A 72,089-nucleotide genomic window follows, 5' to 3' on the forward strand; every position below is an offset into this window, starting at 1 on the left:
GTGTTGTGTTCAATGAAATTTATTATCCCAATCATTACAAATTTCTATCGTGCTGCAATCCCCGCCTACTAATAATGACGTAGGATGAAAACAAAGTATGTAAGCAGGCCTTCATCATAAGAAGATACTGCAAACGGCAGCTTTATTATTGTCTATTCCTACTTGATTATGAATAAATGTTCAGCTCTACCTATTGAATAGAATATAGTACTCCACGAGAGAGCTCCATCTGCGTTATTTGTTTCTCGTTTACTCCCTTCCTCGTGCATAATATTTCAGTTTTGTTATTCCGTTTGACGCTTATTTCGTTAATCTCCGTTGCTTTTATACTTAACCCTAGTACAGCGCCTAGAATAACGTAGTGTGGAAAACGGCATGGTTCTGCGCTCTCTGGCTGGTTCCACTCGAAAATGATCCGCTAGAGGCGCTGGTGTTGACCCCGGTGCTTGGTGTTCGACTGCTTATAATGGAAGTAAATGGAGTTTTCGCTGCAACGTCTGATTCTTTTACATGAAGCATTTCTATGAATGTGATAATTGCTATGATATTTGGTACAGTGGTCGCGAAGATATTAATGAACATTCTAGACAGTCGACCACGTCCTGTTATCGTCATACTTTCGTTAATAATAAGGGACAAAAAATACGCGTGGAATGTTCTTGGCAACTAAATTTTTGTGTATGAATTAGGTTCATTATTATTATCATTATCATAATTTATTTTAAAGATATACACACTGAAGCATTTGTATTTTTGATATTTACTGACTCTTTTCTTCCGCTTTAAACTAATCGCGGCGATGATGATAATGATGATTGCATGAAAAGACAATGGGAACCCCACAAAACTTTCTTAGTGCCATCGACATGAGTGTAAGGCAACTTTCAAACCAATGGGACAAGCGACACGGGATGTTCACACTGTCACACTAGTGACACACACTTCCAGACTGTGAAATAGCATTCATTGCACATGAGGGTCCAAACAGCAAACGACACGTTCATATGGCGTATTCGCGTGCTACTTGTTACTTCGGTCGGAAAGCTCCTTAAAGGAAGGGTGCTGAGACCGAAGCGACGCGCTACAGGGGGAGTTCCCAACTAAGTGACAAGCGACATGGTGCCTTCAGTCTATTAGCAAGCGTTGCTTGCGAACAACAGATAGGCGACACGATAAACCGCACATTACAACAACAGATCTAGGCAACACGATAAGCCACACGTGTCGCTTTGTCGCTTGTGCGTCGCTCAAACTGGGCCATTTCCTCAATAGCTTGCAACATGTTGCCGTGGTTTGTTGTTCGCGCATACGCGATGCAATGAGTGTCTTGCTTTAGTGAGATTGCGCACCAAAGCGACAAGCGGCACGCGACACTTATCGCTTGAGGATTTCACCAACCGAACGCTGGCCTGTGCTTCCCGTCATGCCGCTACGATGTGAAATGTTGCTCTTGATTGGCTCCTTTCCAAGCAACATGTGTCACTTCGGTATGAAAGTTGCCTTGGACCGAATGACCCGTGTCGCTTTGGTGTGAAATCCTCGTATCGTTTGTCGCGTGTCTCTTTGGTGTAAAATCTCCTTGAGGAAACGGTGCAGTCAGAGCTTTTGTCCCTACGGTTCGAAAGGCTGCATTGATTTCCGACTGCTCGCTTCCAAGCGACATTTGTAGTTTGTCGCCTCGGTATGAAATATCTCTCAGGATACTATTTATATTCTAATAACATAGAAAAATAAACTCTAATACACAGTCCAAGACCTGACGTCCGGAATCACATTGAGATGTTTCTTCTTGTGTTACGCACGCATGCTATTTATTTATTAATTTTATTTTACTTTTCTTTCCAAATTAATGCCATTTCGTGACTGCAAATCACTCCACAAATATAACTGTTTCCATCAATTCACTTACCGCCTTTCTAGAGAAACAAATCTACACAATATATTCCAAAAACTAACTAAGCCCCATTACTTTCATAACAAAATTAGCACCTGGGTCGATCGCACTGCCATCTACTTGTCATCGTCTCGGGGAACCAGTTTCTTGGGTCGTTTTCCACACTACGTTATTCAGGGCGCTGTAACCATAGCTTACACTTCTTGTTTCTCCATTTTTCAACTGTGTACATTTTTATTTAGAAAATTAAAATACATTTCATTGTTGGCTACAGTGTACCAATGCTTCTGTACTTTTGTTCCTAACATCACAAAGGTGACATACGTAGGAGGTAAATTGACGTGGTTGACCCATCAGTCCCACCCCTCTTGGAAAGCATGTTCCGACATGACACTCATTCAAGTGATGGTTCCTGTTTCTTGTTGATGATGATGTTTTTAGAATTACTATACAACTGCACCTATACAAACGAGAAAAGCATCGCTGTACCGTACCCCCTTGGCGGAGTACATAGCACAGAGCACTGCTACGACACCAGGAGTCCCGGATACGAATCCTGGCCTGGTCATAAGTAGGGAACGGAACTTTATGTGCCAAAAAACTCAGAAATATTTATTTTTTATGTGTCATAAATGTTGAATATATGTGATAAAAACAGGAAAATATATGACAAAAATAAAAACAAAACATTTGGTAACAAAAACTAAATATTACATGAATTTTTAACACCTGAAATCAGTTTCTAAATGCTTACCTCTTAGTGAGCTATTTTTTAGAAAAGTTGTAGTGGATCACCATAGTTTTTTCCAAATTCTCCATTGTAAATCTGTGACGATTATCTCTAAAAAGCATCTTATATTGTGAGAAAGATCGCTCCACGTCACAAGAAACAATTCTTGCATATTTGAAGCACGAAATGCCACTAACTCTGAAGTTTTCCAAAGCTTCCTCTTCCTCTACTTGAGCTTCCAAAACACGTGCAATTTGGCACAAAGTTTGAAAACCTTGGTTTTTCCCCAAAATTTCTGTACATTTAGACATTAGCACTTGTGCATTAGATCCAGTGAGGGTATTTTTTTCCCCCAATAGGATCGTAGGCGAGGCGCCAGAAGTCTGCCAGCGAGCGTGTTCAAAGACAAAATAAACCTAGCACTCTCGATATGAAAGAGGTGCGGAGAATGAACATTTTTCCTTCAAGGATTTCGAGGTAGCTGAAGTCAATGAGCGATTTTATGCATTTAAAATGAAAATTCGCAAGATATGTATTTACATACGGAAAACTGGAGAATATGTGTTTTTATGTAAAATAAAATTTGCTGTGTTGACATAGAAGGCTATGATCAGACTTTTGGCAAAAACGAGGGTCTCTATCTTATCGCAGAAAAAAAACATTTATTTACCTAAAGTTCCGTTCCCTAGGACTCATAAGTATTCTTGTGAGTGTCCCTTCATTACTTTCCTCGTGATCATCTTCGTGATAGTCCAAAGTGGCAGAAAATAAACCAAATTAATCAATCGATCAAATAAGAAAAGCATTAGTTCAAAATTAATATATATTTTTAAAGTTTTAGTCAATGATAAGAAATGTGTGTGACACTCGTCCAAGTAACAGTAAATAATAAGGTCTTGTTTTTTTTATTAACGATGGTTATTTTTTTGTAATTGCACCCATATAAACAACAAAGGAAAAAGTGATTCAATAGCCTGATGGTTTATTGAATATTAGTGGTACAAAAATCGATGGCTTCAAAGACCCTCCTCCCCCCCCCCCCGAGTAAGTAAATTTGTTGTAAAGCACGGATAAACTAGGGTTAAGCCGATCAGTTAAACGCCGATCAGTCTTGCAATTAACATGTCACACCTACTTCGACGTTTAATATCGAAGTCGCGATTATTTCGTGTTGCAACTGTTATCCGAGTTCATGACGCTCCTGAATATCAAACTTAACAGCCAGGAAACTTTTTTCAAAAAAGCAATAGATCATGCTTTGGCAACATTGCATGACGTCATATGAATCCGTCAATGCATCTCTCTCGAGTTCCTTTGCAGTCATTTTTTTTGTCATGCACCTGAGAGCCACCTGGTATCGAGTTCTAAAACCACGTGACGGCTGGAGGAAAAAGAAAGCTACTGGACAACTCACCGCTGTCGGAACACGATCGGCTAGTTCCAAAAGCGAGAGAGACTGTGCTGTGAGTTGTGTGTCTGTGTGAACGCCTACAGTGCGCGGCGCAGTGGTTTGTTGTGTTTGTTTGTTGATGCCGAATCCTGGAATAGCAGCGCAGCAAGGGTTATTTGATCGTAAGTATAAACATTTCATTTCATTATGACAGTAATACTTTCGTACTTCATAACTTCGGCGCAGTTACTGATTGGTACATAAGATAAACAAACCGTGCTTTATGCAAGAGATTTCGATCTGTTAACATTCCCAGTGGCAAATCCGTAAAGAACACTTCAAAAGGGCGAATTTCAGAAACTCATCGAGGAAAGAAAATGTCTCCCCCCCCCCCCATTTACCTGCTCAAAATTCTGTCTACTTTTTTCAGTGCATCAATAGATGTTTTTGTAACATTTAGGGTGTTGAGATTTTCAATTACATACACAAAATTATTAGTCAAGAGAAATGAAAAGTTGTATTTACAGCCACACACACCAGGCCCGTAGCTAGAATTAATCTCCCCAGGGAGGTTCACAGGTTATCAGAGGGGGGAGGCTTTGTAAACAAAGTCCATTTTTCAAAAGTTTAAACAGTGTTAAGTAAGGTAAATTATGCGTGTGTGTGTGTGTGTGTGGGGGGGGGGGGGTCATTAAGTTAGAAATATACAAAAACATCGCTTGAAGTGTTAATTGACTGCTATTGAAATCATCCCTTACTACACAATCCATACTACTTTTGATGTTACAGATATTTATAATCACACAAAAAAAATGTACAATATTCAATCATAGAGCCTACTGTATATTCCACCCCTGACCGAAGCAATGAAACTCCCCTTCGTTTCCAAAACATGGGATCTGTTGACCTTTGACGCAGATCCGGAAGGAATTTGCATGAGGACATCAAAGTCACAGATATTTGTCTAAACGGAGGTCGCAACAGGGGTAACGAAGGTACAGATAAATAATTCGAATGGCTGCTGTTCACGTTCTGTGAATTTATCCTTCACCAAAGTTGTGAGCATAATAATATCTCCTGTCTACATTTTCACTCTTCACTACATACAAATTATACAAAATAGTTTTACCTAATATCAAGGGGTCTGATGGTAGTTCCGGGGGGGCTCAGCACCCCTGGCCCCTGCCTGGCTACGGGCCTGACACACACTCTCCCTATCATGTTACATTGCATATAATACTGAAGAGATATTTTTACTTGTAGTCTCTCTACTGTGCATCTACTGTAGCTTTAAATTCGACTTACTACAGATGTTCCTTAGAAAACCATTAGGTGTCATTAGACTTCTAAAAACATATCATATTTTGTAGATTTTGTTTTCTGTAAACAGTATATATTTCCAGCGGGGTTGATGTCATTTATATGTATAAAACAACATATATATGTGCCTACAAACATAAACAAAACTCACCTCCGTGATGTAGAGGTTAACGAATCTTGGAGAAAATTTTCGCCCTTTTCTAACCAAAAGTCGCGATAAACAAAATTGCATGAATCTTGTAAAACAAACAAAAAAAAATGGGACAATAATAAATCGTTGAGAATAATATCTGCCACCTTAGTGGTCGATTCAAATTCTTGTCTGAAGGTCCTAGGTTCGAATGGCATGTACATAGGTGTTCCTTTTGCAAGTGGCCGTTTTATGAATGTCATCTAGCACTATTCATCCTTATCGTCACGATTAGTCAAAGTGGCAGAGAAGCTTTGCAAAGTAAATAAAATAATGCAAACCAATTCAGTAGTGACATTGTGAAGACAATTGGGAGGGGTTATCGCCCCTATTGTCCACTCCCTGGATCCGCACCTGCGTCAGATAGGATTTTATACGAAATTCCCGTTCTGGAGAAGAACTAGATGTTTCGATTTGGCTCTCGGAGATTCTTCCAGAATACAATGAGCGTAAAAGGTAAAACTGTCCATATCCCAGGAACTACAACAGGTAGAGAGAAATATGAATGTAGAGATGGTGACGAGACGAGACAAGTCTCGGTCTCGTGTCAAATTTCGAGACGAGACAGATACAACTGTCTAAAATTGGATACCCTTCAAAACTTGACGAGACACGCTTCTGTAAAATCGAGATTTGATCGATACTTGCCCTTTTAGATCGAGATCGATTCAAGCGTCTCAATCACCGCAAACCATCCCTGGATGATGATGGTGGTAAATTGGTGACAATTGTGAGCCTGTGCTGCAAGGTTGCTTATAGTCGGGGTCAAATTCTGTTTTAGCGAGGATTAGTAGCGTCGAAACGGGGCGTCCAACAGGAAAACGTTCTTAATAAAAGTTGTTTTCTTTGATGGCTTCTAGACGCTGCACAAATTTCGAGACAAGAGTCTACTAACCTTCGTCTGATCTCGATAACACCCTTAATAAGAATAAAAACCCAATGATCCTAGCACGGATCCTAGATGTTAGGTACGGGCGTATTTAATTTTGTGCATTCAGAACCGTATCTGTATACAGAATGTTTTAAGTTATAATTGTTACTGTTTATTTATAAGCACTTCATAATTATAACCAAGGAACATTATCCCTAAAGAATTTAGATTAATTATATTGACCAGATTCTTGTTTTTATTTACATTTAACTGGAGGGGCCTCCCCATTGGCGCAGTGGTAGCGTCGTCGCCTTGTAATCAAGGGGTACCGGGTTCGATACCTGGTGGAGGCACATAGTGGTTCGGATCCCACTTTAAACTGCAGGTCCAGTCCCGATTAGCCTTACTGTGCATAAAGTGAACTTAAAGTACCAGCTCAATCAATGAATTTAACTTTGTCAGAATTGGGTTGTCATTTTTAAACACCTACTTAGTCTGTGCGTGTGATATTATTATAACATTCACAACCTTTTCAACCAATGTAGATTTTTGACCAATGTTGAGATGATGTGAATTTGATTATACAGTTAGTGTGAAATTTCCACTAAACCAATGGGAGATGTGATGTTTGAAAGCGTTAAACCCTCCCCTTATGTAAGACATGTGTGGTTGTACCAAGTATGTTTTGTGTTCTAAGGTTTTGCAAATCGAAGCTTTTCCAGTCAACGTGCACTGTTATGCAAATGCTAAGAATAGAAAAATGTGAAATTATAATTATTTACGGTTAATAATTTTATTTCGTGTCTTAATACGACTTGATGACGTAGTCATCTGTGAAGGTTACTGCTTGAATAGAAAAGTTGCATTTCGGAATTCGCCGGATTTTCATTGTGTTTGTCAACATCTTGTTGTTTTCTTCAAAATATGGTGAGGAAAACAAATGACAATGTGGACACTCGAGCTGGTACAAGTCGCACCAAGAAACGAAACGCCGCCTCTGAGAACTGTAGTGGACAGTCATTTGTTTGCTTTCACAGTCGCCGCAGACGAAAATATTTCCATGTGCTTGAACCCGAATGCCCCCGCGTTGTCATACATGTAATAAATATATAACTTCCCTCCTTTTCTTCATTGTTAAACACTAGATCTCTGCTTTCGCTGTGTAGGTTTTTATAACCGCACTTTTCTGCCTCTTTTGGCTAATCGTGACGATATGATGAAATTGAATCACAAAGAACGCCAGGGGTCCCGGGTTCGAATCCCGGCCTGAGCATGAATCTTTGCGAGTGTCCATTCATCATATCATCACTCATCCCAATCTTCACAAATTAGCCATAAGTGTCACAAAAGCGAGGTAAAATAAAGCAAATCAATTAATAAACAATAGATAATATCCCAAAGAACTCCCATACCTAGGCCGTGATTCAAATCTGGATCCCCTGGCGTCGTAACGCGCTATACTAACCACTCTGACACGGAGGTAGGCAACAATACAGAATAACTCTGTAGATTATACCCTCCATATATTAACGGCATATTTTTAAAAAATGGAACAAATATGATAATAGTTAATTTATTATTGTTTTTATTACGGAATTTTATATCAATAGCCTTACTGCCCTACAAAAATTTCTGGCAACCAACACCGTGAAGGCACATATTTCTAAGAAATTGCAAGAAAATTGCAGAACTATCTTCTCTGTTCACACGGGCTTTGAAAGCAAGGCTCCCCACATTCTCGATATCAACACCCGGTACCCGTTGATGTGAGGCTGACTCAGTCCACATGCCAGATGCCCACAATATATATTATATATTTGTTGGGGTTGCAAACCTATGGCGTCCACAAGGCATGCGCCAATGACTGCAAACTTCTTTGTCGTGCACTTGTCCCACTTTGACCCAGCCGATGACAGTTGACTTGGAAGAAAAAGTTCCCCTCTAAAGCCAGTCGAGACGGCAAACACCACTTTCACTTGCAACACACTTCTCTTCACTCCATCAGCAAAGTTCACAAACTCACTACTTCAGTGATGAAGGAAAAAGCTGTTGTCCTGCTCTCAGACATTCAGAGCTCGTTTAATTTCTCTTTCGAAGGAGTGAGAATGATTGATTGGCCGATTTGTCCACAAGCAAGTGTAGATTTCAATTTTATTTATTTGGGATTATCGCCTTTTGTAGTTTTTTCGCCTAGCAATTTACTGCACATAATCTTATACATTCATTTTTACCTTGTCTACATTATTTTCTGAACAAAACATTCCACTACTGATACAAATCACGTTTGATAAACTTAAAATTCATATTTTCTACATCCCACTCAAAGATTACGTAGTTCCAAACACTGTTGAAGAGAGATTGTACAGTTTATAAGTCTCTCTTTCCTGCATATACCTATTACACTTAAATATAATATTATGTATATCTTCCTTATTGCCACATATGCAATTAGAGTTTTGTGCAATTTGATTTTTTGTTGTTGTTAATGACTGTTTGTAAAGTGGGATCCATGAGTATTACCGTGCAAATTGTCCATGACTATTTTCATTAATTTCTCTCTTACATCCTGTGTGTTTTTAAGCGATGTATTTTTATGTATGCTGGCCCAGAAGTTGTCAACAGCTTGTTTCGAGTTTTCTTTTAATTCTTCAAGCTCTTATTGGGTCAAATAAGGTGCACGAATATGGCGATGGACAATTTGCACGGTAATACTCATGGATCCCACTGTACGTGTATGTCCTGACCAGATGCAATTTAGTAATACGTACTACCACGTTCACTTGTGTAAACCAGGTTCTGATTCTATTAAAATTAGTAATGTTTTGATAATATCTGCTCACATTTTTGAGTTCTCTTTTACACCATTCCGTCTAATGTTCCTTTTATCTTTTTTTCACCCTCGGTAGAAGGTCTGCATAAATATTTCAATTCTAGTACAGGTTAAATTTGTCTTGCTTTTTTTTAGTACAATTCTACTATTTCGTTTCCCAAATTTTGATAATGTGCTCGAAGTGTTGACATCAGCGCCACTAGTGGCGAGAGAAGGTATTTAATCGACACTGAATTGAAAACAAGGTATCATTTGCCTAGGATCAGGTCAAGCGGAAATCTCGGAAGTTGCTTCGTTTTGCAGAGAGAGCATACTTTGTCTTTCCTTGTCGCATTGCGACACGTGCCGGAACGAATACCGGAAGAGGTTTAGTTGCGGTTCTTGCAGGTTAAGGCCGACCGGATCTTGGTGTCTTCCATATTGCCTTGGTGTCTGTTTTTCGAATCTTCTGCTCGAAACCACAAGGATTCATTTCTGGGTAAATGACCTCTCTTCTATTATTAAACATTTTGATTTGCATTTTCTACATCTCTAGGCTAATTACAGTGAGGATATATTTATTCATGGTAAACTTATTTAGAGTTAAAGAGTCTATATTACAGTTAAATGAAACAAATTTGTTTACAAGTTACATAGGCCATCGACAAAACCTTTTGGACTGCCGAGGCTCTGGCATGTGGACTGACAGTCAATGCAATCGTCTTTGGGCGTTCAGTTGTGTCGTACATGTTTGTGCGTGAGTGTCCGGTTTCTTCATCCATTTCATCTCATCTTACAATTCATTCCCATCGTTGCGATTATCCAAAAGTGGTAGAAATTCTATGTTAAATTGATGCAATCAATCAACCCACATTTTGGGGACAAACCTACAAGTATTCATTTTACTGGGACAGCTAGACATGGATGAAAATTACTCTTGGTTTATTCTGTACCGAAGGGCAGTACAGAGGTACCCTTCGTGACAATTTTTGTTTCTTGAAGTCCACTTAGTTTAGTGTAATCTGAACAGAACCTACAGTTGTACCTCCACCAGGAATCGAACTTGTAAGGCCTCAACGAAATGCTAATATTTAAAAAATGGAGAGCTATATAAGACAAGGAGTAATGTATTCTAACTCGTGGTATTGTGATTTAAGCATCTCCTTGATGCCAGGTGGATACGGAACATATTTTGTGTTTCTGCCAATTTGACATACATTTACTACTACTACCCACCAATTCGGCATATCGCGATTGCACGCATCTAGCTTGTTTCCATCGCTATGCTGAAGATGTTCAGGCTCTTCAGAGCGTAAAAAGCGGAGCAAAAACCAGAAAAGATTAGCTTCAACCAGCCATATATCCTGCAGTGTTTACAAGGTCGTCATTTATCTCGTCACAGCGATGCACATATACAGCAACAAATGCTATTTCCCTTGATGGTTTGGGGACAACGATCCAACTCTCCGCACTATAAGGCATGTATACTGTGGCTGACCAGTGTCCTGGAGTGATGGTGAGCGCTGATAGTCATGCTGCACGTGGGCAATTACATAACAGTAATATTGTATGGGCACAATTCGTGATCTACATATCTTGATTGTAACTTAATGTGGAAGATCTTTAATTACGGTACGCACTGTCATGGACTGTGAACACAGTACTAAATATGACGCTGTTCTTCAGCTTGTGGCATTGTTGAGATTAAGAGAATTCCGTGATTTCTGCTTTAGGTGTCCCAGTTTCTTGTAATCTCTATGGTTTGTGTGTTCGCAGTCTGTGTTCTACATGCCTGCAATCTCTTTGTTTCAAAGTAGTAGTTTATACATAGACTTGAAGCTTCTGATATCCATGATGTATGCACTTGAGCACTTGTTATTATGTTCTACATTCGAGATATTTCTGATTTCCCTAATCTCGAATTTCAAGATATCCGTGATATCTAAGTTACAAATTTCCCATATATCCGTGATCATTTCGTATGAACAATTCTGTCTTCCAGCCCATGTAGTTTCATTTCCAGCCGATCTTATACCACAGTGGGCTACCATGTAGGGGTCGATTTCCAGCCTGGGCATGGATGTTTGTGTGTGTGTGTGTGTGTGTGTGTGTGTGTGTGTGTGTGTGTGTGTGTGTGTGTGTGTGTGCCCCTTCATGAATTTCATCATATAATCACTCATCCTTGGGGTTTAAGGGGTAACCCTTTCCGAAGACACCCCAATGTCAACCCATTCCACGTAGCACATCCTGGGCTGCATTCTGCAGACTAACGAGGCTCTGCGTCGGGACTCCCAGCCAGTATAATCCTCCATGGGGCTCATGTTTCATCCATCTCATCTGACCACCATTTATCCTTATCTTCCCGATTAGCCAAAAGTGACAGAAAAGGGAAGCAAAATAAACTACATCAAATCAATCATTCCCGATCATCTTATCTATGCTTAGAGTGGACTATCAACGTGCTTTGACAGTAGTCGCTCAATCCTGTCTGCGCTCCTAATGTGATTCTCCTCTGGTTGTCCCAAAATTCGTGATGTCCATTACGTGTATATGCTCTAAACTTCCGTAATCTGTAATTTTGAGATGAAAGCAGAAATCTTGTTACCAGTAGAAAACCGATTTGTACGTGTTTTTATAGTAGGTCGTACAAGAAAGTTAACTTGTAAAACATGACTAAGAATATCTATAAAAAGTTCAATGTAATTCTTCATAGAAGGACAACAAAGAAACAATAGCAGACGGTCGACTTTCAAGTTTCTCCACCATGAATGAGTTCAAGTTAATTAGGTCAGTTATTTCAAGAGTAACATTGAGCAGAACAGCAGCAGGAGATCTATTAAAGCTATTCCGTATAGCTTAAACAGACTACAGCGGCGGGTCATGGTCGTGGAAAATCCGTGTATTACACATACAGTATATATATATCAAAATGTATTCAATTTCATAAGCGTATGTGCTTGACCTTTGGCTTAAGGAATAAACCCTGTATAGTAGATGCAAACCCACGGTGAAGCATTGATTACACATTTCCCATTGCTAATCCTTTCATCATCTACATCGAGTACAAACATGTGACGTAATGCTCTTAACATAAACTTGTTTTTTCTTCACCATGGTGTTGCGGTCAGTTTGTTTATATCATTCCTGATTCCTGGATAAGTTTCCTCAGTGCTCTTATATTGTTTTTATGCATATTTTGAAGGGTTTGCTTTGAAAATGACGGGGAAAAGGAGCAGCGTTTGGCTTTGATTGATGAGCGTAGCTGACAAGGATGACAGTTCACTTCAGCTCACTGTCACGTTTCTCAACGAATTCCCCTCCGGACGAGAAGTGATGACAAACTAATTGTAACCACCAACGACGGGATACGGAGAAAACCCAGGTATAGCGCCAGGAACAGTGTAAAAGGATAGGGATGCCTCCTATGACCGCTTGAAGTTTCACAGAGTATGTACACCACCGCGCGGAAACTACGTCCGCGAGTAGGACGGAAAATGTTAGGGAATTAAATTGCTTTATGACCGCTTAGTCTTAATTACGTCCAACATAGGTGATGGATGCGCAATTTTGTCACCTAAGCACCAGCAGCAGCCGCTGACAGAAACTGCTTCACAGTGCACTTGCTGATCAGCTAGAGAAAGTGTTGTGTAGGGAATGAGTTGCTTCTTCTCTAAGGATTGCTTAGCTTATGTCACAGCGAATGGAATTCGTCAAGTCCGTGCGAACCATACTCAACAGAAAGTTGAAACTTAAGTGGCTGACTAAGGAACGCAGAGACAATCTCCGTACGCCATTTTGTAAGTTCTGTCTCTGAAACTACAATGGATATTAAATGAAACTTTGTAGGTGGTTAAGATTCCCTTGTAGCCAATCTTACGTGTTAATTTTCAATAATCCAGCAGAACGCAAGGAACATCCACGATGTCATAGTGGTAACGGCGTCACCGCGTTCGGCTCCCCGATGGGGTAGTGGTAACATCGTCGCCTTGTAATAAAGAGGTCCCGGGTTCGATACCCGCTGGAGCGACATTGCACAGTGTTTCGTAATCCACTTTAGACTGTAGGTCCCGTCCCGATTAGCCTTTCTGTGGACTTTAAGAAACACTCAATCAATCAATCGAGCAGTATATGAACAGCATTTTGACTTCAAACTTTATGGAATGTGATATACGGTTTTCAGGTCTTCGAGAGCACAATGAGGGTTGGGCGACTTTAGAAGCATATTGTAATCTCCAACGTGCTCGGCTGACAACCTCGCCCATGCCGAACCTCGATCAAGAATGAGTGTTCCATTATGTTGAAGCTTACACCCGTTTCAAGTAATCATCGTTCATATTGCTTGACGAGATCAAGTTTTGAAAGTGACACTTAACAGCACATAGCCTACATAACATGCAATCCTTATATTTATTTATTAGAAATATTCTGCATAATTATATATGCTTTCGATTTTTTTATGATTTCTGAGGCCTCTATCCGCGGCATTCTCTGTCATAGACGGGACTTAGTTTGAATAGATTTTTTTCTCCCACTTTTGGTTAATCGCAATGATGAAGATGAGTGATGGTAAATGAAATTACTGAAGACACAGGCTTTATTTGGGAGTAGCAAGAGAGAATGGGGCTACCCTCACAAAAAGAAGAAACTACAGAATCTGTCAAGAAACCATCCCTTAAAAAAATAATAAGTAGTAACTCATAGATATTTTTTTCTTTCCGCCCCGGTTTGGATTCATATATGAGGGTTGCCTGGAGCTTACAACGTTGGAAGCATCTTCCCTATACAGATAGTTGTTCTTTTGACATTTTTATTTATAACTATTTGGTGGTATATTTTACCTCGCTTTTCTGCCACTTTTGGCTAAGATGAGGATGAAGAGGTACTGACAAAGAACACCGATACTCAGGCCAGAATTCGAACCCGGGACCCCTGTGCTAACCACTTCGCCACGGAGGCCAGCAACTGCTTGGGAAGCTATGCCACTTTTCACTACGTTTCAAATGTCATTTTTCGTTTCGTGGCCCCCTTCAAACCACCTTTCCCTCCAGTGGAGGTCCGGGGCTGTTGCCCCCATAAATGTGTGCCTGCCTTCAACGAAAATGATGAAATTCCTCCTGAGTTTTACCTCATGCTTAACTCCATATCGAAAATAACTCGTGTGTACAACCATTATATCTGAAGTTTTGAAACATGTTGAGATATGCGGGTGGATTTCGTCATCTGCTTTCCCCTCTCAAAGGCCCTCTTCATATCGACACAAGTGATAATTGTATTTCCAGCCTCGATCCAGGTTACGCTCTCAGACTTCATGTTTTTTTGATCCCCATCAATCCAGACTGGTGACGTCGCTGCTCCAGTTACCCAACGCGGTCTTGCGACCTGCTCGCGCTTCATTTGCAGTCCCGTCATGCAACGCGGTGCTGTTTACCCGCATTTGGTGGTCGCTTTGGGTGTGGATCAGTCCTAAGATTTATTGCACTGATCACTTCGGTCATTTAACTACTGTTACATGTGGAAGACTCGGACACGCTGCTAATATATACAGTTAAGTTCGATGATGCTTTGATGCAACTTGTCCCTCACTGCTTTCATTCGCTTTATAACAACATCCTATATACAAGGACGTATTTAGGGGGTCCTGACCATTCTCCCCCGAAAGACTAACCAAGTACTAAAATTAAATAATAAAAATATACTTGTTTAGCATTTGTTTTATGATCAAGGGTTATTTATTTTCTCTGAACTTCCTGGAAGGCAAGGATTAAATTGGGATGATACGACTTTGTATGACAGTACCAAAGAAGATTTATGCACACTACTTACAATAATATGCATAAAATATAAACCAGGAACTTTACTTTTCGTCAGCTGGAACTAACATTCCTTATTCAATTCTTATTTATTTTCTTGCTAGGACATTTTTTATGTAACTTTTAACTACACGTTTTCTTGCCTATTCATGTAACAATAACAATACGATTATATCAAATATTATTATGAATAGACCTATAAATTATATTAATTTAAACATTTATTTTATTATTATTTCTCAGACTGTTGGTTCTCTTCCCCCCCCCCCCCCCGTCACAAAAAAATGGGATAAGCTTATTAGCATACCCGATGGCGTAATGGAAACGTTGTCGCCTTCTAATCCCTGGTTCAGTACCCGATAGAGGCAGAGATAGTGGTTCTTATCCCACTTTAAACTGTAGGTCCAGTCCCGATTAGCCCATCTGCGCATAAAGTGAACTTGAAAGCAAAGTAAAACCTCAAACCCATTGACTGAAAAAATACGATACTTGTCTACCTAGGCCAATATATTCTTCAAACAGATGGGTTGCCAGGTAGTTGCTTAAAAGTTTGAAGCGTGAAACACAAAACGTGTTCTTTTTTACAACATGGCTTTGGTCTTGGACTCAAAATGGCCGCTTATGTTCCGTTGGTTTCCCGACAACCGTTCACACTTCATTAGTACTTTCGCAAGGATATTGACGTCAAGATCTAAAGTTTGTACTACCGCCTTCTTGGTCGTGATGTTTTCATAAATGACACTTGTAAAGAAAAGCCTACGCAGCATATTCACTGTGGACACTGAACGTCCTAACAAAGCAGAAAAAGTCACAAAATGCAAGTCACACAAGATACCGGGAAAGATTTTCATTGCCTTTTAGCATATCCCACGCTCAGGCGAGCGTAGCCAGGTCAACATTCAAAAAATAATCTGCAGTTTGAGTGAAATTTCGCCCAATTTCAAGGAACTGTTTAAAAATAATAAATTATTCGCAGTATAGGAGTTTCATTTTAGTATTTACATAAGACATATGAAAAACTCCTGTTTAGTGTGGTTTTACGTACACATTTCCAAGAAATTTGGATGACTAAATGTTCGTTTTTACCTCTAAATCCACGAAACGAATGACTGTGCTTGCTAACACTGCAGAAAGGGTATCAAATTAGATGCCTTGTAGGCAGTTTCATTGCATTAGCATTGCTTGTATTAAAATTATGAAGTAAGTAAATAGAAACGTACATAAATTCAGTATATGTGCTTAGAATTGCTATTACCATCTAGTTGGTTGATATTGAGGCTAGAACATTAGTTTTAGACCCTACGTGTAACCAGTCTTATAATTATTCATCTTCATTCTCTCACCATAGCTATCTGATCGTAGAAAACACGATTCATGAAACAACAACACTTTTGTTACTTTATTACATAGCCAGAGCTGGTTTCTATATTAAAGAAAGGAAGCAGAAATTGTGTATAAATCACCCAATTGTTCTTAATCCAGACAAGAATGCCATTATCTTTTTATGTTAGTTGATGATTGCCCCAAACCAGGAAATCTTGTGATATACTATAAGTGGTTCTGGCAACCTTGAGTAACGCAGCATCTGCTTCTGCTTCTTTTACCTCCTTGTCTTGGTCGAGTTGTTCGACTCGTTTGCAAAGAGGTTCTTGGAAGAGACAATCTCTTCTGGTTTTTCTGTTTTGTTTTCTTCTTTTACCACTTTTCGCAGGTTACAATAACACCGCGTTACGCGGTTATGATCTTTCCAGTTATAAACTATGGTTTTTGAGGAAGTTACTGGAACTGCCCACAGGCAATTTTGCAACTTTCTTTCTCTTAATGATCGGGTCGCGTTCAAAATAACATGTTCCTCTTCAGTGAAAGTAACGATACACAAATCGTCTCGACCATACAAATCAAAATGTGGTTATAAATGTTGAGTTAAAGCTTTCAATTTGCTATTCGTTCTACAGTTTACGATGAAAATCTCTTCTTCAATATATTGATTGATTGAATTGCTGTTTTAAGTCCACTTTATGCACATACAGGCTAATCGGGACTGGACCTGCACTTTAAAGTGCGATCCGAACCACTGTGCAATGTGCCTCCAACGGGTATCGAACCCGGGACCTCTTTGATTACAAGGCGACAACGTTACCACCACGCCATCGAGGCTTCAATAGAGAAACATTCAAAATACATTTGCCTTAGACAAGTTTGTTACGAATGTACAATGCTATTGTAACATTCATTATATTAGGTTTCTATATTGCATACTAAAGAGAGCCATAGCTATGGCTGGGGGCAAGTGAGCGGTGACACAGGGCGCTGAGGTAAGAGGGCGCCAAGCGAGCAGAAAGAGGGAGAAAGTTCGGAAAGAGTAGGTCTAAATGTCCGGTGCCCTGTGAAAGTATTGGTACCCAATGAATTTAATGTCTTGACTGTGGCCTTATAGCTGCAATACGAACCATAAAAAATATGATTTTTTGGTTTTAAAATAACATTTTACCTTGGTGTTCTGTCATATTTATGTTTTATTTTGTATTAACGAGTCTTTCTATGCTATAATAATTGCACCCAATATACTACACAGTAACACAGTAACGCATCTTCTTTACCCACTAGAAGAGATAAAGCAATTATGCCAAATGCACATTTCGCGTAGAGCTGACAACTCTGCACTGTAAAAATACATGTCAAGAATCAGCAATATGAGGCCATGGATTTTGCCAAGGTAAAATATTCCGGAGGTAAAATAGTCTCCCATTCGGATCTCCGGGCGGGGACTACTTTGGGAGATCCCTGGACTAAGAATAAGATCTATGATTAAATCAAGAAGACTTAGGTGGGCTGGCCATGTGGCACGAATGGGAGAGGAAAGAAGGGTTTACAGGATTCTTGTTGGGAAACCTGATGGTAAGAGACCAGTAGGAAGACCAACACGAAGATGGAGGGATAATGTTGAGATGGACCTAAAGTAAATTGGTAGTGATGGAAAAAAGTATATAGATCTTGCTCAGGCCTGTGTTGCTGCAGCCATGAACCTTCGGGTTCAAGAAGGCTAGAGAGTTAGTTAGTTAGCATATTTAGAATCATCTTGTTGAAGGATGACCTTGCTTTGCTATAGTTAAGAATGAAAAAAAAATTGTTGCAGAGGAGACACTTGATTATGGATTATGGGTTCGTAAGTGAATATTAGAGAAGAACTATGTGCAAAATCTATTTCTAGAAATATGTAGCTGCGGCTCTGATACAAAATGAAACAATTCAATTGTGTATAGTCGTGGAAAGAAATACCTCCCCTATAAAACTACTGGTATTAAGGCTCTGTGAGGGAAGTACAGTTTCCCATGACTGTACATAACATATCCGTGCTAAGATATTGTTAATTCAGTAGTTAAAAACAGAAGTAAATGTTTTGTTTGTTATATCAGTAAAGCTTTTGGGAGATTTCTTAGTATTGAAATGAGACCTTAAACAGTTACTCAATCTAGCAGTATATTTGCTCCGGAAGTGGAACTATCTATGTCAACAGTTTCTTTCCAGAAGCTGCTACAAACATAATTTTAATTAAAACATAATGGAAGTTTTGTAATGAACAATGCAACTCGCTTGTGATTGTCCGTGAACTACTTATAAACTGTGCGCCTTTCTGCTTATAGGCTTATTGTTAATAGAAAGAAGCTCCATATTTCAGAAGCTAAGTATGTGACCTTCCCGTTCTTGATTCCGAGAATTCATTGGCATTTGTCGAGCAAATTTTCCTTCACGTGGCGTTACATTTAGCTTATTCTTACTTCTGTCTTCCAGTGTAAGTCGCTTCGTCGATTCAAATTGTTCAGATCTAATTTATTTTACGTATAGTAATGTCCAGTTTTAGTTGGAGTACATGTTGTGCAATTCTGGTCGCTTATGAAGCCACATATCCCAAGGTCGAACCCTCGGTAAAGGCATGGATGCATTATTGTGTATGTCCCACCATCCATTTCATCATTTCATTCCTAGTTCTCGCGATTAACTCAAACAACAACAGTGATTGCATGTGAATCTTGACCTACCTACCTTTTGCTTATAGCTAGCCTTAGGTATAGAAACTATGAGATAATAGCTTAGCCTTTAAATCTTTACTGTATTTGTTTTTCTCTAACTTTATTCCTTTCCTTAATAACTTTCTTTGATCTTCACCGAAGACCATTCGTGTTATGGTGATAACCTATATCTTTCTGTTTTGACATATAACCTTTTTGATACCCAATTTTACTATTTTATTTCCATCCAAATTTATAGTTATATTTACTAACCATTTTCTTATATTTGTTTCGTAAGTTTTTCGCTTTTGAATTTGAATGCAAAAGCGAAAACCTACGACAAGTATAAGAAATAATAATTATGTAAGGATATAGAATAATAAAATAAAAAAAAACAGTGTCATGATAGCCGATTGAGAGACAAGAACTGTCACACAGAAACAGTTTCGTTGCAATCTAACAATGCTATTATGATAGGATGTTAACAGCAGCCACATGTAGCCTTCTAGTTTGAGCTATGCTAGTGACAAATCGTTAAGCAATATGTGCATTGATACCAACTACGTATATCTCCTCCAAGAACAAAATGTTCAATATTATAAATTGTGTGCCATGAGGAAATAGCCTTTGATTTATATCAGCAGTATTCTCTTCAACATTGTAATAATTACCTTTGTAACTAGTGTGACTGAACGTAACTCGTGGAATGTGGGGATTATACAATACCAAGAAATAAAGTTAAATGAGCCATTTTTAATCAAAGAAATATGCCATAAAGTTCATTGACGTTTTGAAGCAATTAGTTCTCAAAGATCTTAGCTTATTGTACGTAATAATGAAGTGATATGCATTCGTGATATATTACATACAGCAAAGAATGTAACTGAACTCTTAATGTATGCTCTTTCTATGCTGAAGGACTATCTAATTAGTGGGAATTCGTGCTTGTTTCATTGTGAAATTCAAAGGAAAGTGAAATCATGCTAACGGTGTCTGAAGACGAGGTTGTAACAGTTTTGGTGCAAGGGGAAGCAGGTCAATGTTGCTTGTTCCGTTGGTGCAAATTGTTGGATATATCTCTTCTTCACGACTCTTGGTTAAACCACAGACGTCTAATAACAGTCCGGAAATTAGCACTGGACTACATGGCGTCACGAAATATGGCGTAGGTTGGCCCCAACATGCCCTCTGTGACAACTTTCTGTTAATTTCCTGTAGTTTTTATGTATATCTGGGTATGGTTACCACAACTGTCTCTAACGATTCGAAATTAATAGAACCAACTGTTGTGTTAGGAAATTTTGTGTGACGAAGTTTGAACACCCTCATAAATTTTCACAAATCCAGATTAAGACATTATTATGATAATTTTGACGTACGTTGGAGTATACGTGGGAAATTAATAACATAAAACTTAATATTACACTAGTATTCTTCAGAACCTCCGCGTCATGACGTCATCGAACTGTAGTTGTTGAATATTCTGGACGAATATACCTGTATAAATCTCGCCTTGAGTCAAGAGAAACCACGTATTATCTATTTTCAAAGTTCGACACCAGATGGAGAGCAAGTTCATAGGTTTTGGCTCCTCTGATTCAACCTCACCATCTGTATCAATCTGTGTTCGTGCTGCAAGTTCGACACGACTTGCGAATTTCTCGACTACATGTTTTCTTTTGTTAACGTGCGAATATTCCGAGAGACTCTGCACTGCTTTTTCTAATACATGATACCTTGAAAGGTTAAATGAAGTTTCCCAGGTAACCTTCTGTCACTTTCACACACTGAATGAAAGATCTAGGACAGGTCGATCACAAACCACTTAAGAGTTTGTTCAGAAGGGAAATTGTGAAAAGTGAAATTTCAAAGCAACACGTAACCTAACCTTGCAGTGCAAAAATTAAGTAGCTTCATTGAAAAGTTGAGTTGGATTACCAAGACTTATTTAATAAAGTTCAGTTATAGACTGTAGATGTGCTTTTATTGGCCCGTACCACAGCTATATCACCGCCAACTTCATGGTTTCACTTTTAAATGTCTCCGGCACCAGCTAATATGACTTACCGTTAAAATTAATCTTTATATTCACAGGCCAACATTGAATTAATAATGATGTGTAAACACACGTATCCCTTGAAGTAACTTTCAATATGAAGTGTAAAACTTCGGTACATTTCGTTTGTTTATTATTGCACATAAATTTGTCGAATGTCGCCGAATCTGATGTCAGTATAATGTTTTCTTATAGATAATGCATTAAAGTTAAGTGTCCAGGTATGAAATAAGAAGCTCAGAATTTAGATAAGGAATTGGGGTTTGACTCCATCTTTAGATTATGAGGGCTACAATTGTCCATGTTTTCGTGTATTTCCTGTTACTTTCAGTAGTTTCCAAAGGATAAAACACTTTTGCAGAGAGGGGCTCCCCGATCTAATGGTAACGTCGTCGCCTTGTAATCAAGGGATTCCGGGTTCGATACCCGGTGGAGGCTCATAGTAGTTTAGATCCCACTTTAAAGTGAACTTTAAAACACAAACTCAAACTATTGCAGAGGCTCTCTGGCCACATGTGAGCCGTAGACTGTTTATTCTGAATTCGGGGTCCAGTCTTATAAAACTGCATTAGAATTTGTCATTTGACATTTTCAAAACTCTGTGCAGATTACATTTTCGGAACTTGAAGAACGAAACTCATGGGGATATTAGAGAATTGCTTGAGAAACAAAACAAGAAAGTAAGAGAGAGAGAGAGAGAGAGAGAGAGAGAGAGAGAGAGAGAGAGAAGAAAGACAGACACATAAACAAAGAGAGAAAGAGAGAGACAAAAAAGAAACGGGAAGAAGAGAGAAAATGGAAATGTAGAAGATATTTTAGAAAAAACAAGGCACAAAGATAGAAATATAGAAAAGAAATAGAGAAAAAGGTGAGTATATAAAGAAAAAGATTATGGGAGACGGAGAGGAAAGAGAAGAAATGAAGGTAAAACGATATAAAACGAAACAGGAAAGAGAAGAAATGAAGTTAAACGATATATAAATAAACAGGAAAGAGAAGAAATAAAGGTAAACGATATAAAAGTAAATAGGAAAGAGAATAAATAAAGGTAAACGATATAAAAAGAAACAGGAAAGAGAAGAAATGAAGGTAAAACGATATAAAAAGAAACAGGAAAGAGAAGAAATAAAGGTTAAACGATATAAAAAGAATCAGGATAGAGAAGAAATAAAGGTAAACGATATAAAAAGAATCAGGATAGAGAAGAAATAAAGGTAAACGATATAAAACGAAACAGGAAAGAGAAGAAATGAAGGTAAACGATATAAAAAGAAACAGGAAAGAGAAGAAATAAAGGTAAACGATATAAAAAGAAACAGGAAAGAGAAGAAATGAAGGTAAAACGATATAAAAAGAAACAGGAAAGAGAAGAAATGAAGGTAAAACGATATAAAACGAAACAGGAAAGAGAAGAAATGAAGTTAAACGATATATAAAGAAACAGGAATGAGAAGAAATAAAGGCAAACGATATAAAAAGAAATAGGAAAGAGAAGAAATGAAGGTAAAACGATATAAAAAGAAACAGGAAAGAGAAGAAATGAAGGTAAAACGATATAAAAAGAAACAGGAAAGAGAAGAAATAAAGGTAAACGATATAAAAAGAAACAGGAAAGAGAATAAATGAAGGTAAAACGATATAAAAAGAAACAGGAAAGAGAAGAAATAAAGGTAAACGATATAAAAGAAACAGGACAGAGAAGAAATGAAGGTAAACGATTTAAAAACATAGAAAGAAATAAGTAGATAAAGTGAAGAAATAGAGGAAGCGAAGGAGGGAATGATAATATTTCATCCTCCCTTGAAAGATCTTCGATATCCAGTGTCGGTGATAGGGTGCCAGAACTCAGAAAGCGAGGATAGTTTCCTTTCTCTTGATAGACAAGCCTTACCATTAAGAGGCCATAGTGCGAGACAGAAAGTGAGGAGGTACGTTACGTAGCTGCACTCCACGCACCCTTAATCGCTAGCACTGTCGATATCCTTTCGTTTAGTGATCTAGTAGAAGAAACCAGTTGAGTGGATGACGGGTGACTGGCTTTCTACTTGAAATAGCTACAGTATCCAGAACGTGAAATTTGAAACGTCCCCACAGATATTACCAAATTCCACAGCATTGAGCCATTTTAATTGCGTAGAGCAGCACTGACTTGGGACAAAAATTAATGTAATTTGAGACGGATGTTTAGAAACACTGGAAGCGGGACGTTAGACTCTCAAGTCTCGTCTTGTCTCTATACTTGTTACGTAACTCTGCAACAAGAACATTGAATATCTAGCTAATCTTTCCTCAATGCTTTTCAAAGTGAATCTGTCCAGTGCATGAGTTGGGTAGATGACAAGCTAGAATCTTACGGGGGAAAAATTCAACAAAGATGGCGTCACAGCGTGGCCGGTCTGGATAATTTTACAATTTCCTTAATGCATGCCTATTAATTCACGTCGAATTATCCTCGGAGAGTCTTAATATGAAAAAGGGACATCCTAGAACAGTTCTTTTGTGCAGGAGTGAGGACCCTCCAACCTGCGTCACATAAAAATTCCAAAGCACACAAAAAAGGTCAAGCGGGTTCATCTTTATGTGCTAATCTTGGGTAGATGAAAATTGAAAGTAATAATCACACTGTATTCCATGTTTCTTTTCGTTCATCTCTGTCACGTTCCGTAAAGTTTGGCCTTGAACTCGGAACGCGATGCTTGAAGACAGACTTTCAAGGTCGCTGGAAGAGGAAATTAGATTTCGAAGGGGGAAAAATGCTTCGACATCACACTTTGGTATCTAAACCCGGCGCTATGATTTACAGGTTTTTTGTTTTTATCAAGTGTAGTCTGTATCGTTTTGTACAGTGGGTTGCACAAGTATTGCTCAGGCAATTGTCCATAGTAAAGGAGCCATAAACGTACGCAGATTACGGGGGGGGGGGGGGATAGCCTTGATGAAAGTTCAGTCGGGAAAGAAAAAACGCATTCAATCGCACTGTTCTATTGTGTTGATGAATACACGAAACAGGGGCGTATGTAGTGCGTGCCCTGACCCACCGAAAATCCACTTAGCGTAATATTATATATATATATATATATATATAATCTTGATAATAATAAAAACTTGGCCAGAGAACGAAGCGGGATACTTCAATTACCCATCGGAAATAATGCAGACCCCTCCCCCGTAGTTGCTTGGAGCTTCCATCGGCTTGAAAATACTTAATGGTTGTATTTAATCAATTTCATCATTTCATCACTGATCCCCATCTTTGCAAATTAGCCTAGAGGCACAAAACGCGAAGTAAAATAAAGTAAATAATAAAAAAGCAACGGCGATAAGATTCCTCTACACTAAATTTGTAGGTGAAAGTATACAGGTGCATGGACGTCCGAAAGGGGGCGGGGGCAAGGATAGCCACCACCCTGGAAAATTAATGTCAACCTAAAAATATATATTTCACACATATAATTTGATTTCAGTCACAGTAATTTACATTAATTATTATAATGCGGATGCAGTACTCAAGGGTGTTTTTTGAGGGGGCAACACTATAGTGGAGGCAATATTCCTCGTTTACCCCTCTAGAGAAAAATCCTTGCTTGCCCCTTGCTGCAAAAATCACCAAAACCTCCATGATTAGGAGGGGGCAATTGTCCCCCTGTAGCTACGCCTATGAAAGCGACATTGGAAAAGTTGACGAAGAAACGCATAAGAATATAAGTATCGCCAAGACTTCTGAAACCTCGGAAAATATCCGAACTACAGGTTTCCCTGTGATTTTAACTAGCGACACTAGCGACACTGCTCCCATGCCAGGATTTCAAATGCCTTGGAGGATCTATACATAGGTGTAGAATGACAGAAGCGAAAGGTAGAGGAATAAAACAAGTTGGTGCAAATCAAATGAAAAGAAAAGTTCTTCAATGTCTAGATCAAAGAAAGCATTGAGGAAGAAGGTTAGTTCGTGGGGTGGAAGCAATCTAGCGAATCGTGACTTTGATCCACACAATATATAGTATCACGTCGAGTCACGTTTGCGCTAATGATGAGAAAGAACGCTTCAAGTGGGATCGTAGAGTACACAACATTGCAAACCTCTGTTCGGCACATGGGGAAATCTACAAGGTCAGTTGCGAATTGCAAATATAACTCAGCGTCTGAGTACATAATGTTTTTCATTTCTGCCCTAGATGCTTAAAGGTCGGTTATGTTGGTATACTGAAGATGGGGGAATTCCAGTCACATTTAGGGTTTTTTTCTGAGAAGGCTCTGCCTTCCGTGGAAAAACCTTTTCTTCATCTGTTGACACCAACTCTTTAAATCAAATCTCTTTGGAGTGGTGAACTGCTACAGTGAAAGAGTTGTAAGTGTATCCTATTACGTGATGTTAATATTTTTTTCTGATACTACGATAAGTCAAACGAAGCCTTACACCGGGTTAATCAAAAGGAAGGAGAAGATTTAAAAATGTTATTTCCAATAAACCATACACGACATGAACATAATCCTCATATCAATGCATAGAGGAAGATTCCAAGTTTGAAATTTGCTGTTGGATTCTACGGCGGATTGCACTTTGCACTTGCCCAATGGATTCACACTTCGCAAATTTTAGCGCACAAAACGACTTTTCCTGTGGCATCATAATTTATCCGCAACAAGATAAAAAACGTCATTTTTAGTGCACGAACGAAACCAATTGTCGTGGAACAAAACTTTGAACCTTAATCTTCCCAATGATGTGCGGATTATGTTTCTGTCGTGCATTCTTTGTTGCAAATAACATTTTTACATCTGCTCCTTCTTCTTGACTAACCCTGTAGCTATGTCTTGTTGTTATTCCTGACTTAGAATTTGTCAAAACGAGAAAAAATACCCCCCTTCCCCTTGCCCCCACTAAGTTACGTCTATGCTTGTAAGGATCGTAATATAGTTAAATTCAATTACACATCTTCACCGAAGATGTATTTGCGATATGTGCAAGGGGATTGACCATACCCGCCAATCCAGAGGGAAAACAATTGAATAACAGCTGGATGGGACCCAAGACTTTCTGTAAACATTTCTCCCACAAAGAAAGGAGCCTAGGTCGTAAACGAACAAAATGGCCACTTTCAAAGCACGTCATGACGTCCACAAATCCATTCCAAAACCCCATTGAATTGCCACCAGTCTATTCCTGTCACATTCTGGTGTTTGCTCTTACCTAATTTGTATTCTTCAATTGCCTTTCTTCTTGGCAGCTTAGCACGGCATGAAACCAACGTTGCCAAGTCATTGTGAAAAAAAGTACGGAGGATTTGACAAAATATCACAGAAATGTGAAATGCTGGTATAAATGTCGAACGGTCACTTATACGAATAGGAATGTTTGTTCGCACATGGACTACTTTTATTGGTTTTTTGTAAATATCACAGACTAATGATTTCAAGAGTGTTATGCAGAACCCCTGTGAGAAGCATAAATCAAAATGTCCATGGCCATGTTAATTTTGTTGAATTTTATCATAGAGTACTGCTGTTATATAAGCATTCATCCTCATCTTTGCGATTAGCTTAGAGACAGAAAATCGACGTAGAATATAAATAGGCAATTGATGTCATGTATGTCTCGCAGCGTGGCCGTATGGAATAAGGCACAAGCTTTGAGCTCCGGCTACGGGTCACAGGTTCTAGTCTTCTGGGGAAAAGGGGGGGCGTGACAAATTCCCTCATGGTATTTTGGTCAGTGCATGGCAGGGGTTCCCAAACGTGTGGTTACCTTGCTTGCTCTAAGTTAAAAAATAAACATATATTTCAAATTCAGAAACATTTTATGGGTAAAAAGTACTAAATTTGTACATATTTGGAACAATCATATCATTTCAGTGAAAATATTTGAACATTTCGCGGCGCCACAGGGGCACACGATTTCGGAAACACTGGTGTATGGGACCATCGTGAGGAAATCGAGGAGCTAAGAATGAGTAGCGTAACGTTCAAAAACGGCTGGAGGTTCGTCGTGCTGACCACACCGCAGCCGTTGTACGTTACGCTCCTTTTGCGTAGGTCATCCAGTAACTGGTTGGATGATTGCCCACCTCTGGCGGAAGTGAGGCTAGCAGCCGGTAGGTAGGCGCTGACCTCCACGGGCTGTTATTCCACGGGTACACGGGTAATGTAATATAAATGTCTATTTAACTGCCGGCGTCTGCTGAGCGCATGCGTCAATTGTGGGAAATGAATGATTACTTTCTTTCACTTCAGATCCAAGAAATGTATAATAGAATTATTTCTAACATTTCATTTCCCACAATTGACGCATGCGCTCAACAGACGCCTCTGCCGGTAGTACTTCTAATTATGTTTTCATAAATCCACGAAATGACGTCATTCTGCGTCAATCAATTATGTTCCATTACTGTTTATAACCCTGTCTGTATATACCGACCTTGGACTATACAAAACACACACTATATTTTACCAAATAATCCTCAATTCAACATAGATCTTACAACAAGAGGGCAGAAAATGTATTAGGTCATTAATTGATACAATCTTTCACGGCTCAGCATCAGAAGGAGATTGAATTTAAGAGAATATAAGTGCACTTTATGAGAGAGTTCTTTCAATGCTGCACTTTCACTTGCGACGTCTACTGTATGCATGAAGCTGTTCATCAACGACTACGTAATTCATCTTACGACAGGTAGGCTGGACTAATAAAAGAAAAGATCTGGCAACTGTGTCAAAAATCATGAACGTGCTCAGCGCATGCGCTGATCTGCCACAAGCTATGCATACTTATGCGACGATGATGAACTCATCACTAGGTGAGGGGCTCGCGGAAGCAAATAGAATGCCAAGCCAAGAACAAGACAAGACAGCACGCAAGGACAACTCCCATTTCCTTCCGTAGAGCGGTGAGTTCCCTATGACGTCACTTGTTCGCGCATTTCGTTTTTTTTGTTTTGTTTTTTAAATGTAAGTAGTGTTATAAATTCTAACGTGGATATACGTGGGAATAAAGATGTCAGATTAAAATCTTTGACAAAACCTGGTATGTTTCTTGTTCATGTTCTCTTCTGCTTCGATTAACCTAGATAGAGATGGAAAGACAACTTAAGTAACTAAAGTCGAACCCACAACAGTGTTGTGCTACACCTTGAGTTTATTTTAATAAGTTTTGTGATTATTCAATCACCTTCTTGCACAGAACATACATTATGGGTCTGGTAAAGATGCTACAAGTTACGTAACTGTGGGATGCATAACTATTCCCAAACAAATTGTCCATCACCATACTTATTCTCTTTGTTTTACGTAATGAGAGCTTCAAGAATTGAAGTAAAATGTCCAACTAGCTGCTGACAACCTCTGAACCAGCGTACGTATAAACCACGTAGGTTGCGAGGGAAAAATCAGTGAAAATAGTAAAAACCCTGTCCTTAAAAACAAGTAGCATGTAAGAGAAAAATCAGTGAAAATAGTCATGGACAATTTGCCGTGCAATACTTGTGCATCCCACTGTACGACCTTAATAATTTATCTTGGGAAAGAATGATGGGGTGAGGTACACTCCTATTCAGATAAAGTGGCACACTCCTTGACACTTAAAACCCTATAGACTGTGCTGCTATATCTGAACAGTGTGCTTAAGAAATAATTGATTTTTTTATATACTAAAATACATCCATGCACAGATGTTGATACGTTACATTGGATTTAAACACAAATTCCTGGGGTTCAGTTTCTGCTTCAAACGCTAAATCAAATTCCATCTATCTTTTGTAAGAAAAAAACTAAAAGCTTTTCTCACAGACAGTGGATGAGTCCAGCTCTTCACAAAAAACATTTGATAAAACACTGTTGTCATCTCCCAACGGAATGACAAACAGATGGGAAGACTAATCTAAAAGTATATCAGAGGAGTCATTCAACAAGAATATACCACGAATATAAGTGTGGAAAATCTAGCATCCCACGTGGAAATTATCCGTTTAAGAAGTGGCTACATTGCTTGCGAAGTATCTTCTGATGTCTGTATAATGATTAGTTTTACATAATACGTATTACGTCTCCAATGATGAGACGTGTGGCGGTTTTCATGCTTGTTTCCCGTTAAAACTAACTAATTTAAAATCAAGCTTGCCGTCTGTATTGTAGAAGATTAATGTAGATTTACAATTATAATTACACTATGTGATGGACAAGTGAAAACTCCAACTGTACATAAATGGTGCTTTAAAATCACAATGTTTCAAGATTTAAGCATAATGGTGTTGGTTGTGTGCATTTTCCAGACACCTAATCTTCTCTCATGCATAAACATGACTGATTTCAGTAAACATCGCCCAAATTATTGCTGTTTCTCAAGTGAGTGAGTGAACTTCGTACAGTTATATCACGTTAGAACAACTGTTAAGTCTTAAAAACCATTATGAATTATAATTTTACTTGAATTTATTTATCCATTGCCTTTAAATGCAAATTGGGTTGCTGTGGCGTGCCCAGGAACTTTGTAATGCTGTGGTGGTTAATTTGTAGTCAGTCCTACATTTTACCAGCGGCGGCTCTAAGGGGAGAGCCGCCGTGCCATGGCTCTACCCTTAGAAAAAGAAGAAGCACTTGCTTTGCCAAAATATAGTTAAATTAATACATTTGCGAACGAGGAGATTCGAATCTCGTAAGCGTTCGAGCTTACAACGGGCACAACGCGAGAGCTTTCGCATTGTGTTGACATAGTTGCAAACTTCAGAGAAGTTACTAATCCTGACCGATTTGTAATACTCGTTGGAGAAGTAATTCGCGAGAAAGATACTTTCCTGCATACTTGGCAAGAACGGTAATATCTTCCCCAAATTTATATAACCATTTAGATAGATGCGTCTAAAGAGCCATCCAGACTTTTTTGTTATCGATTTCTTTCTTAAGAAAATATATATCCCTTGCTCTCACGCACACAGACACTCACGTGTTGCAACTGACGTTGACAACATTGAAGACATTTTCTGTACAAAAGAATTGCCTAAATATCAAAGGGAATTCGCATCACCAGGGGATTTTTTACTTTAATATTTGTAAAAAATCACACGGAAAATCGATCAGTATAAGAATTTTACTTGGAGATATAATTAAATTTCTTGCATTGAATTCTAAAAATGGTAGATCTACAGTTCATTTAGCAGATAATCATATTTCAGTTGTTAGTAACACCGATTGTTGATGTACCATCTGCCGTGCTGGGGCAAGACCATCTTAGAGGCTCAGGCCGCAGCGCTCACTCCTGACGTCATCATCTGGAGGCGATCATCTTAACACTGTACAAGGAAGACAATATTTTATCGTAGAGAATTTAAGTTCATTTGTTTCTCTTTTGGAAGGACTGGAAGCTCAGAGGAAGTTACATTTGAACATTTATCCTCACCGTAAATATAGTTAGAAGGGATATAAGAAATATCAAATATTTACACCAACATTCTTCGTTCAAGAAGCAACTTTGGCCAGCACAAAAAAATCCCTAATGTCACACAAATTCATGTTGAAAATCGTTCAAACTTCCTGGTGAAATTTTTTTAAAAAATTCGTGTATTTGTGATATATTATCGGTAATATTTGTAAGTTTTACATAAAACTCGTTACAGTTTTTATATATATATAAAAAGTAAAAACAAATAGAATAAGTTAAACCCCGCATGTTACGTTCAGAGAAACTTCGCCGAGTTGCCTAATCAATTAATAAACTCACAGAAGCATCGCTACTACTTTCATTATTATTATTATTTCATTGTCTTTCCGTTCATGAAAAGACTACGACAGATAGAACTTTAGTACAAACATCAATTATTTTTTCAACAATTAATAAGGCAAACAGCAAAGAAGTTTACAGTGTGGAGAGTTTCCTTCTTTTGTGTCGGCCTTCAACAAAGTTATTTACTTTTTTACAATAATTATTTAACAAAGCATTTGTTGAGGACCACAAAATTATTCTCAAAACCTTTTCGCATTCGTGTCCATTATTGCAGCTCACCCACCACTTATCTTCATCTTCTCTCAACTTCACAGGACTGAGATTGAATGCCACTTCCCGCTGGTTTACTGCTTTCAAGAATTCCACTTCATATTCTCGGCTTATCAGTTTTTTGACAACAACATAATTGATCAGCACGATATCCACAACCACCTCTGAAGGACACAACAATCCACCTCTATCCAAACTTTTTATAAAATCCAATGAATCGTTTGGAAGATATTGCATAGTCTTGTCCAAAACTAGAATGTTGCTGCAGTCATCACACGTCAATTTTTTTCTTGCAATGTAAGAGCAATAGCCTGCTAGGTACATCAAAATAGGAAGATCTCCCTTCGCTTCCATAATATCCGCAGCACAAATTTTCAAATTCTGAAACATAGCCAAGTCTGTAACTGCCAGGGTCAATTCAGATGTACCATGCTCGTCAATTTGATTTACAAAGATGTCACCATATTTTAGTGACTTCAGTTTCAACTTCATTCTGCTGGCAAGACGCAGTTTTTGTTCCGTCTCAAAAATCTGACGGAGAGATACATTGTACTGCGCACCTGCCAACTGTCGGTATTGACCAAATCTCGCTTCAAGTGTGTCTGATTGAAATTTTCCTGGCAAAAGGTATTGCATTCCTAACTCTTCTGTACAATATCTGTTTATTTCAATTAGCCCATGTGTGGTTATTTTCAGGGCACTGGAAGTTTCTCTAGTGAGTTTTCCTGACGAGATGTTCAAACTTTCCCACTTTTCCAACCAATCAAGGAATTTATGTAGGTACAAGAGTCTCTCATCTGAGGCTTCGTTTGTCAGAGGATATTGTAAAATGTTTCTTAACCTCGCACCTTTCCATGGAGACTTGACATTAACTACTTCCCACCAGTTTAAAACAATCTTAATGAACTCTGCAGTGTCTTCATAGTTCGGCAAATTGTGTTTTGGCCCTTGTTGCTTTAAACCTTCAATTATCATATGGTTGAAAACTTGAGCAACTAGTTTCACGTTTTGTCTTTCTAGGGAAGTTGGCCACAGAGATTTTAATGATAAATTATGAGCATATTTTAGGATATTATCACTTTCCATACTAAAGAGTGTTCTTAAAGTTGCGAATGATGCAACATGAATATCACACAGGTTTTCAAAATCTGGGTAAACAACACTCACATTTTCATTTTTCTGATTGATCCAGTTGTTTCTAATACACTTAAATAAGTGCACAGTGTCCACAAGATAAAACAAAGGCCTCTTCTTATCACATGGGTGAATATACACAAAGTTCTGTTTATGTTCAACATTAAACACGGACATAGATTTCCTATTTATCATGTTGTTATCTGAAACAACACATATAATCTTAATACCTAAATTTTCAAGTCCCAATATGACATTCTTAATTACGCAATGCAATGAGTCAGCAGTTAAAGTTTTCACGGGTAATATATGTACAACTTCCTTGTACTTAGAGAGCACACTGTTAATCATAAATACGTGAGCACTTTTTGCAGCTTCAGAACTATCATATGCAGTGCCAACAATTGTACCTCCCTTATAATCGATGTAGGATTTGATATGGATTTCATCCAATATCAATGAGCAGTACAACTCATGGTCTTTAAGGTGAGCCACTTTCTCTTGCATATGCATTAGAAAATTGCCTTCACTTTGCTCTGCGATTGGACTTGCATGGATATCTGAACATAATTTCTTCAAAGTATTTGGATGGGGTAAAATAAAATATCCTGAATCACGGATGAACCTATATGCACATGGAGACATAAAATTCAACAACGATGAGAAAATAATAATCTCAGAATCATGTCTCAGCCGTTCTTTACGAACATTTAACAGCCGTATCTGTGATTTTATAAAATGAAGCACTGACACTCTGCTATCATGTACAGTCTCTTTTACATTGTCCAGAAGCATTTCAATGGCTTCCAAAACATCAATAATATTACATGCTGATTCTACACTGTCGAACATTTCCAGGAAATGTATTGCATCTTCAATAGCATGTGTAGTTGATACCTTACGTGAAAATCTCTTCTCATTAATTTCAACTCCACGATAAAACATTGACAAAGAAAGTGAGTCATTTACAACAACATACTTAACTGCATGGGGCTTTTCAGAGAGGTTGAGGGATATGAAAATAATACAACTTTCCTTTTGCAAAATATCCCACTGCAAAGAACGATGGATTTTGTTAATCTGATCCTTCAGTTCATTTAAGGTCGAAAATGTGTGAGTTGCGTCATACTCTTTTTTTGTCCCTATACTGTCTGCAATTGCTCTTCTTAAAGCTTCTGCCTCCCTCTTCTCTTTCTTCTTTTCTGGACATTCTCGCGCCTCTTCATATTGCGTTCCAGAAGACAGGTATGATGGACATCCAGGGAAAATTGATGGGATTGCACCTGGACGGATCCGAGGCCTTGCCAAAGCAACCCTGAAGATTTTTCCTGTACGGTCATCCACATGCACAGTCTCCCATTCAATGTCCCCAGTCTTGAAATGTGCCTGGCACACCTGGAAATAGCATAATGAAAAATGGCATTATAACTGGGAACATAAAGGTAAAGTGGGAGCTTTAGAATGAAGTGAACTATTAGGTACTTGCTTTATACAAGCAGAACTTAAGATATAAGGGAATGCAAATCTTGCAGAAATTGTGACCGTTTTTGAAATATAGAAATACAAGTGTGTGGTTACCATGAAAATTTTCAGCAAATCATGACGTGAGGTTAAGAATGCCAGGAATTGGCAGTAAAAAGATCATAGGCGGTATGACATTCATTTTCACGAGCATAGAATGAACAAACTGGTAAAGCTCTTACAATTTATTAACAATACACATGTACAGTATTTAGTTACTTAATCTGTCCTCAAGTAGACATGTAATACTTTTGTTGAAAGGAAAATAATATTCTCTCATTGAGGTCACCTGACATCAGAATCGACTCGGTGGCTGAGAGGTTAGCACAACTCTCTACAACGCCAGGGGATCCGTGGTTCGAATCCGACCGGGGCACGGATGTTCTTTGTGAGTGCTACATCAATTTCATCATATCGTCATTCGTCCTCATCGTCGCCATTAACCACAAATTGTAGAAAAGCGACGCTAATTAACAACAATGAAACATGACATCAGCAAGTCTCAGTAGTAGTAGTTATACATTTTTTTAAAAATTTGAACCAATACTTTTACAAGACTGTTTAAGGATTCAGGTTACAGTTGTTACAGAGAAAAAAAGATTTGCTTAGACTAACGAAAAAGGTTAGGTTGACAGTTTGGAGATTTATTTGTTTGCAATAACCAAACATCAGTAAAAATTTCTAAATCATTTTCTTTAGGAATACCAAAAAAAAACTGTCACATAAAAGTTTGTAGAGCCAAAATGATTTACACACATGCAAGTAAAGAATATGATTAAATATATTCAAGAAAAAGAAAGTTAAACGAAATGGCTACGTTTGCTTATTCACATAGCTCGGTAAAAAGTATGGTTTTTTGTGTGAAAACGTTTATTTGAAACATAAACAATATATTCTTGTATAATTACACAATCTACTTTGTATTTCAATGCATAACCTAAATATCAACTTGCCTTCTACTTTCTCCGATTAACCTAAAGAGGCAGAAAAGCGGGCTAAAAATAAGAATATAAATGTGCATATATTTCAATTTTGCTCAGTTCTATAGTTTTCTTTCCTTAAGCATACTTTGAAACTAAAAAATTGTATATAATTCTCAATGACGAACATGTTATCGAAAAAGACTGCTTTGGTAGATGTAACAATATTTTATAACGTTGAACATTTCATTTTGCATCGATAAACAACTATGTAACGTTAACCAAATATAGTAATTGAAGTTAAATTTGGCATTTCTAAAGAAATTAGCTTGGTTAGATTTACCAATTCGATACTGGTGATCAAGAATGATTTGCAATAAACAAGTAAAACTTGACCAAATATGAAAGTATGTTAGATGCCTATTTCGTGCACATTAAATCTTTACATTATGAACTAAACTATCTCTCGTTTATTTATAAGTATGGAGTCTGTGTTACTTACCCTGGAGTTCATCGTAGGGTCAAAATTACGTGGAATTGCCCTAATCCATTTCTGTCTTTCAGTATCGTCTTGAGGAAATCTAAATACATTAGTCTTACTGTTCTCATCATAATTTCCTCTACAATTGAGAACACAACACTTATAGACCATATTCCTTGTACGCTCCCACTTCACTTATACTTCCTTGCAGTTCTTAAAATTGCATTGCAATTCCACATACGCTAAAAACGATCCAACATTACTTCCACCAAATAAATCAAACATGGCGCCTGTCTTGCCTACAGATGATGACGTTGCTCACGTGACTAGAACAAGCCATTCGGCTTTCTCCAGTTTGAGAAGGTGATGGCTGGGGTTGCAAATTATAAACAAAGCAAGGCGAGAATACCGTGATCGACTGGGTGTCTCTAATTCTTCAGTGTTTTTCTTTTTAGTGAAGTGAAAGTGTCCGATTGTGTGAAATGAAGGGTAGTTAGTAAAGATGAGTCAGATTAGAGCATTATTACATAGGCCGTTTTCCAAGGTATTATGCGATATTAAATTAAAAGTTAAACAACTTGGCTGTCCCACGCCAGATTTAAACATCAATTCTATTTAAAAATATCAAAAAAATGGTAAAGGTGACAGGCGTCGAAATTTTAATAGTCGCATTTATTTCCTAGAAACTCTAGCCGACCTCCGCACAGCATGCTACGACGCCAGGGATTGCGGGTTCGAATCTCGGCTTGGGTATCGGTGTTCTCTGTTAGTGTTCGCTCATCCTTATCTTCGCGATTAGCCAAAAGTAGTACAAATGCGAAGTAAAATAAACCAATTTTAGGAACTCTGAATTTTTGTCTGCAATTTTAGTAAACAAAGCTCCATTAAAATTACCTCTTTCATTAGATTGCTATGACATATGCTAGCGAAAATTTTTCGATTTCTTGATCACTTTGGCACTACGCATCATACTAGCTGCCAGCCGCCACTGCATGATTTTACCATCTTTATCAGACGTTTCAGAGGAACTTGAGCCAGAGGACAAATCCTGCCTCCTCTGACTGTACTATCGAAGCAGTGTTGTACAATCTGAGGACACAATTTCTTTTTCCAAGAGGCAAAACTTCCCATTCTTTACCTAACTTTTCCCTTCATCTGAAAAAATCATATAATAATAATAATAATAATAATAATAATAATAATAATAATGATGATGATGTTTGTTGTAATGGATTGGCCATGTTCGCATATATGACAAATATTAAACAAATTATCACATGTGCCAGCCTCATCGCTAACGGGCGAAATATCCCAGGTGTGATTGTTCATCATCCATTCATCAATCATCATTACCTTCATGGTTTCTATTAACTGAAGATATGTCACAAAGTAGACATATAAATAGGTATAGGTTTATACTCAAAGGAGGGCCTCCCAGATGGCGCAATGGTAGCGTTGTCACCTTGTAATCAAGGAGTCCAGGGTTGGATACCCGTTGGAGGCACATGGTGGTTCGGATCCCACTTTAAACTGTAGGTCCAGTCCCGATTAGCCTTTCTGTGCATAAAGTGGACTTAAAACAACAATTCAATCAATCAATGAATACTCAAAGGAGTCGAAATAGAAAAGTAAGAACAAAAAATTACAGATATGAAACTAGAACCTGATATAGACTATGCCAATATTGAATCTGATTTCAAGTTTCCCTGAAATTTTGATTGTTGTCACATAATTTTCCCTTTTTTTCCTTAAATTTGGTCCGAATTTCCTTGCAAGAATGGAAATTCTCCTTAATGTGGCAACACTGTACTGGAGACATTTATTTTCTATTGCAAGGATCAATATACTTCTGCGTCTCACTGTACAAGGCTTGTCGAAGCCGGTATCCAATCGACGAACGGAAGAACCAGGCGGAACTCCCATGTTTGGTCTGTACACAAGAATACCTGCTGGAATGTTCTCCATTATCGCCGACAGGAAACTGGCGTGCCGTGTACAACAAAGAAGGGAGAAAATGGCTAATTCTTTTCTGATGTTGGATATAGGAACGCTTGGACGAATAAGCAGGGCAAAAGGTATTAGAATATTTTCATTCTTTTCGTTCAGCATTTGACATATTTCAGAGACAAAGCAGCAAAATTTATGATCTGAGTAAATTGGCACGTTCCTTGATTCAGTACAGTTGTCTTTTTCTCTTGGAAGTTATGAGCAATTAATTTTCATTGTCATTTTACGATAAACGATGCCATTTCCAGGGAGAGGTCTACGGACTGGTTTTCGCTCAAGTTTCAGGAATTCCAAATGTGGGAAAATTCTAGCTCGATCGTCCTAGCATTGTCTCCCTGTTGTTTTTGTGAAGCTTCGAGTATTTTTTTTTAATGAGTTACAAATTTTGGTTTCCGAACTTCCATGAATGCAACATGTCAGAAATGTCGGATGGGTTGAACCCTAAACCCCGTCCCCTCTAAATACGGCCATGTTAGTGCAACTACTAAAGTGAATCGGTTTTTGTGTAGTAAAGAAGCATGTGCAGAAGTTTTCAGTGCACTAACTCGGCAACCTTTTCACGTCCTGGCCAAAGTCCAGGTTCCAAACAGACCCATTTAGGAAGAATGAAGAATCTACAAGGTACCATCTAGAGTGGTAGAAGATGAGAAGTTCATCTTCCCAATACCATCTTCCATAGGTCTCCCAGGAACCCGAAGGTTTCGTTACTCTCTGACTATAGTGTGAATTTTCTACGTAAATAACTACGATGAATGAAATATATGTCTAAGACTGTATAATATTAATACTTCACCGAGAATTAAGTAGAATCACACATTGATATAAAACTTTTTTACTTAAATTTTCCAGTAATTACGTAATCTGTGTGTTAAATATCTCCGTTACTTTGGTAAAGGAAACATATACATCTTGCACTGCCATCTGTAGTTATATTCCTGAATTTGACCATTAGTTTTATGAGATGCTGATTCTCGGAATCCTCGCTCAAACTTGAGATTCTGCCACACACTTCCTTACGTGGGCGACACGGGAACTTGTCCTTGAAAGAGGAAACAACAATGTAAGGAGTTCCTGCGAGATGAACATGTTCTGGCAACATTGAAACAGGAGAAAATAAGCAGAAAATTAGGAACGTCCGTGAGAAGGGATCGTGCATTATGTAATGTACCTTCCAATTTGAGAGTTCAAGGTTAAAATCTTTAGTTGCCAATATAAGTATCTCTTATTGTTTACAGGGCGGCAATATTGTTGTGGTCTAAGTTCGATTGTAATTTCGTGTTTCTATCGATTGAAATGCATAGTGAAGTATCGTATTCTATAAGTGTATATTCTATAAGTCTACATGTATTTACATGTGATTAGGAATTGTAAACTGCACTAAAATTAATTTACAGCGCTCTTTTGAAGGAAAAGTGCATTTTAAACAATATTTGTTAGTTGCCAGTTGAAAATATTCCTATTTACAATAAAAACATTAACTTAATATCTTTTGTCAACATCAATTGTTGGGAAAACTGTATAATGCAGACCAAAAAAGCACGTGGCAATCGTGAGACAAAATGTGCATATTTTCTCATCAGTGAAGATAACATATCATATTTTCTTTACTTAGTGGAATATTGTTTGCAATTACAAAGAAGAGTGCACATTTCTGCAACGACTGAAACTCAGGATAATTCTATTTAGCTTTTACAACTCCTCTTGTTATTCCTACCGACACCATACTGTTTAGAAACCTTTCTGATGACACAGTAGTACTGCTGCTACCTTGTACTCAAGGAGTACCTGGTTCGATACCCGCTGAAGGCACATAACGGTTCAGATCCCACCTTAAACTGTAGGTCTAGTCTCGATTAGCCTATGTGCATAAATGGACCTTAAAAAACGAAACAAATTACTACACCATGTTGTTTATGTGGTTCACATTGTCTACACATAGCTGATTATATGTTCCTTATTTCGGAAATCTCTATATACGGCTCTACTAAGTATAAATCTGCAATTATCTCCAGATGGATCACCCCTTTAAACATCTAAAAAGCGATAGCCTGCTTTGGAGGTGGATAAGGATCATCCTTAGAAACGACTTCTAGAACTAACGTTCCGCCACTGATACGTACAAAATCAAACTTGCTCACTGAGAGTAGGGCAAAGGTACTATCCCCTACCAATTGAAACAATTCTGGGGGTCAGAAACTGGCTTTTCCTCACCAACAGAAAAATCAAGGGCCTTGACAGTCTTTGCTTATTCTTTGACGGAGTCCACCTCGTGACGCCAGGAAACTATGTTGCCAAATCATACCTGACATCCTTCAGCCCATGATATTTCTTTTGCTAGGTACAAAGTCGAGTCACACGGCATTGTGTATGCAGTCGCTCACCATATTGTCGTTGATAATACATTCAGAGTTCGTCAGATGTCGTGCCCATGTTCATGCAGATTACACACCTTTATTCGTGGAAAATACGTGCCGGACCTTTGTTTCTTTAATATATTATCTTCTTCATGCTGTTTCACAGCGTTTGAAGACTTCGGTCCGTGGTGTTTTGATATTCATATAATGTGAGAAAGAGTCCCTGTGTGTCAACATCAACTTTTTGCTGCCGTGTCATTTTTACTGGTGGGTTAAAAAAGAACCTAACCTACTGGTATGAAACTAATCGACTAATCGCCGCGGCCATGAGGATGTTTTGTGATACACAGCTGGTTGGAAGTAACAGTAACCGTATTTTTAGAATTACTTTCTTGTACTACGCTTCAACGTCAATAAACAAAATTGAGGTTTGAAAAGAAAGAATTACGTGACGTAATTCTTTCAAGTATGATTGTTGTTGACTTTGAATTTCCCTGTGTCTATATTTCACATTTAAACATATGATGTTTATTACACATAAAGAAAATTAGTCTGTAGAAATCTACAGTCAAATAACAATTTTGCAATTAGTTACCCGTTCTAGTATGCAAAATACTTTCACAAGTAACATGCGTTTGTTCTAAATAACCGAAATGTTGATTCGCATACGACAACCAGGAACCAAGATTGATATGTGCATAAATAGTTACACATTACTGTTCCACTGCCCACGTTACAGCAAGTACTGTTCGTCCTACAACATTCCACTCAGCAAATATGGTTGACCAGGAAAGTGGAGACGCCTGGTGGCGGGTTCATTGTTTGACAAGGCGTGGCAAAGAAACGCCAAGATTGTGCAATGCTCCCTAGGAAAGTGTTCTGTTCATATGTAGATATGTGTATGTTATCATGATTCATGAATTCCGAGATAGAAGTTGTCCACAAGGAGGGGACTTTTTACATTTAGGAACTTTTGTGTGACGATAGTTGGAAATACACAAAAATTGAAAAATATGAAGTTTGTTTTTATTGTTTTATTTTCACTTCAGCTACTGAACGTAAGTTAACTTATTTGTGTGAAATTATATAAATAATTAGGTAAATTAATCAAATTCAAAAATTAATTAATTTTTAATAAAAACAAATAAAGTGTAACAAAATTACAAGGAAAAGAATATTAAAGATAAAGGAAAAGGAATAAAAATAAATCACAAATTAGTCTGAAAACTACCAAACGCCGTGACGTCATCTAATAGCGTTAGCGATTATGTCCAACAGACTCACCTGTATATTTCCAGCTTGGCGTGATATCAACAAGAGTAACAAGGATTTAATTTCCTTGATGATTAATGAGGAAAGAAATAATTAATTTCCTTCTATATAGAAACTAGTCATACGAATTTATCGTTATAAAATATCGACTCTAATGTAGATAACCGTTCTACTTAGTTCTACAGTAGCTGTATTGACAATTCGTGGATCCAGTATTTCATTCTAGTTTTAGTTCTCTTCTTACACCAGATCTGGCAACACCTGCCTGACTCCTTTTCCTACCCTGATTTCTCGGTTTCTGCTTCTAGTTTTTGTTGGTCATCACCTGCTGTCTGATCAACAAACAGAGGTGGCTAGAGGATCTTGTTTTTCTGGATGCTGTGTCAGACGACAGACAAACAAGCAGAGAGAAACATTATCTGCAAGCAGCAGAACGCATATCTTCACGACCGGTTTTTGTGTGCAACGGGACTGAATTTGTAGAGGGCATGAAAGAGATAAAAAAGTAAAATTTAAAATGAATTAGTGCGTTATTCTTATCAAGAAATATGAATTCGTTACGAAATCATGGTTGTTTCAAGATGTTATAAAAACTTAATTCTGTTTTGTGTGATGCTTGAGCTGTTGTTTTCATATAGTGTATAACTAATAGGATTGATACTATATATATATATATATATATATATATATATATATAACGACATGACATGCAAAAGTAAATAAAACAATGTTGCCAGGCACTGACGTATGCAGATTTTTTTCGGAGGTGGCTATAATTGTAAATGTGGATATTACATGGCTGTGTTCTAGGGGGCGGGGGCCTGATACTAGGAAATAGTTGGTAATTGTCATTTTTAACTTTGCTTTTAAAAGATGTTCATACATAAGAATGGTAATTGAGGAGTTTACATTTTCCACTTTGGTTTTTTCCCGACTTCTTTACTGTTTTCATTTGGAAATTTTTAATTTCTCAAAATTTCGGGACTAACTGTAGCCTCATCAGCCCCCTTTAATTACGCCAGTGTTGCCAGGTATTTACCCAACCCCTGTATCGTACGTAAGAGTCTTACCAACGATATAGTATTAATAATTTGTTAATAAAATAGTTGTTTATTGTTAGTTTGTAATAATTATTCTGTTATATTTTTAATATTCAGCTTTATATCAACAACCTGTCCAGCATTGCAAACATTTCTCACGACGCTAGTTTATTCAACAGGTTAAGCCAGGATGAAATGATCGCTGCGGATGAACCGCGCCGCTGTTCGACGTAAACTCGAAGGTGATCGGCACAAGGTCATTCACCTGCGTCACGCATACCCACACACACCCTCGGCCAGCCCGTTTGATTCCTCCGCACGCCTATTGTACGCACTGCGAATCCGCGAGTCGCACACGCGCTCGCACCTCGAAATTCTCGTCTCTATGACATAACCGCTACATCAGGTCTTTTCCGCTTACAATCCGGAAAACGTCGGTCTCATCTCGTCACCCGCCCATACCAAATTCCGTGGCAATGGACAGTTATCGCTAAGGAGCGGAAGTTGATGACCTAAAAATATAGGTATATGACCTATAGAATGTCCTAAAAAATGGGGAAAATGACGTAAAAAATGCAAAAAATGACCATTAAATTTGTTAGTTTCGGGTTAAAAATTTAAATGAAAAGGAAATTAAACAAAATGCAATCTCCTTATCTGATCTTAAATTTGAGTTTGAACCAGACGGACACCTGGTGGTTTCCCCGGATACAACAAAGACTGTCACCAGTTCAGCATTTCATTTGCTCGTAAATTACAATCCTGCGAGATATAGATTTCACCTTGGTGAATTCAAGAATATTACCAAAACGAAAGAAGTGACAAAATATGACGAACAATACACCGAATATTGCGAAAAATGACGGGAAAATGCCGAAACCCGGGGTAAATTACCTAAAACCTGAAAATTGGCAAAAAAATGCAAAAAAAAATGCACTTTAAAATTACCTTTTTTGGGTTCTAGACGAAGTGTAATATTGTGTATATTTAATGGGCATCGTGTCCGAGATGTCAGAAAAAAGATGACATTTCATCAACTCGCTAGTTATCACACACTTCTGAAACACGTTTCTTAGTCAAGCCCTGCCCTTCGTCTTCTGACGTCAAGCTAAATTCTTTCATTGTTAGGTTAAGCCAAGGACGTAGTGGGGGGTGATCTAGAGGGTCCCGCCCCCCCCAAAAAACTTACCAAGAACTAAAATAAAATAATGAAAATATACTCTTTAGCATGTAATCGATGGTTATTTATTTTCTATGAAATTGGAACACAAGGATTATTCTATTGGGGTTATACTGCTTTGAGGAACATTACCAAAGAAGATTTATGCACAGTACTACTTATGACAATATGCATAAAATAATAATCAGGACCTTTACTTTTCGTCAACTGGATCTAACATTTTTTTTTATTATTCAATATATATTCAATTCCACATTAATTTCCTTGATGAAGAAGTTCTCTCGGAATATCAGCCAGGTGATTTCCGGATAGGCTTCCGAGCTTTCGAGAGCAACTTCAATCCCTGAAGATGAGAGTGACGTTATCTCTCGAAAGCTCGAAAGCCTATCCGGAAATCACGTGGCTGATATTCCGAGAGAACTTCTTCATCATTCGCTGCCAGGAAAGCTTCAAGAATTACTATTAATTTCCTTGTTTTTATTCAAATTTTGGTCATCTTAAGTACACGCAAGCTAGATAATAAATATGTGCTGTTGTATCTATGTTCTTAAACCATCTCTTTACGTGCGTAATAATAAGAAATGCAATGTTAATAAATTTACATATTTTAATTAAACATTTATATTGGTTCGGACCCCCCATTATAACGTGTGTCTATAAAGTCACTTAACATTTCAATGAACTAATGACAAATCTTTTATTTTTTCCAAGTGATCTGATAAAATGTACTCTATAGAAGAGAGAATAGCCGTTGTTTGTGCTCGTCTGCGTGGAATGACGTATGACAGGTGCGGACGGACTTCACTCGGAAATTCAGAAAACGAGGCCCCACCAGGCTGGCTATTAAGAACCTGGTCAACAAATTCAAGTGAATAGGTAGTGTTGAGGATGAAGAACGTCCTGGTACTCCAGCCGTAACACCACAAATTGTGGAAAATGTAGAGGACGCGATCACACGTAGCCCCACCGCATCGACCACGCGACTCAGTATCCATAATCCCAGCATCTACCAACTGTGGCTCATAGCACGGTGTATTGGGGCACACCAAGCTTCTTACTATGCACCAACAGGATGGGGCACCACCCAGTGGCGCAGGAACGTTTTTCATTTGGGGGGGTACAAAATTCAGCCTCCCATATATATATATATGTCCAATCAAGTGTCGCAATAATAATAATTAGGATAATTATATTTAATTAAATTAATATATTAATTAATTAAATATGTACATTAATTAATATTGTATTGTTATTATTACACGAATAGGTAAAATATAGTAAAAGAATAGAAATATAACAGCAAGTATTCATTATCTAGCTTACGTGTAGTTAAGATCGCCAAGATTTGCACAAAAACAACTGCCCTGGCAAGGAATTTAATGTCAGATAGAAAAATAATTGAATATTTATTGAATAACAAAAAAAGGAGTTAGATCCAATTAACGAAAAGTAAAGTTCCTGATTAATATTTTATGGATATTATCATTAGTAGTGTGCATAAATCTTTGGAATCCTTCAAAGCCGTATGAGCCAAATTCCTTGCCTTCCAATAAGTTCAGCGGTAAAAAACATCGAGTATACAGGGTGCAGCAGAAATAACTCCCGGATTTCATTGATTTGAATAACAAAGCAACGATAGATGTTATGCAAAATTTTATTTCACAGTTGGAAAGAACAAGGATTACCATTTTGTTTCCCATATGTACCGAGACAACTCCATGAACGCCCCTAGTTTTTTGAGGAAGACGGCACGCAGTTAATGTAACGTCTGACCGTTATGTATGGATGTTACGCAACTTCCTGCAGCCGCAATCGAACGAACGTGGCAAATTGGTTGTGTGGTTCCAACAGGATGGTGCCACAGCACGCGTATCGATGAACGTGCTACGTGAAATGTTTCCAGGGCGTCTGATCTCACTTCGAAGTCACCTTCCATGGCCAACTCGTCCCCCCGAGCTCGCACCCTGCGACTTCTTTCTGTGGGAGTACCTGAAGTTTACCAAGGAAGGCCGAGGACAGCCAATGATCTGAAAGATGGTACCAGACAGGAAAGAGCGGCAATACCGACCAGACATGACTAGGAGGGTAATGCAGAACTTCAGGGCGAGACTTCAGAAATGAGTACACTGTGCAGATCGGCATTTGGATGATATCATTTTAAAACAAAGTCAACTATGTCACCCAAAATGGTGACTTGTGGCAATTTTGTAAAAAATAATTGGAACATTTTGTTCTTTGCTAATGTGCAATAAAATGGTAAACCTTGTTCTTTCTAACTGTGCAATAAAGTTTTGCATAACATCTATCGTTGCTTTGTTATTCACAAATGAAATCCGGGAGATATTTCTGCCGCACCCTAACTTTTAATTGCTACGCTGTTCAAGCATGGTATTGGCATTGATGGAAATTGAGTATAACAAATGCTAAACAATTATATTTTGATAAATTACTTTTACTACTTGGTAAGTCTTTTTGGGGGAAGGGGTCCGGACCCCCTGGACCCCCACAAAAACGTCCTTGATACCTAGGTATAATGTGAAGCCATGAGAAATATTCTCTTTTAGAACAGCACACACGAATGTCCTGTTATTTAATGCAAAATATGCATAAATATTTTTAATTGTTTTGTTAGAATTTAAGTTTTTTAAAAAAACAACAGATTTTAAAATCAGATAACAATTCTGAAACATATAAGGCCAGTGGCGTGGCGTGACTTTTTAAAAAGTGTTGCCGGCTATCAGTACGACATTTATACCTGCTAGACGTTATTACAACCCCCCCTTCGGTAAAGAAAACATTTCTCCGAGCTAGATATTTGTTCATTTCGTTCTTGTTTTGCTATCAGCACATTGATTTAGCTACAAACACTCCTAGAAAGAACTACCACTCATGAGACAGTTACCACGAAAATCCAATGAATAGTGGTAGACCCTTGTCAATTCTTCATCTGTCTCCGTTTCTTTGCAATGAGCTGCGAAGGGGAAGAAGAAGATCCACACTTTTCTCGGGTCAGTTTGACGTTTGTGTGGTGAGCACTGAGCAGACGACAGAACTCCGCTCCTTTGTGGAAGGCAAGCCCAGCTGTACGTACTACTGTTGCCAACTTAGTATTTTGGAGCAAGGTTTGTCCAAATCACGAATCACACAAAGGAACTATACTTTCGTCTATTACCTAACTGGTCTCAGTTGTAGTTCAATCCAGCCTTGGCTCTGCCTCTATTTGCTTCGCAGAAATTGTATTCCTATTTAGGCGGGATTTAGCTCTTTTCTGCCAATCCGATGTGACAACACTGGCTGCTTCGGTGGGTCTGAACGGAAAATCAGGAGTGAGGGGGATCTTGAGCCACCCCAACCAGGAATAATCATCTCCCACCCACTGGATATAGAAACTACATTATATAGAGTTCCACTTCAGTTCCGTTCATTCTAATTTTAAAAGTCCCATAGCTACGCATAAAAATATCTAAACAATTTATGGCAGATGTGTACCACATCCAATGCCTTTTAGAAGCCATGTATTTGGTATTTTCTCAGACATCTATAGGGTGTTGTATTAAAAAAGAAAAAAATGAGTTCAGATGGTTCCCAATCAACTCGTAAGAAGTCTAACTTTGAAATATTTGTGAAAAATTTGACAAATCATTATTTGTAATATAATTAGCTGTACCTAATGACGCTCTTCAAGTACTGAAAGTAATACGTATCATTCGGTACATTTACAAAACCGAAATTCTTCAGCTATTAGAAGTAGCAAGGAAAGCCATACGCTCAAAAGTTTATTTTTTCTTTTCAATTTTTGGTGGACAATGTGAAGAGCCGGCCAAGATTTATTTTCGTATGTAGTGGTATTAAATGCAGATACATGCGTGTGTTTTAGGATGACATGTCAATTTCTCGTTCATGTGAAAATGTAAACTTTAATGTAAGCAGAAGCATGTGCGCGTCACAGTTAAAGATTTTCACATCTACAAAGAAAATCCAAAACACATTCCCACCTCGCCGTACTCCGTGGGTTAGCATAGCGCGCTATGACGCCTGAGATCCCCGTTTCGAATCCTGGCCTGCCCATGGGTGTTATTTTTTAGTGTCCATCAATTTCATCATATCATCATCACTCATCCTCATCTTCGCGATTAGCCAAAAGTTGCAGAAATGCGAAGTAAAATAAACCAAATCAATCAATCAAATATTCCCATCTTACTCCCAGAGACCTTGTAAATCCAATCCAAAATCTACCAATAGAACCTGCAGTGAGTCTCATTTATCTCGTGCATTCATCTGACTAATGTAATTTTCTTACAATTTGACTTTAGAGTTTAACATAAAATGGCGTTGTGTTTGTGTTGCATTCGATATCACAATTAGATTTTAAGCAATTTATGTCCAATTATAAGTATACCTAATACATAGGTAAAAAATAGTCCCCCCTCTGATAAAATCGCAAATTGCACCCTGTTTAAATGTCTAGGAAAGAATTCATTTCACCTAGGAATGATATCGCGATGCGATGAGTCGAGAATTGTCACAGCCTCATCTCGTCTCCTGTGTGGTGAGGTCCTTCTCGTTCTTGTTTGTGCTTATTTTTCTTTCGGTTTCCACTCTGAAGTTATGAAAACTTATTCCAAATTCACCTCATTCTCAGATAGGCTAATCGGCACTCTATTTTTAAAAAATATATATATCTATCTTAATATATAGGTTTAAGTATAGTTTTCCCAACACCCTCTTACAAATTTATGAAAAATATGGGTGAGGTGCAGGAGTGCATTGTAACACCCCCCCAGTTGGTCTGTCGTGTCTCTTCTCGTTCGTGTAAGTGTTCCGTTTCGGAAAATTCCATTATAAATATTCAAAAGAAAATGGGGCCAGTCATATACTCTTCTGATGAAGATTTGTACCTTATCTTCGAACCGACGCGACCACTGCTTTAGAAATGTGTACCCCCCCTTACGCAAAGCAGCAATCGTCTGCAGCGTAATTGTCTGAGAGTCAATCTGATTCCATCGTTCCACACACATTTTAAACAATTTTCATCTCCTTAAAGAGGTTTCCAAGAACTTAGGTCAATGAACTAACTAGTACAAGCACAATGTAGTATAATAAGTTTACAATTAAATGTTTTGAATTTCTGTGGTAAGGACTATAATGCTTAAAATTTATAAACAATAATACTTTTTTATTGGGCGAATTGATAATAGGTAATTTTAACAGTAGCACCTTCCGTCTGCTGTCAAATTACCAAAGGGGGGTACAGGGGGTACAACCCGATTTACGGATTTAGGGGGGTACAGTACCCCCCTTCAAAAATTTGCGGGGGTACAATGTACCCCTGTACCCCCCCGTTCCTGCGCCACTGGCACCACCCCATCTTGCCATTATCGTTCGTGATCACCTAGACGAAGTTTTCACCGGTAGATGAATTGGTCGTGTCTCGCAACGGGGAGTTGCCCCCCCCCCTCGATCTCACCCCCTTAGACTTTTTCATTTGAGGGTTTATCAAATCTAAGGTGTACGTGGTGAGGATCCACAGCATAGCCCAGTTGAAACAACGCATTACGGCAGCAGTTGTTGAGATTACACCAGCTCTGTTGGAGAAGGTGTTTCGGACTGTGGTGGATTGTTGGCATATGTGCCTAGACTTGAGGGGGTGGTCACATTGAGTTATACTGATTTTGTGTCCTACTGTGACATATATGTTTCAGTACATATTGTATTTTGTACCATAAATCCTGTTCATGCAGAAATGTTAAGTGACTTTATAGACACCCTGTATATTTCTAGATACGTGCCTGGGTTAGGCATGTTAGGTTAAGGGCTATTGGCGTAAATAATACCTTTTTGGTGATGCCCCGAAAAAATGCAGAGAATTTTTGCTAAACCTAACGTGCCTTGCCTAACCTAAAAACGAAAGCAATCTGCACTTACATTGATTGATTGATTTAGTTTATTTCACTTCGCGTTTTGTGCCTCTTGGCTAATTTGCGAAGATGGGGATGAGTGATGAAATGATGAAATTGATGAATGGACATTCACAAACAACCAAGCCCGACCGGGATTCGAACCCGGGACCCTTGGCGTCGCAGCGCGATGTGCTAACCACTCGGCCACAGGGTCGGGCAATCTGCACTTACAGTACGTCAGAAGATGAAGTGCGAGGGCTTGATCCAAAAGGTGTGTGAGAAGTGTGCGATAAGCGAACCCCGTGACGTCGATGCAGGGAGACGCTACCAAGGTTTATACATTGTATGGCGCAAGCAGCTACTTCATGGCAAGTGTCCTTTCATTGGTTGACAGCGTATCGAGTCCCATTGTCGCTGTTTTCTGGATTTACAAACGGGATTCTCTTTCACGTTGCTCCCTAATTGCCCTGAACATTTGCGGATCGAACCAGGTACTGCTCGCACCACTCGTGTTGGAGTGGTCATCACGGCGCACTGGGTTCAGGGTTCGAATCCCGGCCTGCGCATGTGTGTTTTTGGTGAGTGTCAGTTCATCAGTTTCATCATATCATCACTCATGCCGCGATTAGCCAAAAGTGGCAGAAATAACAAAAATAAAATAAAATAAAACTTTTGGTGTTTTGCGTCAGTTTTCTAGCTCTTGGGTAAATCGCGACAACTAGGATGAGTTGCTAAACACTCTCCTACACATATTGGCGTCTTTAGATCTTCCCCGTCTAAGTGCATAAATAGACGACGATAAGTGTGTTCATTAAATTACACACATGACTAAAGTTAAATGCAAATAAAAATCGCAATGAAATACAGCAATAATGATTTATTGAATTAGTAGATTAAGCAGAAGAATTGCATGCCACACAGACATATCCATATCCATATCTCGTACGAGGATATTCTAAACGCAATATATTGGAACATTTTAATTTACTTACAGTCGCACTAAGAGAAAGAACGAGGGAACTAAGGGAGACAGTCATTTGGTTACTCCTCTCGCACTCACCGCAGACGAAAATGATCTCCTTTACTTGGGTGACCCCGACTTGCTATAACTTCTATCTCGCACATTTTGGCAACGCAGGAGCATTGTACTTTATTTACATTTAATCAGTGTGTCAGTTTCTCAATTTTTACTTTGGGAAATGCCGACCTCTGTGGCGGAGGGGTTAGTACAGTTCGCTACGATGCCAGGAGTCTCTGGTTCGAATCCTGGCGTGGGCATGGGTGTTTTTTGCTAGTGTTCATTCGTCAGTTTCATGACTCATTCTCATCTTCACGATTAGCCAAAAGCGTAGAAAAGTCAACTAAAATAACCAAATCCATCAATCAAAGAAATTATTCAAAAATTTTCCTAGAATTTTCTTTCGTTTTCACTTTTGCCTTTTTTTTTATTTTGATGGTGTTTTTTGAGGTTATGAAACAGATGCCAACTTAACTCTTCTCTCTATGCCTGAGATACTATAGTGTAAATCACCAACCCTGAGACCTTCTGTAAATAAACCGTCTCACCAATTCGATGTATCACTCCGCGTCAGCTGATTCATGACCGCCGACTACTGCAATCATCTGATGTTACACTCATAGTTCGCCGCACCTATTCATTTTATATAAGAGCCAAAATTGATGTCTAACAGAAATATTGTTGAATTAAAAATTTTCAAATGTTATTTTCTACTGTTTTATAATAACCTGTCCCATGTGTATATTTACTAACAAAAACATAGTACGCTAAATTTTTCTTTGTTATCAGTGACAAAGCAAAGACAATCATAAGCATATTTAAACTATACTTTATTTCAGTATTTCAATCACACCAAAACATTTCTAGATATTGTTGACGTGCAGAGTATTGTATTCTGGTGAGAACGAAAAGATCACCATTTTTTCAATCAGACTCAAATCAAAGGCAAGCCGAGAAAAATGAAACGTTGATTCTTCCTCTTTGCATTTCGTAAGTCACGACAATACCCAAACTGTTGAGACAGGGGGAAAATATGTATTTTTAATTCAATGGAAGGTTCACTTACTGCCAACTTCGTCACAGCTGTCTTCGGATCCACTTTTCCTGGCTGACTTGGATAACAAATCTTTCAAAATTCAAGTTCTCAGTTAAATTGTCCACATCCCACAGTTTTCTCTCTTCTTTTTCAATAACGTGTCGAACTGCATCTGCCCAGTTGATAGCTGAAATTTGAGCAATGCCACTCTCAGTCAGTCTCTTCACTTCTTCAAGCTTGAATGTTTTGTTGTTCCTGGCAACGTACCCTTTGACTTGAGTCCATATCAGTTCAATGGGATTGAGCTTACAGTCGTAAGGGGGCAAGCGCAACACAGTGTGCCCCGCTCTCCTTGCCATTTCGTCTATCACGTAACTATCTTAGCTTGGCTTCAAGTGGGAAACTTGATCCAAAAGTTCCAACTTTAATGAATCAGCTGTAAGTACGACACCTTTGCCACGTAGCCATTCTAAAATATCACCTTTCCTCCAAGCAGTGGTCGGTAATTTTTCACATTACACGCTATGAAAGGAGCATTGTCGAGCACAATAACACTGTCCGCATTAAGTTTAGGAAGATACAGACGAAAACCACTCTTTAAAAACATCACCGTTCATGTCTTCATGGTAATCGGCAGTCGTCTTGGACACACAAATAAGTTCCACACCTTGAACAAAGCCATTTTCACTTCCAATGTGAGTGATAATGAATCTCTTGCCTTTTCCTGATGGTTGTTTAAGTCCAGTTGATAGTCCTTCGAGGAAAGCTTGCTTCTTTGAGGTTATAGTGCTATCATGCCACACCTTGCTTACAGTGTGCCCCGCATTCATCCACGTTTCATCCAATTAATAGATTTTCTTACCTTGGTTTCGTAGTTCCCGAATGGATCGGAGGTATTTTCGCCGCCAAACAATAATATCATCCCTATCAACGAGTGCTGCTTGTCGGTTCTTCTTTCCAAAAACAAACCCAACATCGTAGACACACTGAAACTTGGAAGATCTTCATCATTATTAACTTCAGTTAATACCTTTTTCAAAGTAGGCAGTTCTTGGTTTAAAAAGAAAGAATGCACTTTGCGCCTTATTGCACTTATTTCGAAATCGTGATACTTATTAACACGAGACACAACTTTGTGTTTTTTTTTGGGGGGGAGAGACAACTTTCCCGGTCATTTCCTCTCTTTCATAACCCTTAAAACTTCAGACATTGACATACCACTGCACTGGGATACCAACTTAACCACTTCTTTTACTGGTTCCTCAGGATACCACCGACAGAACGTTACATTAATATTGAGTACAATCTGTTTCTCGCCCCTTTTCAAAGGCGGTCCTTGCTGGTGCTTTGAAAACAAGCTCGGAGAACACGGAGACCTTCCCGCACGCATAGAACTCGCCATGTTGAAAGTGGCACTCTTCCTTGCTGTTCACATGATTATTTTTAAAAAATAACCAATGTTATAAAATATCATGATGTACACAAATCTCTAAGCTCATTGAAAGTTACAATGCATATTCCTACAAAATGTTCACACTGATCTTGCCTTGCCATGTCACCAAGTTATTTTACGAAGTGCACTATATTTGGCGGAACAAAAATCGTTATTAGGATGCTTGTGAAAGTTTCCAACCGCAATAAGTTAACGAACTTTCTTTGTCTTGTTTTGATCATCATCATAAATATATTTATTGGATTTACAGCATTGCATATGGCTGTTTATGCCCATTACATATTTTTTTTACATAAGATACAATTTACATAAAATATACAAACAAATTTCAAATACACTCCTATCTATATCAAACATTAGAAATATACATTACCATGTTATATCATTTTGTCTCAAGAAATGCAAGTAAAATATATTTAATTCGCATGCAAGAAAGAAGCCAAATTTATGGGAAATGATTACTGGTGCAAAGAGTTAACCATAAAGGTGAAGCAATAAGTACAAGAGAAAGAGCATTGGGTTTAAAGTGAGACGTCATTTGATATGGTGTTTTAAGTTCACTTTGTGCACAGTAAGGCTAATTGGGACTGGACCTACAGTTTATAGTGGGATCCGAACCACTATGTGCCTCCACCGGGTATCGAACCCGGGACCCCTATATTACAAGGCAACGACGCTACCACTGCGCCATGTGGGAGGCCCTGTGAGACGTCATTTGCGGCAGTGTATCCCATACTACAAATTGGCCGTTGTTTTACCTTACGTAATGAATCCTGTAACAACGCTGGATTTCCATGTGGATTATTTTAGTTCTATGAGTTTGCAATGCTTTCTGCATGCACGTGGTTTTGTTTACAGAAAGTCTCAGGGTTGATGATTTGATCTTTAGCATCGTTATCACACTTGTGTTCTCCAGAAATCACCTATTTTTTAACCCAAGAGAATCACTCATTGGCTTCATGACATATTCTGTTGTATTATATTTTTGCCTTGGTGATATTTTAGGTATTAATGCACTTCTGTGTTCGCAGGTTGAAATGTAGTGATGACGTCAGCAAAGCAAGGCCATTTCCTGCACGAGCAAAGAAGTGATGGCTTTTGTGACCTGCTGCAGAGACCTCCAAGATGACGCTAGGTTGGACTCTGGTGCTGCTTCTGCTCGCGATCCACAGGTGTCAGAACGGCGGGGCCGTTGAGTGGTCGAGCATCGTGGAATTGGAACCGGACGAGTTCCCGCTGTACTCCCTGAAGACGCCTCAACCAGTCAGTAGGGACCTACAAGGCTGCTTCTGCATCGAGAGGGATGACATGACGGCATGCTACAGGGAGACGTGCATGAGTTTCCCGCGAGTAAAAGTGACCACCAATATATTCAGGCTCAGAGCCACTTCGGTGCAAGCTCTCGAACGAGGTGACTTCCTCAACATGACCCAGGTGAGTCGCATAGAAATCGAGAGCAACAGTCGCCTCTCCAGAATCGAACCCGGTGTGTTCATGGATGTCCCTTCCACAACCCATCTTTCCATCTGTTACAATGTCAACCTGAAGGCACTGGAGGAAGGGACCTTCACAGGACTGGCTAATCTAACAGAGCTCCGCCTGGTGAAGAACGGTTTCCACAAGGTTCCTGACGTCACCGTGGCATTAACGCCAGATGTACTCCCGAATCTAGCTTCTCTGAGCTTGAGTGAGAATGTGTTCAGGAGCATTGGTAGCGAAGACTTTATGAGTATGTCAGGGAGTCCAGTGGAGGAACTGGACCTGGGGGCGTGCCAGCTTGAGCTCTTTCATCCATCTGCCTTGCTGTATCTAGAAAACTTATCAGTTCTTAAACTCTCAGAGAACTCCGTGCCCATTTCAATTCTTCAAGCTCTTCTTCGTGCTATGTCCTCAAGTCCTTTGAGCACACTAGATTTGCGAAGTTCTGGATTTAGAGGACGTATGCCCAAAGATCTTCTTGAAACTGTTGCTGAGACGAATATATCCCGTCTCATTCTCTCTTACAATCAATTCTCGTACTTTGACGAAGATAGTTTCCCCTTCATGCCCACATTGAAGGAACTGGACCTGAAAGGAGTGTTGTTGCAAAGTGTTGAGACGGACGCCCTGTTGTCTTTGCCGAATCTCAGTACGCTGAACCTAACCAAGAACAAACTAATCGGTGTTCCTTCTGGAGTGCTCGTTCCCCAGCTGGAGTCCCTGGACTTGTCCGAGAACAGTGCCGGCCCCTTCACTGGCTCAACGTACTTCGATCTGGGCAGTCGCAGCTTCGTCAACATGACAAATCTCACAGTGCTGAACCTGTCCTATAACCGTCTTGGTAAACTCAGCCCGACGTCTCTCTATGGACTTCGCAACTTGCGAATCCTAGGGATGAAAAACGCGTCAATATTCGAACTCGGGAACGGGTCCTTCTCGTCTCTAAGATCCCTCGTCTTCCTAAATCTAGAACGCAACCCCCTAACTCCTAACAGCCTCGTGTACGGTACGTTCAACGGACTAGTCAACCTGAGGACACTTCTGCTTGGAGATTGCGGTATCACTCACTTCCCAGACAGCTCAGTCCTCCAAGATATGCTTCAATTGGCTTACCTCAGCTTGAAGAGTAACTCCCTCAAGACTCTGGATCCACATCTCTTCATGGGACTCAGAAACCTGCGCGGTATCGACTTATCGGACAATAAATTGGAAGCGTGGAAAGGGACTAGGTTGTTTGGTGATAGTCCGTATCTAAGTCAAGTGTATCTGGTCAGCAACCAGATCTCTCACTTCTCGCCAGAGATGTTGGATGATTTTTGCAACCTTACTAAGCTGGACCTGTCCGACAATACCTTCGCATGTGACTGCTCACTTCTGAACCTAAAGCAGTGGCTTCAGACAGATGGTCAGCACGTGAGGAGAATCAATCAGACTATTTTCAATACAGTGTGCTTCAGACCAGACGACTGGAGGGACAGACCGTTATCTGAATTCCTCACCGTTGTCGACAGCAACTTGTGCGAAATAGAGACACTCAACATGGTGATATTCGTTGCGGTTCCTGTCCTGGTGCTGCTCGCGTGCGCTCTAGTGTTCGCAGCTCTCACTTACCACTTCCGGTGGTACGTGCGCTACTGGATCTTCCTCGTGAGAACAAAGAAGAAACGAAGCGCGCACGAAGCGAGCGAGGGATACGCCAACTACCAGTACGATGCTTTCGTCTCGTACAACCACGAGGACAGAAACTTTGTCGTGAGGATGGTATCTATGCTGGAGAACTACGAACCTCATTTTCGGCTCTGTGTGTACGAACGCGATTTCGAGATCGGCACGGTGATATCAGAAGCCATCATACAGAGCATACACGAGAGTCGGAAGACAGTGTTGGTACTAAGTGATAATTTCGCGAAATCTCAGTGGTGCATGTGGGAGTTGAACATGGCCCAACACCGCCTGTTTGAAGAGAAATGGGACGCTCTGGTGTTGGTGAAACTAGGTAGCGTGGCCGAACAGAACATTACTCCGACGTTGCGATACTTGATGAAATCTCGAGTGTACCTTGAGTGGGACGCGGCCCCAGAAAAGCAAAGAGTTTTCTGGGACAAACTCAGAGCTGCTCTGGCCAAACCGTCGGTGGGTGTTCAACTACAGAAAACCTCTTAGTTTGAGGTTGTAAGTTCATTCAGTTTCAGTGCCAAATACATGAATGAAGACGTTCTATTAGGTTATTCCCAGGCGAATTCTGGCGAATACGCCATGAGACGACCAGTCTTCACCACGAGAGCTCCTGGACTAACTTTACACGCTCATTTGTTTAATTATTGTATTTAAATAGCAATTTACTTCATGATGGTCGCATGTGCTTACTGTACGTTAGCATTTCATCTGTACAGTTGACAACAATGGTAATAGTAGCCCAATTGTACATTGCCACGTTCATTCATGTGAGGATTAGGAATTACAATCAAAACACCAGTACGAAGAGGGTAAGATCCGCTTCAACACACACAATTCCATTCCTCATAGGAACATAGATTGTAAATGAAAATGTACAAAAAGAAAATGTACTGGACAATTTTGCTGCTATTATCTTTGCCACCAATTGTACTACATAGATCTAGCCATAGGACATAATAAGATATCTACAAGTAATGGACAAAAATTGAAAATCACCCAATAGAGGAAGCATATTCCAACTTGCTTTCACAATATTTTATCTACATTCTGTACATCCTAACATAATTATAATATAAGTACTTTCAAAAATACTATAAAATGATTACTTACGGTGAGTACCGTAAGTACTCATTTTTACAGTATTTTTTAAGTACTTATATTATATTGTAACAACGTGAGTAAGTCGCAAAGGCCTTTTTTTTTTTATAAAATGAGGACCTGACATAATTGTGTTGTGAAATAATGTACTCTGAAATAGTGTTGAGCCTGTGGTGTGAACGATCGCCAATATTATATGTATATTAAATCTGTAATACCTGGGATGTAACAAGGAATTTCTGACATTCAGTTACAATATTAGTGTAGTCTATATATAGAATTCCATGCCTTCAAATACGGAAATGTTTAAATTTGTTTTTAAATATGCAGTACCTGTAATATAATATTTATGTTTCTCTTCTTATCTTATTCTTCAAAACACCAATATTATTGATCAGTCTGTATGAACTCGTACATGAAAATACCTAAGGTAAGTAATGTCATGGTAATATTTCGAATACCATGGCTTTATTGCATTAGAGACAATAACGTCAAAATCATATGCAAATGAAAAGAATGTTCTACTATGGTATGATATTCTACGATACGAATTACTGACTAGTATAGAAAACCACAAATATTTTATTAATATAATGTGTTTGGATGGCATAACTCTTTCGGAAATTCATATTCTGTAAGCTTTCGTTATTTTGAGGCACATTTGGAAAATTTGCATTTTCTTGAATCAAAATCGCAGGTTATCTTAGTACTGGCCCAGACCTACAAACATTGTTATGTGTTCTAATTTATGGACTAAAGTCAATGTCTCGATATATTTGAAAACTATGCAAAAGAACAATGAATAATTGTAAATTAATTTACGTAAGAAAAACTAAATAAAAAACAATATTTTTCTGAAATAAGTATGTGTTTTTATACCTCTTTCAGCTATAAATGCCAGTGCTATTTCATAATTTTTGAATGAGTCTTACAATTCAAAGGGAAACTATATTTACATTATGACGTCATCTGAGAAGTTAGGTTTATTTTGGCTTTCAGGGAGGGACCGTCATTTACTCAGTCAATGGATGGCATTCAAGTTGACGTGATCATGCAGTGTACTCTGGAAGGAAATCAGGCAAACAGATTCACGTGTATTAAGGATAGAGTATGAAAAACAGGGTGCGAAATCCTAGGCCGGACATTGGGGATTTCCCACCACCAACAATCTTGTCCTCAGAAATCCCCCTAAGTTATAACAACAACATTCAAACGTCCCTCTAGTGCACTTCTTAAAATAAACTTATACCACAGCTACAGCTACAGGGGATAGGTTCTATATTCGAGAATTCCAAATAAGAAAGCGTTTTATAGCCAAGAGGATATAGTTAAATGCGGATCTATATTCTTAAAAATTTTACACAATACAGAGAAAATATATAGCGAAGCTTGTATATACATTGATATATATGCTGATTCCAAATTTACGTCGGTTATATTCTTCTTATAAATATATGTATAATTGAAAGGAAATCTTCTTCTTTTCTTCTCACAATTTTGGGAAAAAGGCTTCTTCTTCTTTTCTTCCCTATATTTTGGTATAATGCTTCTTCTTCCTTCCTACCTTTGATTTGGGAAAAGGCTTATTCTTCTTTTCTATCGTTGATTAGTGAAAAGGCTTCTTCTTCTTTTCTTCCTTCTATTTTGGTAAAAGGCTTCTTCTTCTTTTCTATCTTTGATTATGGAAAATGCTTCTTCTTCTTTTCTATCGTTGATTAGTGAAAAGGCTTCTTCTTTTCTTCCTTCTATTTTGGTAAAAGGCTTCTTCTTCTTTTCTATCTTTGATTAGGGAAAAGGCTTCTTCTTCTTTTCTTTCTTCTAATTTTTGGAAAAGGCTTATTCTTCTTTTCTATCTTTGATTAGGGAAAAGGCTTCTTCTTATTATCTTCTTTCTATTTTTGGAAAAGGCTTATTCTTATTTTCTTTCTTCTAATTTATTGTCCTTGCCTTTAAAGCGTAATCTCATTTATTACATGTATGCGCTCGTTTTCCCCGCTTCTTTGGCATTATACAAACGACACAAGCTATACTTATAGAAAGATTAGGGGCGTCTAAACTGACAGTAGCGCTACCTCCTATGTAAGGACCAAAAGGGGAATAGCCCAGGATCGCTAACAGCAAGCGCTGCCTATGGCCCAGTGCGTCTAATAAGGAGCGAAACCGTAAGTGCTTCGGGGCCTCTAATTTGACACAGCGCCACCGAGGTACGGATAAACACAAAAGCTGACGATGTTCTCCTCGTCAGAGGTATTAAATCAAAAAGGAGATACATTTCTGAATTCATTTGTTCACTTATTAACTTTCATAATTGTTTCATATACGAGCATATTCTTAATTATCTTAATTGACTATTTACAACATTTTATTCACTCATTCTATAATTTTTATACTCTTCCTTTATGTATTTTGCATTTACTATAATATTTATAATTGCTCTTCTCCGCTCCTAGTTTCTACAATGAACTCTGCTCTTCTTTACATGGCGTGCTGCCATCTATCGTCACTCTCGGGAAACATTTGTTCCTTGCATTTTTTATTGTGTCGTCGGAACTGGCACGTGACAAACAGATAAGCAATTAGTGTTTTAACTTCAAATATACTTTACTGAGGATAAAATCGAAAATACACAAATAGTATTGTATTTTTGAGTTGCATGGTCTCTCTCTCTCTCCAGAGATCATTAACAGATCTACAGATCCGAATCTATATGTCCCCTTGTAGTACGGTTGTCACTTTTATCGCCAGGTGTCAGCCCGAACGTCATCCACCGCGTTCTGGGGCAGGCACACCGTACGGAAGGAGAAGGCAGACGCCAAACAAACATCACAATGATTTCCACCTATTTCCTACTCATATTAAAAATGTTAACATGCTATTTCATCATTTACAATTTTTCTACATTCAGTATTATCGATAAAATGTTAAAGTATCACTGAGTTTTACATCGTCTATTCAGTAAATATTGTCTGTACAAAGTGAAAGTTAGAATATGGCTGCCAAGCGCAGGGTCACAGCGAGTTCAAGCGTGCATCTGTCGCGCCTCTCAGCTCTCCCCTCCGACTCTACGTCTGCCGCGAATTCGGACAAATTAGGTTGGCTGAGTCCCCGGATGGAACGGTGCTCTAGGTGACATCTGTTGCCGATTTGGACGCGGTCTGTGTCCAAAAGGCACAAAGAGCAGACTTGAGGCCCATTCCGAAAGTCGCACGAGTTTAACGCGTTAAACGAGTTATGGTAACTGGATGTCCCATAAGAGCTTCCGTGCGTTTCGTGAGGTTCATTATGCTGTCCCAAAAGTCGCATTCCGTGCGTCTCGTGAAAGAACTAGATTCACCAAACGCACGGGCCAGGAGGCTGGTTTGTTCAGTGAGAATCGTCTGCTGCCTGCAGACAATGCGCGTGCATGATGACTTCAAACTGCACTAGTTCAGAAAATGTATTATAATTGTAACAGAGAGCGATATGAAGCAACATGCGCAAGATGAGTGTGCCATAACTGTTCTTACAATGTGATTAAAATGAGTAATAGTGTTCGCAGCAGAGTTTATTTCTGCCAGAAGGACATGCCTTCCTCTGGACGCCATGCGGAAAATTTGTATAAACAAAACGCTGCGCCTAGACCGTCCCATAAGTCTGAAAAATAACTGGTTTCACCAGGTTCACGAGGCCAGTTACTTTCGTTCGATTCGTTCGTTTCGTTAAGACTTTCGGAACGCACCCTTGGACGTGTCGGAGTGACGTCACCTAGTACAGTTCGAAAACACCAATTAAATAAACAATTGAAACCACAGCACGCTCCACGCATCGTTGCAGACTTGATCACGTAGCTCGTGGACTCGTTGTTCATTTGTTTGAAATCACGGAGGTAGAAAGCCACAAGTTGTTGGTTAAAGTTCTTCTAATGTGTGGAAATTTATGCATAAGAACATTTGAAAATGTTATTTGATTTCTATAGTGAAAAACAAGTTTTTAAAACGCGGGAAAAGCAACGGATCCTCAGCAGTTGCGTAACAAGGGGTGGGCGAAGTGAGCGACCGCCCGGGGCCTCGCATCTCATGGAGTTAATACAAAAAATGTATTAAACAGAAGTGAGGGGGGGGAGATGGAAAAGGATAATTTTTGTAGGCAAAAAAATAAAAACATTCTGTTTTTATGTGGTTTTAAATTCTAGTTAAACGTTATAATACATACAGGCGGGCGGGTTCTAATAATGGGGATCGGAAAAAGTAAAAATTATTGTCATATTTCTCATGTGAAACATTTACTAAAAAGATCACGATAACTTGCTTGGACATTTTTACCCATTTATTCTTTTCTCGAATAAGAAACAATTTGTCTTGTATTTTCAGCCGTGGACTCCCGATTATAACATGTTATACATAAATCACCTTCAACCGCCACGAAGCAAGAAGACATTTATATACTTGGGTTGTTTGCAACTCAAGAAGCCATTATGAATAATATAAGTAGTTCTTACTTCCTTCCTATAGCTTCATATTTCAAATAAAACAAAGAAAGGCATTTTCAGGGTGAGTGAAATTATTAAATATAATTTTCTTCAGTAATTTATTATTATTTGAATGTGATAATTTGCTGACGTATCCTTTAAGATTCTGTATCGATTCACATTGAGATTTCAAATTTAAAAACGGGTGGGAGCCTCGCATTTTAATCTCGCCCAGTGCCTTGCGACGTGTTGGTACGCCACTGATCCTCAGTTTTATCTACTGAGCGTATTTGACGCTGCAGTCGAAGTGCAGTAGGGGAGTATAGGGCATTCTGCGTCACCATTGAACGAGCATCGATTAATATTAGGGCCTATTTTGGCTAAAATTGACTAAAATTATGCTATATTTTTATATCTCTGGTGGATTTTAGCTAATCTATAAGTGTAACAAATTGCCTCACCATTGTACGAAATTTATACTAAGATGATTAACCCAAGTGCCAAGCTGGCCTGAAATGCCCTGATCTCCTGTTAATTGGTTGGGTGTGTATATATAATATTAGTATAGCCCCCTACCCCGTCTCTCAGATTTTTAGAATAGGATTTTATATTTGTAAGTGAATGTTTCGAGAATTAAGCTGGCTCGGGAATGTCCCGACAGTGACTTTGGTGAGAATTTCGAGAAAATAAGCTAGCACAGGGAAATTCTGAGAAATTAAGCTGGCTCTGGAATATTCTACCCCCAAGGGGTCAAATGATACACTTGATTGGTTGGGTATGTATATAATATTAGTATAGCCCTCCTTTTTTTCCAAGCTTCACCCTTTCTTATATATATCTACATACACATGCTACCAGTGTCCTCCACCTGTTTTACTGTGATAGTCAATACCGGTAGTGCATGTTTGATCGCACTGCGACAATAGCATCGACCCATCTCATCAATACCGGGTGTGTGTGTTTGACCTCGAGGCATTGACCCATTCCAACAATACTAGGCATTAACCTCATAGATCAGTACGGGTGCTGGTGTGTCTGTAGAGCCTTACAGAAATACCAACCTGGCCGGCGTTTTTTGCAGCTTGGCATGTTTATTTGGTTCCATGATGACCTATGCTAATTTTGTTAGGAGATCAAAGGGGACATCGAGGCTTGGCCAACGCACCAAACCCGAGATCTCTGCGACTATTTGTTTGGAAATTATGAATAATCAAAGTTTCGAATCTTGGACCAATTCCCCTCCCCCTTGAACTTAGGACCACCTAACTTGGTATATGTATTCTAGAGTCTCAAAATCGACAGGGGGTACCTAACGGTATACAATGGGGGGATTTTTCGATTTATTTTTGCGCTATCTCGGACCCTTGTGCAACCAATGCAATCTCAAAATGCAGAGAAACAAATTTGTCCCCATATTTTTTCCATAATGGCAGCGGATATGATTTCCACCATTTGATTAGGCATTTTAATTACGATATGGAGAACATAGAAATCCTATCAGAAAATCAGGAGAGATATATCAGTCTCAGCAAAACAGTAAAAATTCCTGATGGTGGCATTATTAAGATGATATTTTTGGACTCTATGAGATTTCTCGCTGCTGGATTGGATGCCCTTGGTAGCAAACTATCTGATAACCAGTTCCAAATCACAACCAGCAGTTTTCCCGGCTTGGGTATAGAACATATTAGACAAAAATTGGCCTTTCCATATGAATATGTGGATGACTATACGAAATTTGATGATGAATCACTTCCTCCACAAAATAAATTCTACAGCCAACTTAGAGAACAAAATATCACAGATCAGGATTACCATAATGCACAACTGATGTGGGAGAAATTAGGGTGTAGGAGACTGGGTGACTACCATGATGCCTATCTAAAATTGGATGTGACAATCAACGTTATCACAACGTTGTTCCCCTACATACATCATGCATACAACGTTGTGGCATTGTGTATAGTTGACCCTCCCAAATCTTTGTGTGCATTGCACCATACCCCCGCGTACGGCTCTCTCTATGAATAGAAGCATGTCGACATCTGTAATTAGGGAGGGTATAAAAATGTGCTGGATCCAATTTATAGATATCCATGGACAATTTCCTAAAAGCCTGGAATACATCGGCAAGGATTGTCACATCCAATTTTAGATAGGCATCATGGTAGTCACCCAGTGTTCTACACCCTAATTTCTCCCACATCAGTTGTGCATTATGGTAAGACTCACTTCCAGTCCACGACTTCAAGGCCGTACTGTGGGACCGCTCTCGGAGAATGTTCGTTTCGAGCCATATCGTAATCCCCACAAACTATTTAATTACGACAGCGTCTTTATTGAAAGTAACTTTTTCTTAGCTTTACTGAACACTATACTTGATGATTGATTGATTTGCTTTATATTACTTCGCTTTTTGTGCCACTTTTGGCTAATTTGCGAAGATGGGAATGAGTGATGATATGATGAAATTGATGAATGAACACTCACAAACATCCATGCCCAGACCAGGATTCGAACCCGGGAACCCTGGCGTCGTAGCGCCATGTGCCAACCACTCCGCCACGGGGCCGGCACCATACTTGATCTGCCCCTCCTCCCTAAACAGGGGTGCCCATCACTCAAGACCGCCCCTAAAATCGTTCATCATAATCCCCCCAAATAGTTTGCATGAATACATAACAATTGATGTCCATTTGAATGAAATTAAACTGCCCATATTTTTAAATCGTTCGATTTTCGAAAAAAGTAAAAGGTAGCCCACTGATTGTGCGAAACTCGCATTCTCGCAACACAATTTTTACATCCATTTATTTGTGGGCTTTCAAGAATATCTCCAAAATGTAATGTTCGAACTCTCTCTCCACTACAGAAATCCCTTGACAATCTAAGATTTAACAATGTAACGAGTGCACTCACGGTCCCCGAAATGACGTGTCAATCATACTCCGGCACGGGGCCAAACGTCGTTATGTGTACGGGAAACCGGTCGTGACTCTCACGGTCCAGGTTTTCAAGTTCGGTACTGAGACGGTCATTTATTGTCGTGCTATTGCGAGGCGGAGATAAATACCTTGAAATGTTGCACTGTTTTGTTTACCTTTGATATGTAGATTCGAACAATCATAACACACTAATAGCATAATATCTGATACCTGAAAAACGTCAAATAACAACACTGACGAACGGTAAAAAGTGAATATATATTGTAACAACAAAAAAATATTGCAATCAACAACAAAGCCTCCTCAAACGCTCACTCATTCACTCTTTCTCTCTTTCACACCTCTGAGGTATGTTTACATGTGAAGTATAGATACAAATCATGGATCTCATTAACATATCATTCCTTTTAAGTTTTTAAACCTTTATGTGAATTTAGGGCATTTGTCTGCCAGCTCCTGTGGTCTTTTAAATTAACTTAAGTGCCAGCCCTCGGAAAGCGGTTAACTAAGACAATTGGGTCGGCGTGGTTAAATCTTTCGTTCGAATGAACGTATGCATCCAGTCGTAAGCCCGACATTATACAAGTTTCTCGGACGGGGGTAATACACATAAGCCTCTCTCGTCCAATGAGAACCACTACACAATTACATAGTGATGCAAAAACTTAATTGGCTCCAGCTGCCGGAATACACAAATCAATCGTCGGCGCGAGCAAAAATTACCTTAATAACCACTATTCAACAAATAATACTACTGCACGCGCATGACCTTGCAATATAAAAATTACGCTTTCCACAATTAAAAAGGACGCATCAGTCAACTATTGACAAATTAAATGGCGCGACGGGGCGGTCGGTTACACAAAAAATGGAGCACACTTTGACAATTTACACTAAATATTAAAGTAATGAAATGGAGCTTCTGACCCTGAATGCAGACAATTAAATTAGAACATCTGAACATGAAATAACCCTTTTTACAACAATACCAAAAAATTATCAGACACGGAAGTTAGGTTTGGGGTTTCCTGAGTCACTTTGCAAATAAGTGAGACTTCAGCGTTAACAGTACGGTGTTGATACTAACGATGCACGTTTACATGGACATAGACCCTCTGAAGAATACTGTACCGGACTCTGCTTCATTTCGTGGTCGTTCATCTCTCCTGGACGCGGGACTTGCACACGGTTCCTTTGTGGCGAAATTGTCCTCCGAGGTCGATCGCGACGAAGAATAAATGCGACGATATGGTGTACTGGCACCTCATCAGTACTTCGGGCGTTCCTCCTGTCACTAGCATCGGGTGTACGTGGTCACGCGCCGGTCCGGAATCTCTCTAGTGTCGGGCATCAATTGGACGTCGATCTGCAATCATCTCTCTCTGGTAACGGGCTTCGATCGGGCGTCGTTCTGGAGTCGTCCTTCCCTCTCTCTCTGGTAACGGGCTTCAGTTGGAACGTCGATCTGGAAACGTCCTTCGGGCTTTAAGCAGTGGTTCGTTTTGGCGTCGTCTGGCTGGCTTCTGCATCGTTGCGGGTGCCGGGGAGGCGACGGCCCCCTTTCTCTATCTCCTTTAGCCCTCCATTATTATGTAGTCCACGCTTGGCAAAAACAAATCACCGCGTAATCTTCACCAAAATAAGGCGCACACTGGTAACTCTCTATCTGCAACTCGCTCACGGTACGTAAGAAAACGAAGTCCACGGACACAAAACAATAATCACGCGAGAGTGTAGCGCGGAGATGCTCTCTCTATGATATCCGGGTAAAAACTGTGTCTGGAATCCTAGTACGCTTGTTCTTATCAGAGATTCAAATTCGTCCGTTGAAAAGCACGCTCAGGTGGCTTGGCTTCGATTTCTGCTCCATTGTCTTGAAACGCGGTCACCAACGCGTCTTCGATCCTTGCAGGCTTGGGCTCCAGCTGATTTTCCTGGTCATCCGTGAAAATGGGTTCGCCCACCTGCTGCGATTTCAAGCCCGGTTTCGACGAAAATAATCTTTCCTTTCCTCCGTGTTGGTGCAAATATGTCATTTTCTAAGCGGCGGCTGTCACTCAGGAAAAACCCGTCTCCCAACTCCCGACGTCTGGCTCGGATACAAATTTATCCACAAAATAAATCAAACCTCACACTTTTATATTTGAACATAAAATGAATCAATAAACAAAAATAATTTATATCGAACTGCGTTTCACATGTTACTAGATACCGTGACAACACGTTATCAATACAATACAATACAATACAATAGAATACATTTATACATCGTTAGACATTGTACAATGCAATAGATGTCGTCAGTTATTGGTTACATATTTGTTATTGTATATATGTAAATATATAATTACATATATAGAGAGGGATTACATGGAACTACAATATGTTATAGATACTAATAAGAGAGTATATGCGTATATAAAGTAAGAGTACATATACATAAGACAATTATAATATTAGTGACGATGAAATAATATAAATATGGCAGTGGCAATATACATAACAATAATACATAAAACAGGAAATAAACAATACAATACATTCTAGAATATTAAATCATTTTTGGGATGCATTTCGAATTCTTCTAGATTGTAGAAGACCTTTTCTTTTAACCAGGGTTGAAGTACACTTTTAAATTTTTTTAAAGAGACACTGTGAGCAGCTTCTGGTAACATGTTGTATAACTTAATTCCTAAATACTTGTAACTATTTTGTGTTTTACTTAATCTGATTGATGGTGTGTCGAGCTTGTAACAGAATCTTGTATTGTGTCTGTGCACAGTGTGTCTTGCGTTATAATTACGTACATTTTCTTTTGTATACACTAGACAGGTAAATATATATAAGCTTGGCACAGTCATTATTTTTAGTTCTTTAAAGAGATCTTTACAGGAAACAGACTGATCAAAGACTCCTGCCATGCTTCGTAAAGCTTTTTTCTGCCAGATAAATACATCCCCAGCTTCCTTCCTATCTCCCCCTTTAAATGTAATACTCAATCCTACCACCAACATTTCCATGCCAATTTTAGACTTACTGTTGATATGAAGAGTGGATATTGCCTCCTCCAAAAAATTAATTCTCAGTCTCCACACCAGAATTTCCGCAACAGTCTAAGACAATAGTAATACAAAAGAATTAAATACCCCTTCAATTTAACTAAAATGTCCGCCATAATCCTAGAGTTGGATATTTCCCCCCTCCTCCCCCCAACGTTTAATTCAGAATTCCCCCAAAACTCACGTGTCAATTAAGGCCTAATATGTAAGAGTTATATATTTCTCCCCTCTCCCTCCTCCTTCGATAATACCTTTAAACACTTCATTTTCTTCATCTAATGGATTAAATATGGTACATTTAAGGCGTAAAATGTTTACATATATTTTGGAAAATATATATAAATGTTGAATTTTATATTATTTGAAGGGAAAAAATCCCCCAAAAAATCTCGATGGCGCAGCCTACGCCATAATCTCCCCTGGATTGTACTTTTACTCTTTAAGTCGTTAAAATCTAGGACAAATGTGAGTAAGTTGCTACTGGAATAAGTTATTTCTGCGATATTAAAATCGCAGTGGGCTCCCTAGAGGACAATGTGCAGTTATGTGGGTAAAACACCTTTTCTTGTAACACTAAAGGGGATGATTGCCTTGGCTTCACCAGGAAATTTTTCTTGGGGTGGGCTGAAGGGTGCATTAAAATATATTTAGGTGGACTCTGGTTCGGTGGTCATAATTCATACTTACAATGCAATTATTACAAATATTTTGTATGCAATTTCAAATAGTGTGAAAAAATCTGCACATAAATTTCCTGTATTTTGTAAAAAAATTTAAAAAAAGGAATATTGTAAAAATAAAGTGAAATATGCTTTCGTCGATTAAAGAAAAGCTTCCGTATGCTTTCACAAAAGAAAGAAAGTTTGTAAACGTAATAATGGAAAAATTATATTCAACAGATGACATTCGAAAAAAGATACAATTTATCAAACTCATTTAGTCACAGTTACCGGAACAGTAAAAAGAATTCTAGAATAACCATTTTGATCATTGCCCATTTCGACGATATTCAAATAAATGCACACATGATGCGTAACTGTATCTTCTCACCGCCGAGGAGATACACTTACGCACCATGTGTGTATTTATTTGAATATCGTCAAAATGGGCAGTGCTACTGAAGAAAACCGTGGGGATACAAGAGAGTATGAATTTCTCCACATGTGGCAGGTCGAAGCGTTTTTTAAAGTTAATTATTAAGCTAGATACGACCTGTAAAAAATATGACGAATAAGAATTTTCGGAATCCCATGTATTCCTTATGGGGAATCAACTTCAACATCAAGTTACGACTAATCAAATGGGAGTTTCGACTTTCTGCTGGACAATCACTTCTTCAAACTGCCCGCTTCCCGTTCATATAATTTTCTATTCCATCGGAAGTTTGATATTCCCAAGATAACAAATCAAAAAATACTTCCATATGCCCAAAGCATTTCTCCTTGCCTCCTGGTAGTGTTGCCAAACCTGGTGCTCATAAAAGAGCCAAATTTCACCTTAAATGGAGTTAAAACTGACTTTCAAAGAGCTAGATTTACGAAGTGCTTCCTAGAGTAATGTTAGCTGTCATAGGGGTGGGGCGCTGCTATTACCGTTAACTCTAAATTCATGACAATTTATTCTGTTTTCACCATCTAGATCCGGCGGAATTACCTATCTCATGGTTTTACGAAATCGAAATTAAAGGATTCCCTGATAACAATAGTATGCCAATTTCACGTCAACACGCCGCTATATATAAAAAAAGTAACTTGGTATACATGAGGGGGATGGGGTGACGTACCCAATATAACAATATCACGTCACGTGCAAAATGTATAATCATGGCAAAAGTTAGTCTATGTGGGCCGGAACCAGTGATGGTATCATAGTGAGGCACGGGGCTGGGCGCCCCAGTTCACGGGCAAACGAGTGCACCAAAGTGCTAGATCTGGCTCCAAGAGAACTAAGTTGGCAACACTGACTCGGACACGGTTCGGCGAAATTAGCCACCGTTAGTTCTACAAATTAAAGTTACTGAGAGCAGTCGGGAATCAAGATAAAAAGACTCACCAATTGCTCCTTACAAAAATAAGAATGTAAAATACTGCGAGTTACATTTTGGATAATAAACCTTTTCGAGCAAGGCCTCATCTCCAGGAAGCTATCAACTCGCGGCAAGCCACGGCACCTAGCGACCTGTTGAGTGAGATGAGTCAAGGCAAAATGGATAATAAACCTTTTCCTGCTCCCACAAAAATAGGCAATAATTAGGCTGGAAAGTTCATTTGAACTAACCGATCTCTAATCAAAATCATTCGTTTTTTGAGTTATATTTTGGATAATAAACCTTTTCGAGCAAGACCTCAACTCTCGGCAAGCCACAGCACCTAGCAACCTGTTGAGTGAGATGAGTCAAGGCAATCCTGCTTCCACAAAAATAGGCAGCTCTTTTCCAATTGACTAGGCGTGAGCTTTTCAACATAAAAACCTTTTTTTCTGTGAGCATAAACAATATAAGCACTGATCACACATAATATAGAGCGTTATAATCGTTTCAAAGATACCAACAAACTATGGAATAGTTGAGAGTTCATTTTAAAATTACTAAAAGAACAAAAATAGAGAACGAGTGTGTTCCTGCCATCTAGCGGCAAAACATTAAATTAAATTTTATTTTATGAAAGAATCGATAAAACATTTTTGTATCAAAATTTGACGTTTCTGAAACTCGCACATTATATCTGGGAACGTCGATTCCTTTAGTTATTGATTGTCGTATAATTAGTGACTGCTACGGCTTAGATGGGAAAGTTAAGACAGCAGCGTCCATAGGTGGGAAGTAGTGGGAAGTGTTTCGGGACAGAAATTTTTTGGTCGTGACGGGTATTTTTTTCTTTATTCACGTCGTTCGGGACGGATCCCGAGTCTGTGGAAATCTCGAATTCTACACGTGATTAAGTGATTGTTTCCTGCGTTTCTTGAATAAAAACTAACAATTTCCGAGAAGTTTCAGCATGGTTTCAGACACTTACAATGCAGAGAACATCCAGAATTGACCACTTTATAAAATGACCATTTGTAACTTCCCGACTGTTTTGGATCCCGAAAAGTCGGGAAAGCCATTCCCGAAGTCGGGATATCGGAACGGGATTTTTTGTCCTGGATCCCAGTCCCGACTTTTCGGAATACCGCACACCCCTAGTGAACACATACGCGGCGTATGTGTTCACGGCTGACGAAAGCAGAGAATTGGAAAACAAAATCTTCAAACTTGCATACACGAAAATATATATTACATTTAAAAATATGTTGCCTACGATCATATGAAACTTTTTTTTTTAATTGGCTAACCCTGAAAAGGATACACCCTCCGTCACGGAAATTGTTTCCGTAAACAACAAACTAAAACCAAGAATAAACAGGATTGGTCACTTCCTATGCTTCCCATGTAAATTTTGCGAACACCATGACGTCATGAAATTTAGCGTGCAGAGCCACCTGGTTGTTGCTCTGAAACTGGCTCGTTGTCATGGCAACTTATTTGCCAATCCGATCCATGCGTTCATATCGTTGTCATAGTAACAGCCCACCAATTGCATCCTACTTCAATTGTGACAGTTGAATGTGTGTCCGCGCAATAACCCGCCAGTTCTCGTCCTCCTCTCGATATTTTCTAACAATAATTTGGGCATTTCTCGTAACTTAACACGATAAATCTGCAAACACAATAGGAATAAATTGAACAATGATCTTTTAAAGCATTTTTTACCTTAAGTTTCTTCCGATTTGCTGCGTTTGAGTTAAAAGAAAGGACGGATTTGGTTTGTTGGGTCTCACTGAAATGCAGAAAATCGGAAGTAACAGAAGAAAAAAAAGATGCCTAAAAAATCAGTATTGTTAAATTTACCCCTATTGCGTTTACAGATTTTCCGCGTTAAAGATATTAGAAATGTCCAAATTATTGTTAGAAAATATCGAGAGTAGGACGAGAACTGGCTAGCATTAACCCCCCCCACACACACACATAAAAGGAGAGGAAAAAATATAAATATTTGTGTAGGGTGATTGGCAAAGGTAAAAACTGCAAAAATCCCAAAATAAATAATAATAAATATAATTTGAAACTTTTTGCAATCCAATGAGAAGATGAAAATCTAAGATCATTGGTGGAGAAAGTTTGCGAAATCATTGAAGACTGGTTGGGGGAGGAAGATCTTAATTTACACATACACGTGCGCACGCACACACATACAAACATATTGATTGATTTGTTTTACTTCATTTTTCTGCCACTTTTGGCTAATCGTGAAGATGGGGACGAGTGATGACATGATGAAATTAATGAAGGGACAATCACAAACATCCATGCCCAGGATGGGATTCGAACCCGAGACCCCTGGCATCGTAGCACGAAGTGATAACCACTATGCCACAAGGACCTGCACACACATACATATATATCATGTAAAGATGCAATAAGTAAATAACTGAATATTACAAAATATATATTGTTTAATACATGTTACATTTCAGTTTTTTTTGTTAATTTTTGGCTTTTTATTACCGTAAATCAGATTTCAATTCTGATATACATCTTGCATTCTTGTTGTACTTTTTATTGAGATACAGAGAGGGAGGGAACCTTTGATGGGAAGAAAATCTCAAGTTATGTTGGAAATTATATTACAATAGAAAAAAGAGATAAAACTTCCTCTGTATAGTACACCCAGGTGCAGATCCATGAGAAGAATAATTGTTTCTCCCAATTACCTACACTAACGTTTTGTAGCATGCATATACTAGTGATTTAAGTGCTTATCATGGTTGACAATTTTGTTTGTGTGTGCGTGTTTTGATGAAAAATGATGTCAGGAGCACCATACTCTGGCTGCCTTAATTCCTGTTGAGAGGTTCGGCGAGATCCAATGGTACTTTGCAGAAACATGGATGGGGCAATTGCCATCACAGATCCTGTACTCTGACCCCCCCTCCTCCCCCATTGCATGTTGAAAGAATGGCAT

At 38.8% G+C, this 72,089-nt stretch overlaps 1 protein-coding gene across 1 annotated transcript; it reads left to right on the forward strand.

The window, feature by feature from the left end:
• The first annotated feature begins 4,016 nt into the window (after positions 1–4,016).
• Positions 4,017–57,452, forward strand: LOC145997395 (toll-like receptor 4). Its single transcript, XM_083134391.1, has 2 exons — positions 4,017–4,196; positions 53,413–57,452. The coding sequence occupies exon 2, from the start codon at positions 53,507–53,509 to the stop codon at positions 56,021–56,023; it is 2,517 nt and encodes an 838-aa protein (XP_082990517.1). The 5' UTR covers positions 4,017–4,196; positions 53,413–53,506; the 3' UTR covers positions 56,024–57,452.
• Positions 57,453–72,089: the final 14,637 nt, after the last annotated feature.

Source organism: Lepisma saccharinum, chromosome 13, assembly GCF_977018435.1.
Source record: "Lepisma saccharinum chromosome 13, izLepSacc3.1, whole genome shotgun sequence".
In the NCBI taxonomy this organism is placed as follows: Eukaryota; Metazoa; Arthropoda; class Insecta; order Zygentoma; family Lepismatidae; genus Lepisma; species Lepisma saccharinum.

What these genes read in the sequence shown, in the direction of transcription:
- LOC145997395 (XM_083134391.1), top strand. Translation starts at nt 53,507, where the DNA reads ATGACGCTAGGTTGGACTCTGGTGCTGCTTCTGCTCGCGATCCACAGG.